Consider the following 71603-nt stretch of genomic DNA (forward strand, 5'->3'; position numbering starts at 1 on the left):
AAGAGCAATGAGATTTAACATGATTCGGTATTTTACTTATATTCACAGACTAGAAAAGAGAGAAAAAATTTACTAATAAAGAATACTATGAATTGGGTTCTATGTAAATTATAGAGATTACAAGCATAAAATCAGGTAAATTGTCCAAAACTAAAATAAAGAAATTTCCTAATAAAACTAGATGTTGGACAATAAGAGGAGCTCATTTTCGAATTTAAGCTAGATGTTGGACATTTTTTGTATTAATTACAGATATGCAGCGTAATCTCAACTTCCTACCCTTTCAAATAATGATAATAATAATAATGGTAATAGTAAAAGCCCTTTATTGCTTATCAAACCATGGATCAACCGGCTTTAAGTGCAGTGTTAGTGATAAGATTATTGATTGCCTTTTCAATGATGAACGACATAATTGAGATAAAACAGCAATATATATATATATATATATATAGTTCCGTTCAATTTACTTATTCGAGTTTTATTACAGTAAAAAACTCTAAAAAATAATCACATTTAACTTTTTATTATAGTAAAAAACTCACGTATAAAATTACATCTTAATTCAAATTAAAAACTTAAATTAGCGAACTAAACGGACTCTATTTATATAATAATAGAAAGGAAAATAAGTCAAACTTTGTAAAGTAAACATGTTGCGGATTCTAATTATTTGGAGAATATATTTGGTGATGTTACAAGTTTGCAAAAATGTTTATACGAAATCTTTTTCTTTTTCACCTTTTTATTAGATAGTTGAAGGAACAAAAATCAAATAAAAATGAATAAAATAAAATAAAATAAAAAGGCTGAAGTTGATACTAAGAGAAAGGTCAACATCTTTCATCTCAAGTTTGGTTCGAGATAATTACTCGGACTCCAAAAAGCATATCTTTAAGCTATAGCCTATGGCCTATGGGCCAGAAAACAAGTTGACTGAATTATTAACCGTTCATGATGAGGAATAAGAGAAAATGCAAGTCATATATATATATATATATATATATACATGTACATACATACATATACACACACATATATGTATATTACCGACAAATCTTATCAAAAGAAAATGATGCTATTCAAGATAATCCTCAGAAGATTTGAAAAACAAAGTTTGGTTCTTTTTTTGTCAAATGGACATGATGTTTGTGCGTAAAAACTAGATAAGGCAAGCAAATAGTGAAATCACAATCACGTATATATCCCTCTGATTCTTGAAGGGAATGGATGCTTATTAATTATCGTATACGAAAGTACATTCCAAAAGGATAGAAGATCCTTAATTATTTGCTCTTCGAGCATTTTCTTTTATGAATCCTCTTTCTGTACTTATACAACCTTGTCTCTAATTTAGGGGCACATATATTTTACATAATCCAATTTGAATCATTTTTTAATTTTTTTAATAGGCAAAATTTTTTATTAAGAAATAAAAAAAAGTTCATACACATACAAATTTTTAAAGATAAAAAATTGAAAAGAAACCGCCACCTACTAAAATTAAACAAAAATAAAAGTAAGTCGGTAAAAAAAAAAACATCCTCTAATTATTCTGTACAAACCAAATTAATAAATTTCACCTTTTAAGTCTTTTACCCTAAATATTTATTTAATCGTGAGTTGTTCTATTGTTTTAATTCGTTTTTAGTAATATCCCCTCTTATTAGGCAGATATCTAATTTATCGAAAAAACATTGTAGGTATCCCTAATAATATCATACTAAGACTAATAGTTACAACTGATGTATGGCGGTAACCTACCATGGTACTTAAGCTATACCGCTGTGTAACTATTATTTAGACAATTGTTAATAGCTGGTCGTGTCCTGCCGATATTTAGCGGTATCCTGTCGTGATACTAAAAATTTTGATAACCAATGACCACATGTATCCTACCAGATAATTAGAGGTATGCCGTTGTGATGTAGCGAAAGCATAAAACAAATAGAAAAAGAGATGATCGTAGAGAGCAATATGCATTAATCTTAAGTTGGTTGAGAGCTTTCTCCATTGGCTGCATCAAAACGTAGCGCTAAAAATTCTGACAACGGACAGTGATCATCGACAACCATCAATATCCTATCATACTTGCTAGTTGTCGGTTGTAATTGTTGATATCTTATCGACACAGGTGTTACAAAGAGTGTTACAACAATTTTAACAAAACCTGCAATTAACTGTCAAGTCCTGAGGTGATCAACGAATAATGAATTGAAAACGTGCAGAAACAAAAAGTAATGCAGGAGAAAATTAAAGAACACTAAAAATGATATTGCAGTTCGATGCGTATACCTACATCTATGGAGCCATGCCTAGACAGTGAACAATCCACTAAGATTAAAGATTTATAATCACTAATCGGTCTTACACACTCAAAGACTCCCTCTTTGCTGTAGTCGCCGTTGCGAAGAATCCTCTAAGTGGCATTGTCTAGCGAGCGCTACTCGACTTCGAATGCTTTCTCCCGAAAGCGATGTAAGCTTCCCCCGAAAACCATATCTTTAAATCACCAATTAAGAATCACAGAGGCACTACTTTTATGTAGGTTGTTTTCTCCCCAAAACCATATACATTCATAACCCTTTTTCTGGAAAACACTCACCCCACCAATTGTACAAATCAGTCACACATCTCACCCAATGTTCACACACCCACGGTCAGCCAACACAACCAATTACATCCTTAAAAATAAAAAAAATAAAAAAAATAAAAAAATAAAAAAAAAAACTTTCTAAAGACAGAGCCAAACAAATAACTAAAGTCAACCTCTTGAAATTACATTCCCAAAATGTCTGCCTTCTTTTATAGAAAGAATCATCCCAAGATTAATGTTGATCATCCAAATCTGGTGCAAAAAAGCACAGATCGAGTCTCCACAGCTGTTCAAAAATGCCAAAAAGAATTTGTACATATTTTTGAATTTTTACAACCTTTTCCTGACAATTGCCAACTAACAAAAAAACGTAACAGGTATACTTTTTGCTCACTTGATAGAGGCTGCTAGTATCTTACTCTAATAATAAATATCTGAGTAGGGCTACAGACATAAATTCTCAATGTTTGTGTACGAATTGATGTGGCATTTGAGTTGTCATCTTTTTATTAGTTAATATAATCTCTTATTATTAGTTGACGTGATAATATTTTAAACACCTACTAATGTAAAAATGAAAAGTCATATTCCAAATCATTTGGTACACAATACAAGAGTTGGAATTTGAGTTAGTGTCCTTAACGTTGTAGAAGTAACCAAACGATGACCATGAGATATCTGAAAATTCAGCCAGACTGTACTACCATTGGTTTTCTCACCGAGATAAAAAAAAACTAAAATACTTATTTCTCGTATGAATACAATAATAGAAACGTAAAAAATCACAAAACATGACAAAAAAAAAACTATTTGAATCTAGGTCGCATTGTAAGAATTATGTGGCCTTATTTAATGGTTTAATAATTATCTTAATACTAAAATCCTATTGGCTATGAGGGGTTACAACTCTTATGAAGGGATGTGTGCTTTGATGGAATGCACTAATTCATGATCTATAAAATAAGAGTCTAGTCCTCTCTCTACCTAATAATTTGTATATAAATACATTAAAGATTACAGAGGGTCTAGAGAAAGAAACTTAAATTTTATTTCTCCTTCAAATTTCCTGTGCAAATGATCTTTTCAAATCAAAGCAATGAGTCAAGGTACGCTTATAATTATAATTATGTGAGAATCATGATGTTATAAGATCTTTAGATGTTATAGATCTAAAGTTTACGTGTGGTATCATGACAAGGTTTTTAGAACTCATGATTTTCCTTTAGAATTATTTCCCCAATTATGCATGAACCCTAGAATTTTGGTAACCAATGAAACTTCTTCCGCTGCAACTAAAATAATTTTGGTATTCTAGGTTTTTGCTATTTCTGCAGTGATTATTTAATTGATTTTCAATTTTCGAATTATCATGTACGTAATTTAAAGATTCCTATCGAATTATTGCAATTTTTCTTCGTGGATTGCAATATCTGTGATTGATTATTTTGGGCATATATATATTCGTCAATTATGTCGTACAATTTCGTTTGCTTTGGAAATCTTTATGCACATAATGATTTGATGACCATTCGTACTGCGTCAAATTTATTTATATATAGATATTGATGGCATATATATTTTGATTTGACGCAGTGTGAATGGCCATCAAATCATATGCATGTTTGGGGTTGCCCTATTGAAGTTAAGATTTTACAATTCACATAAATTAGATTTTAAGATAACTAGTAGTTATTTCATTGGTTATCCTAAAAAATTCAAAGGGTATAAATTTTATTGTCCTACCCATAGTACGAGAATTGTAGAATCTGATAATGCTAGGTTCATTGAAAGTGGTCAAATTAGTGGGAGTGGAGAACCACATAATGTGGTCATTAATGAAATTAGGGTAGAAGTACATGTATCTATAAATTTTAAAGTTATTACTGCCATTGTTGTACAGCCTAACAATGTTCAAGAACAACAAGTGAATGACCAATCACTACATGATGTTGTCCTTGATGAACCTACGGTAGTTGAACCACAAGGGATAGTATTAAGAAGACCTCAAAGAGAAAGACGATCTACTATTTTTGATGATTGTGTGGTTTATCTACAAGAGTCAGAAATTGACTTGAAAATCGATAATGACTCGATTTTATATCCAGTTTCATTTTCACAAGCCATGAAAAGTATCGATTCTGCTAAGTAGTTTAATGCCATAGAAGATGAGTTAAAATCTATGGATCAAAATCAAGTTTGGAACCTTGTTGAGTTGCCTGAAGGTTATAAGAAAGTCGGGTGTAAATGGGTTTTTAAGACCAAATGCGACTCAAAAGGCAACATCGAATGATACAAGGCTAGACTTGTTACCAAAGGTTTTACTCAGAAAGAAGGCATTGACTACAAAGAGACTTTTTTCAGTCTCTAATAAAGATTCACTCAGAATTATTATGGCATTGGTGGCTCATTTCGATTTAGAGTTACACCAAATTGATGTGAAAACTGCCTTTCTTAATGGAAATTTAGAGGAAGAGGTCTATATGGACCAACCTGAAGGCTTTTCAAGTAAAGAAAAGGAGCACATGGTGTGTAAATTAAAGAAGTTAATATATGGACTTAAACAAGCTTTCCGATAATGGTATCCTTAAGTTTAATCATATCATTACATCTTTTGGTTTTAAGGAAAACACCGTTGATCAGTGCATATACATGAAGGTCAGTGGGAGCAAATTTATTTTCTTAGTCCTATATGTTGATGATATTTTGCTTGCTGCTAATGATCTTGGTTTATTACATGAAATCAAGAAATTTCTCTCTAAGAACTTTGAAATGAACCTACGGTAGGAATTGAAATATTCCGTGATAGATCACAAGAAATTTTAGAGTTGTCTCAGAAAGGCTATATTAACAAAATTTTAGAGAAATTTAAGATGGATAAATGTTCAGTATGTATAGTTCCGATTCAGAAGGGAGACAAATTTAGTCATATGCAATGTCTAAAGAATGAATTAGAACGAGCCCAGATGAAAAATATTCCTTATGCATCTGTCGTTGGGAGCATGTTGTATGCTTAAACTTGCACTAGACCCGAAATTAGTTTTGTTGTTGGGATGTTAGGCAAGTATCAAAGTAACCCAGGAATAGATCATTGGAAAGCTGTAAAGAAAATTGTCAGGTACTTGTAAGGAACAAAGGACCACATGCTTACTTATAGAAGATATGATCATCTAGAAGTGGTCGGTTACTCATATTCAGATTTTGGCGGATGTGCTGATAGTAGAAAATCTACATTTGGTTATATGTTCCTCTTAGTCGGAGGAGCAATCTCATGGAAGAGTGCGAAGCAGTCTGTCATTGCTGCATCCACCATGGAGGCTCAGTTCATGGCGTGCTTTGTGTTGGCCCAAGGTTGAATATTCTCATGTTTTGATGATAACAAACACAATGTATTATGTTATTAATGATTATATTTTGAATTGTGTATTTAGCATAATTGATATTATAAATCAACTCAAGAAACATATTGTGGAATACAATGCAAATACATTCAAGGTTGAGAAATGCAAATTGAAGAAGGAATTCAAGGCTTGAAGTGTTGAAATATCAAAGATCAAGAGTAAGCAAACAAAATCAAGCAAGACAAGTACTAATAGGTTTTTATATCTCCTTAGTCTTGTATTTGATTTTGACTTCATACTATTATGATTAATTCTTGTTTAGGCTCATGCACACATTCACATTATTCTTTTAAAAATGAGACTAAACTAAGTGCATAATGACATTTGGCCTAAAAGTATAATTTTATGAAGGTTTGAGGCAAACTAAGTGTCAATCGGTCGACCTATGCCATTCAGTGACAGAGAAGGCTAAATACACCGGTTGACCGATGTTGTCTCAACCAGTCAACCGCTCCGGTCGACCGGTTTTGTTCAACAGATATTCAATAAGACCGTTGAATAGCGAGAATTTAAATTTGTCTCAACCGGTCAACCGCTCCGGTCGACCGGTACTAGGTAAACAGGAAAAAAATAAGACCGTTGGAAAGTGAGGTTAAATAGAGAAAAATTAATTTTCTCTTCTGCGGATTTTCCTTGAGATAGAGAAATTATTCAGAGCTCCTAAATCTCTTAAAATCCAAAAAAGGTTTCTCTAAAGTGCCAACATAATCATCATCTTCTCAAAATCCTTACTTCACTCTCTCACACATACTTGAGCCTACCTTGGATTATATTTTGATAGTGTGATTTCATCATCTCCTAGTCATTTCAATTGTGTAAAACCATTGTTAGGAGTGTATGACTGAGTGATTCACAATTCATAATCATTACTTTGGTATTGGATTTCTTGGTTGGTCGATCTCCGTAGAAAATCAACATTGTGTAAGAGGTTAGGCGAAGCCTCAGATAGACAGATTCGCCATCTTGTAAGAGGAGTGATCGTGCCGGAAAGTCGATCGTATAGTGGAAGAGGTCGAGAGGCGAAATATCTCGGCGACAGTGGATGTGGCAAATTTATTTATCGAACCACTCTAAATCTCGTTTGCATCTCTCTTAACCCTATCTCTCTATTTTCCGCACTTTAAATTTGATAGTTGACATTGATTGATTTAACTCTTTGTGATAAGCTTCTTGAACTCGTTATATGATATTAGATTGATTCATCTTGTGCATATCAAGTGTTTGTGCTATTGCATTAGCTTACATAATTTTCTGCACACCGAATGTTTGATAAACACACTGAGTTGAATTAATTGTCTATATTTGATTTTAATTTTGAATAATTGTATAAGCTCTCAAAAAATATTTAAAACCCAATTCACCCCCTTCTTGGGTAGCCTTACTAGGGACAACACTTTGAGGCCACAAGTCATGGTTTATGACTGCAGAATTTTATTTCAGGACTTGGGGTTGTTGACAGTATAGCCAGGCCGCTGAAAATTTATTGTGATAATGCCGCGGTAGTCTTCTTTGCCAAAAACAACAAGTATTCAGATTGTGCGAAACGTATGGATATTAAGTACTTAGTCGTCAAGCAAGAAGTTTAGGAACGTAGAGTGTCAGTTGAACAAATTAGCACCAATCTTATAATTGTAGATCCTTTAACAAAAGGATTATCACCCAAAACATTTAATGAACATGTTGAAAGAATGAGTGTTATTAGACGTCATTAATGTTATTGTATTATGTTTATTTTTGTTTAATGATTTGACACTATGAGCTCACTTTTGTTCTCAATATATCTTGTTTTCAATATTGTATACATGATTGTTACAGATAAATGTTTGACAGGATAGTCTTAACAAAGACATTAAAGTGGATATTATTATACCTCTCAAGTATGGATCATTTTAAATAGAGGTCTAATGATGTAGCACATGGAAGGGAGTGTGTTGATTTAGTAACGCACGACCGCCATGGCTCACATTATATTTTATGTTTAATTATGATAGTATGTGGTAGTCAATTAAAGGAAAGCTTTTAGTATAACATACTTGTGCACATTATTGTTCTACTATTAAACCATGTTAGGAATATTATATGGCCAAGTGCGAGAATGTAAGAATTATGTGGCTCACATAACAAAATAAAAAGCCCATTAATATTATTTATTTAAGGGAGAAAGAGGGAAATAGGCCAAGATTTGAGATGAATTAAAATTAATAGGCCAATAGTTTACATAAGTTAATAAATAGGCCAAATTACTGTTTTTGTTCATAACTTGTCTGGTTATGAACTATAACTTGACAAGTTATTCACGATTTTTGTCCATAACTTGTCTGACTATGAACCATAACTTGACAAATTTGTCCATAACTTATCTGGTTATGAACCATAACTTGACAAATTATGGCCTATTAATTTTTATAGCTAAAAATTGGCCTATATACTTTCTTAAGCTTTTCATATTGGCATATTTTCTACTATTTTCCTTTATTTAATGGTTTAATAATTATCTTAATACTAAAATTCTATTGGCTATGAGGGCTTACAACTCTTATGAGGGGATGTGTGCTTTGATGGAATGCACTAATTCATGATCTATAAAATAAGAGTCTAGTCGTCTCTCTACCTAATAATTTGTATATATTCTCTCCATAAAAAAAAAATATATATTAAAGATTACAGAGGATCTAAAGAAAGAAACTTAGATTCTACTTCTCCTTCAAATTTCATGTGCAAGTGATATTTTCAAATCAAAGCAATAAGTCAAGGTACGCTTATAATTATAATTCTGTGAGAATTATGATGTTCTAAGATATTTGGATATTATAGATCTAAAGTTTACATGCATCGCTATGGTAATGCAGAGGAAGTTAGCCTCACCTCAGATTGCTTAAAATCATTGCAGAAATAATTGGAATCATTGCAGATTTTTGTGGGGCTTACCATGGAAAAACCAGTCTCCCCGACCCTACTTTTTGTTACCTGTGTTGTTTAATTATATGTCATTTTTAAATTAAAGTATATTATATACAATATCCTATAATGTATAAAATTTTAAGTATAATGTTAAATACTATACTAATAGTTAGGACCGTTCATGCGTTCAAACAAATGATTCTTAATTCTGACATTTGAAATTTAAATTTTTTATAACAAAAAAACACTATAGCAGAATCAAAATTATGAGTTTAAACGTATGAAACAAACGACCCTTATGATTTTCTTTTATTTTTAATTTAAAACTTTTCGTAGATGTATTGTTCATTTATTTGTGTGTATTATAAAAATAACTAATCGGACTGGTAATGGGCCCTACCATTGTTAACTTATACGGTTAATATGAGTAGTATGCCTAACTAATCAATTAAGAGCCCGTTTGATTCATAGATTAGAACCATGAGATTAGAACCATTTTTAATTTAAGTGTATTTTTTATGAGAGAAAATACTGTAACGAATTATGAACCATGATTCGAATCAGAAAACGAATCCTCCAATTAAATATGCTCTAAGTCTCGTGTAATTAGTGGCGTTAACCTGATTCGGAGTAGTTGGTCATTTTCCTAATCATATGCTTTGTTTCTTTCTTCCTATGAATATGAAGTTATTTTCCGGCCGAACTCATCATCATGTCCTTACAGGTCACAAGTTTACTCTCATCTTATTTTATTATCTTTCTTTTCATATTTGATTGCAAATCTGTGATAAGTTTTTGAAAGAACAGAGTATATGTACTTGTGCAATTGTCTTTATTATGAGATATATGTAGAACAATCTTTCCTATTTATTTTGGTCCCGTTCATTTCACCGATTTGAGTTTTGTTACAGTAAAAAACTCTCAGAAATAGTCACTTTTAACTTTTTTATTACAATAAAAAACTCTCACATAAAGTCATATCTCAACTTAAATTAAAAATTTGAAGCAGCGAATTAAACGGGCATTTTGTTCTTAATGAACTCGTCAAACTATTTTGAGCCAATTGGCGTTGATAACCTCATAATTTTTGAAGGAGGTAAATTTGGGAGTATCCGTCATTGACCATACACCTGAAGAAATATTGTATCTCTCAGTTCATAATATAATACAAATATATATACTTGGATAGGTATCATATTACTCTCTGGATAATTAGGCAATTTTTTTCCCCCCGCAGGAAACAAAATAATAATAAAAAAACAATATACTAGAAGAGAATAAATGAACTATTCACGAACCTATCTATTATATAGCGTCTTCATTGAATGATCCAGCAGGTCAACCTCAGTCGCATATACGACGATAATCAAACTATTGTCTCTTCAGTTGATCCAATTATCCATATTGGTTATGTAAGGAGCTATTAAAGTTTGTAATTGAATGTGTTGTATGTCTGCGTTTATTCATTGATTTGAACATAATGGCTTGGAGTTGTTTTTATTTTTATTTTTCACGTTTTTTAAGAAAAAAAATGAAAATGAGAAAGAAATAATGTTTGACACAATTAAAGATAAAAAATAAAAATAAAAATAATTTTTTAGTTTAGTGTAATTTATGTTTTTTAAGAAAAAAAATGAAAATGAGAGAGAAATAACGTTTGACACAATTAAAGATAAAAAATAAAAATAAAAATGATTTTTTAGTTTAGTGTAAAATGAGAAATAAATGAAAAATGACTTTTAATCGTTTTTTATTTTTTATTTTTATTTTCTTCTCTCTCGAGTAAAGAGAGAGACATTAATAGATTATTTTATATTAAAAATAATCTTTTGATAAAACTATCAAACGTATTTTTAAAAATAATTTATATCTGAAATTAAAAATATTTTTATTTTCATAAAAAAAACAAAAATTATTTTAAAATGAATTTTAAACACACTAATATTTCTTAACTTGAATTATAAAAAGAACAAAACTTTAAAAGATAAACAACATCCCCACTTTTTAGTAACTTTACACTTATCCTAGTTCGTGACGATTCTATAGAATATTGAACATAACAATAATTGCAAGTGAACAACGACACAGAGGACTTTCACAAAAAATAGCCAATAAGCAAACGCCATATGGCAACAACACAACAAAGCTTTCAAAATTTCGTAATCCCATCCATTATTTTTATAAAAAAAATAAAATTTATTTTAAAATAAATTTTAAACGCAGTAATATTTCTTAACTTTGAATTATAAAAAGAACAAAACTTTAAAAGATAAACAACATCCCCACTTTTTAGTAACTTTATACTTATCCTAGTTCGTGACGATTCTATAGAATATTGAACATAACAATAATTGCAAGTGAACAACGACGCAGAGGACTTTCACAAAAAATAGCCAATAAGCAAACGCCATATGGCAACAACACAACAAAGCTTTCAAAATTTCGTAATCCCATCCATTCGCTGATCTGAGTTCGGTGGTCCAGACCGTACTGGAACCCCACGCCCAGCTTCACAAACGCAAACAACACTCCGAAGTCAAACTCAAACAGTTGAAACACTCTTTTCGAAAACTTCTCTTATCAGAAATGGCGAAACCCAAAACCTCCGACCTTCTTCTGATAATCATCATCATCATCAACGCCGTAATCTTGATTTCATCTCCACCGTCGCTTGCTTCGTCGTCATCCAAATGGACCCCACGCTTCCCCGGCCACTTCTCGCGCAACACCCAGCCTCGTCTCCGACAACAACAAACCAGTGAAGAAATCCGATACGAAACGAGGTATTTCTCGCAGCGCCTCGACCACTTCAGCTTCTCGGAGCATCCCAGGTTCTCGCAGCGGTACCTCATCAGTACGGAGCACTGGGTGGGGCCCAACAGACTGGGCCCCATCTTCGTCTACTGCGGCAACGAGGGCGACATTGACTGGTTCGCCGCCAACACCGGCTTCGTCTGGGAAATCGCGCCCCAGTTCGGCGCCATGGTTCTCTTTCCCGAGGTAAAATCCCGTTTGTTTCCCTAGAAAATTGGAGAGAAACAAAGGGGGAAAAGAGGAAAAGATTGGATTTTTGAAGGGAATGTTAATTAATTGATTGACAGCATAGGTACTATGGAGAATCTATCCCGTTCGGGAGCAGAGAAGAGGCGTATAGGAACGCGTCGACATTGTCGTATCTGACGGCGGAGCAAGCACTTGCTGATTTTGCTGTTCTGATTACGGAGCTGAAGCGGAACTTCTCGGCGGAGGATTGCCCCGTCGTCTTGTTTGGTGGCTCGTATGGTGGAAGTAAGTCTCTCTCTCTCTCTATATATATATATATATCTTTCTTTCTCTGTTGATTGTATAGAATTAGTTGGATTGATTGATGCAAAAAATGCTCTTTATCTGTAGTTTTCCTCTGGATATAGATTTGAGGTTTGCCATCATTTGCCTTTTGCATTATCTTGTGCTTATTATAGAACATTACAGGAAAAAAAAGTTTAAAGTTTGAGATTAATGCATATAGGTACTTTCCTGAACTATGGATTGTCTCACTTTGTCAACTAAAAGAGTTTGTCCTAATTTGTGCCTTACGTTACATTCTATTAATCCTTTTTAGGAGTACCATTTTTTTTTTTTTTTTTTTTCCTGGTCGCTCCGTGCAAGCAATTTATGAAGCTTTCAATGATGAACAAAGTGAGAACTTTTTATTTGGTGAGACCCAACAACAAAATATTTCAAACGGTCCTCATCTTTTTTAACTACCCAACACCTGAAAATGATTCTATGGCAGAAGATAGAATCTCAAACGTAGACAAATATCTAAATTGTTAGGCTGTAAAGGCGCTAATTAAAATCTGGAGCAAGCAAAGATGATCCCATAGTTCGTGGCATAAGTGAAATTAACTTTAAATGTTTTTTCATTATTTGTTCTCTGCAACATATTGAAGTTGTGAATTATGAAAAATGTCACGTTGAGATGTTTTGTATTTTGCATACCTCAAGGAAGAAAAGAAACGAAAACTCTTCATCTTCATTTGTTTCTTAACTGAAAACCAGTGTTGGCGTCATGGATGAGGCTCAAGTATCCTCACATTGCTATTGGCGCGCTTGCTTCCTCAGCGCCAATTCTTCAGTTTGAAGATATCGTTCCAACAGAAATATTTTATGACTTGGTCTCCAACGATTTCAAGGTCTCTCAATCTCATCCTTAGTTTCCTTTAAATCTTTGATATTGGTGTCATTTCTTTATCCTCTTGTACTTATTACTTGACTTACGATCAATCTTGTTTATATCATGTAGCGTGAAAGTACGAGCTGCTTTAACACCATAAAAGAGTCCTGGGATGTATTTACGTCGGTGGGTGAGAAAAATGATGGTCTTCTCGAACTGACTAAAACTTTTCACTTGTGTAGGTAAGGAAAAAGAGGAAATAAAAAGGGAAGGAAATGTGAGGGTTCTTATGTTTTTTAATTGGTTTGAATGTACTAACAGAACTCTTTATGTAGGACATTAAAGAGGACAGAAGATCTCACGGACTGGCTAAGCTCTGCTTATAGTTATTTGGCAATGGTTAACTACCCATATCCTTCAAACTTCATTATGCCTTTGCCTGGACACCCAATTAGAGAGGTCTGCAAAAAGATCGACGGTTCTCCCGTGGGGACCAGTACGTTAGAACAGATATTCGAAGGCATAAGCGTATTCTACAATTATACTGGGGATGTTGAGTGCTTTCAATTGGATGACGACCCCCATGGCATGGATGGTTGGAATTGGCAGGTTTAGATATTCTACGCCAGTATTATTGTTTCTGTTTTTGCTTTCAAGTTGAATTGATTATTGAACATAAGAGATTTTATGACTAATTAATTGATTTTCTGTTGATTACTTTTCATTACTTAGGCTTGCACGGAGATGGTAATGCCGACGTCTTCTAGCTGGGGGAGCATGTTTCCACGTTATGATTTTAACTTGTCAGCTTATGAAGAACAGTGCTGGAATGATTTTGGTGTAAAACCAAGGCCCAGATGGATAACAACAGAATTTGGTGGACATGTAGGAGAGCAAATCCATATGCTTTTACCTTTGCAAAGTTGTTTTCCATTTCCATCAAAAGAGCCTGGCATGCTTATTATATCTTTAACACTATTTTTGGTATAAGAATGAAGAAAGAAATGAAAAGAAACAAAATGGAAGAACACTGGATGTTGTTGGTCTGCCCAGAAAAGAAATGGGACAACATATTGAATTGTTTATCTGCGCCTGATCGAGTTTGATGTAATACTTTTACGTTGTTAAGATTTGATACTTTTTGACTTTTATATTGTAGGATATCAAGGCAGATTTGGAAAGATTTGGAAGTAACATAATTTTCTTCAATGGTCTGTTGGATCCATGGAGTGGTGGCGGGTAACATATTTATCTACTTTCTATTTCTATGATAGCTAAAAGTTATATTTACAGTCGTTATCCAAGTTCTTATGCATTGAAATATATCTGATGCAGTGTTCTGCAGAATATATCTGAAAGTATCGTTGCTCTCGTTACTATAGAAGGTATGATTTTCCTTTTTTTTTTCCCCTTTTAAAGAGACAGAGAGAGAGAGAGAGAGAGAAGAAGGTATGATTTTCCTTTTTTTTTTTTTTCCCCTTTTAAAGAGACAGAGAGAGAGAGAGAGAGAGATTTAGCTTCAGTGAGGCAACTTTGACTTTTGTGTTTTTTAACTCCTTTGATGAACTGTTATCGATTTCTTTTCAATAAAGAGTCATTTCACAGGTAATTAGCCATGCCTAACCCGATCTTTTTGCTGAAACTATTGTATATTTCATTTCTTATTTATCAGGAGCCCATCATATAGATTTACGCGCTTCGACCAAAGAAGATCCAGACTGGTTAGTAGAGCTGAGAGAAACTGAGATCAAGCTGATAAAAGGCTGGATAGACAACTACTATCAGAGGAAGACAAAAGTTTTTGTGATTTAGAGGTCAAAAGTTGTCACTCTTGGTCTCTATCTGTACATAGTTCTCTAACTTAATGGATCCTACTGGCAAGGTCATACCTTATATTGCCACGGTAAAAATTTATCTGCTGTAATTCCACGAGTGCATATCAACATTTCTAAGTCCAGGAATATCAGCCATAATAATCCCAAGGTCAGTCCACGAATTATCAGAACCAGTTTCTTTTACCAATTGATATTATTACTTTTTTGTTATAGTTATTTTGATAATTCTGTGGTAGGGCACTATAATATCCTACGCAGTTCTGGGCAGTTGGATTATATTAACATTATAGGATTAATTTTGTAGATGCCCTTTGAACTTTGTACCCTAGTTCAATATGCCCCTAAATTTTAAAAATGGTCCATTTTATCTCATGAAATATGTAAAGTGGTTCAAAACACCCTCTTAGCTGATGTTCTTTCATAAATACTCTTTTGCATATTGATTTTGCGTCAACTAGCCACGCAATCTTTGAATAATTCGGGGGGCAAGTTGATGCAAAAGTAATAAACTAAGGGACAAATTGTCTTAAAATCATTAGTTTGGTGGGCATTTATAAAATTATAAGTAGTGACACATCATCATTTTGTTAGTATTATAAATGTAAGGGGCATTTTGAACTAGGGTACATAATTCAGGAGATGAAATGAACTCCTTTAAAAATTTGGGTGCATGTTGAAACAAGTGTACAAACTTCATGGAATATTTAGGAGATTAATCCCATCATATCATAACGATTAAATTCAAAAAAAATTTGATAGTCCAAAACTGTGCACTGCATCATTGATAAAGAATAGTTAGCAGACAATTTGGACTAGTGACCAAAGAGGCCTTTGCCCATTCTAAACAACCCGTGATTTAAGGACCGGTCAGACTTTGCTTTACAAATTGCCTTTTCAGTCGTTTCATCCCCAGAACCTACCTAATTTCCGTTGCCTTTTTGAGTGAAAAATATCAATGAGCTTAAATTTACCAACAGAATAATTTAAGGACCGGTCAGACTTTGCTTTACAAATTGCCTTTTCAGTCGTTTCATCCCCAGAACCTACCTAATTTCCTTTGCCTTTTTGAGTGAAAAATATCAATGAGCTTAAATTTACCAACAGAATCCAAAAGTCTTGTGAAAACAAGAAACCCCATATAGGAGCACTAGGAAAAACATGTGAACCAAAGACGGCTTCATACAAGGTTCAGCCGAGGAAAGAGTCTTGTTGATGTTGGGTGTGCATATATCCGAGCCAGAGAAGCATTTATCGGCCATGAGCCTGTACGCAGCCTCGGTCAAATGGTTGTCATCCCAAAATAGGGCTTTGTTCCTGTTGCTGCATGGATTTTTGTTTGGAGCGCATATGCCTATCGTATCATTTCTAACCAAGCAACATGGCTGTGTAGTTTCTTCGAATCCTGCACGAAAGCCCCATTCAAATCCGCTCAGTTTTTGCAAACTTGACTTGTGTTTTCCATTATCAGAAAAATGAAAAATCTTCTTACCATATGTAGAGGGTCTTTTTAACATGTCAAGGATGAAGCTATATGTTTTTGCAATGGTGATGTGTGCGTCTTTACATCTTGATCTTAATGTTCTGACCTTATGCTCTAGCTTCCGATTGAAAATTAACACAAGATTATTGATATCTTCAGCACATTTGGTAGTTGGCTTATAACGTTTCACTGCTTGTGGATAACACCCAATTGGGGCAATTTCAAACACCAGGAATTTTCTGGCTCCCAGGTTGTACAATTCCTGCAAGTAGCCACACCAGAAGAGTGTAAAATGCTGCTCATAAAGTTCCATTCAACTTAGGGCTCGTTTTGGGATAACTTTTGTTTTGCTTTTTAATAGTAGAAGTCTTTTTTTTTTCCTTTTTTCCTTTTGTTTTTTTTTGTTTTTTGACTGTTTGGATGGTACATGGAAAAAAGCTTTTTAAAACTAGAAGCGTTTTTAAATATGTTTGGTTAGATAAGTCAAAAACTCTTATTATTATTAAAAGTAATGTAATAAAAGAATATGGATGACATTTCTAATTTGTTGCTCACAGATGAAGCGTTAAAAAGGTAAATTAAAATGATTTTTATAAACTCTTTTTTATAAGCACTAATGAGTTGGATTGTTTCAAAGCAACTTATAAAAGTAAAAAGATTTTGCATTAAAAAAGTCAAAAACAACTTTTGTAAGCCATTCCAAAGACTCGAAACAGGTCCTCAGCAGAACAAAACAAAGAGGAGATGATGAAAAAAAAAAATACTGGCTCTAATGAATTATGATTCGGTTGAACGTTTTCTACCAAAAAAAAAAAAAAAAGAATTTCACAACATACTGAGTTGTTGCCTAGCCTTTTGCTACTTGTCATATTTTTTGTCGGGACGCAATTCTTCGTTTTTAACACACATGTAGTGATACAGCACCAATAGTGATGAATGATAAAACAATACGTACCTTTAATTGTTTTCCAAATTGATTAGCAAGGAGATTGCCAAACTGCTCTGGGTTGTATCTTTTACTGGTGTTGTAATAGTTTGGCTGAAGGTAATTGTATTCGTAGTCGCTGGTGCCGATATCAACCACAAAGAGAGACTTGGACAGGTAGTCATCGAGCTCAGCTTTGCACTTGAAATGTTTTGGCAGATTGTTTTGGACCGTCATGTTAAATATGGCAATTTGTTCGTTCATGCTCCAACTTGGACGCTAGACAATGTATTATATAGAGTTCAAAGTAGTTACTTTGGTCTGTTCATTATTAACAACATATTTTCCAAGAATTTGGTCATGACCATAATTTTAATTTTGAAAAACTTTTTTTTTTTTTTTTTTTTTTTTTGTAAGAACACCCTTTTAACGTTTCAAATTTAGCAATTTGGTCTCTATTGTTTTTTTTTTCCCTGCCAATTAACCTTTTTTTAAGTTAAAATTTTTTTCAATTAAAGTCCAATCGAAAAAAAATGTTTTTTTTTTCTTTTTTCAATTATCATCGTGTGATATTCATGTGAGTATCTGTTGGGGATAATAAAAACCATTTCTTACCCTATTTGTTTGGTTATATTAATATCAAAATTATCTAATGTGTCCAGATCATTGCCCTCAATAGACACTCAAGTATGCATCATGTGATCATAATCCTTTTTTTTTTTATTTTTTAAGAAAGGCTTTATTTTCAATTAGTCCTTAATTGCAAAGACTTTTAAGTTAAATTAGTCAATTGCCAGCAAAAAAAAAAGAAAAAAAAGTATGGGGACCAAATTTTCAAGTTTGAAAATTTGAGGGATGTCTGTACAAAAAAGCCATTTTGAAAAGAAAATTCGTAGTAGTTTTTTCACATTTTCACCCTTTTCTTGTTTTTATTTTTATTTTATTTTATTTTTTGCTATTTGGAAAGAGGACTTACAGATGCAGTTCCGGTCTCAGGAAGGATGCCAGAAGGCCCTGATGCATAGTTGTATCCTTTTGAGAGTGTGTTGGCTGATTTTTTTTCAGGAGAGTAATGAATTGACACTGGCAAACCAAGAATGTCACCTGGCACATTTTGAAATGTATCATCATATAGAATCATGGATGAATTGAAAAAAAAAAAAAAAAAAAAAAAAAAAAAAAAAAAAAAAAAAAAAAGAGGAAAAAAAAAGAAATAATTTGGGGTTCCAGCACTTTCTTTATTTATTTAATCACTGCCATCAAAATGTAATTTTCATTTTTTTTTTCTCCTTCCATTTTACCTATTAAGTCCACAACCGTGGCACCATTAGTGAACCTGCCGGTGGCTCCAATTACAAAATCAATGCCATAAGGATAATAATTTACTTTTGATGAACTGATATTCAAGTCCGGATTGATGCCAATATCTACTTGGCAATCTCCAAAGGTGTATAACGCCGGCGCTAGAGGCGGCGGTGGAGGAGCATTAGATTTGACAAAAAGGAAATGCTGAATGAAAAGAAGAGAAAGAAAGAGTAAATTAGACATGGTTGTTCTTGAGAATGATGCATATTCGGATTTGGTGGTAATTTTGATTAATATGAGAATATTTTAGGTAATTGGTTTCTGTAACTAGAAATTAACTATAAAGTTGTTTGAAACAAATATGAATTTTCTTTTATTAGGGCAGATTTGTTGTGAAAAACAACTCGGTGTTCTTGTTTGTTTGTTTGTTTTTTTTTCCTTATCATTTTGGTGTCTTCAATTTGATTAATTTCAAACCCCATCTCTAAGTCCTTTGAAAGTAAAGATTAGATTGGTGAATGGTGCGTAGATTGGCTTGTTCAAAAATTGGCATTTATCTTCTTAGATTGATGGATTAAAAGTTTGATGGTTTTTCAATATTCTGCAGTCAACCAACCTGTCACGTATTTAATTTTTATGCATACACTTATTTGTGCCTTATTTGATGTAAAAAAAAGGATTGTGTTTTATTTAATAAACACTTTTATTTGATAAAAATATTATTAGTATTTTTTATGTGTGACCACAAACTTCGTATTTGGTATGAAGTTTTTATCCTTATTTCTTTCATGAATTAATACCACAAACATGAAACTATAATTTGTATTACTAATAATTTTAAATCCAATAAATATCGCGCAATAATAAGTTGTTGATGTGAAAATAAAAACACACACAGGTTTCATAAATTTTATTTTAGTAAAAAAGATATGTGCATAGATAAAATAATATGAGAGTTAAATTTGATTCGACTTGAAAGTGTATACCATGATTTTTCTTACATCAAAATCTCAATGGCTTTTTTTTTTTTTTTTTTTTCAATCTTCCTTCAGGATTATGATCGTCCTAAAGCTCCTATGATGCTTTACCCATAGCTTTAGGAGAGTTTGGTATATGGAGAATTTTAGGGGTGAGAATAGTTTTTTTTTTTTTTTTTTTTTTCCGAAATTGGGAATGGAATATTTTAGATTCCTATATATTTCGTTAGTGGCTCTGTCGCCACTCACTAATTTACTCTTTCGATACCCTTTTTAAAGTTCCCTTTATTAAAAAATTAAGACATGTTTTTTCTTTAATAATAAAACACACTTAGTATTTGTTATACCATTATTTATTCCGAAAGAATCCCTAGAATTGATTTTTTTTTTTTTTTCCAGTTTTTCCCTTTCTCTTCCCTTTCTTTGATATCTTTTCATCTCAACCTAAAACTCAAAATTGAGTAAATACCTGGAATATGTTGAGGATATTTTCCCTTACTTTCTAAACTCTCTTATCTTCCTTCTTTTCCCACCCGTCTCCATTTTCGCTACCATTGCTGATGAAGCAATCTGAATCTTTCCTTGATTCAACTTTAACAGGTTTTTTTTGCAACAATGAAATGATACACTCCAATATACGCAAAAATATAATTTTCAAATTACTTATATCGTTATATGTTGAAATATGTGCATAAAAAAAATAAGAGATAGGTCATTATTATCCTAACTAGATTTTTATAATGGAGTAAGAAATTCTATCATGGATCTTGATGAACACATAATGAGTTTCATATATATGGCTCCGTGATTATTGGGGTCAGTTAAAATTTTTGGTATGAGATTGTTAAAAAAAATAATGCTAAATTTGTTATAAGTTATAAATATTATTAATTGGGAGAGGTGAGTGAAGTTTTTTCCCCCACTTAAAAGTATCTTTTAAGAAGAATAGCTTTTTTTTTTTTTTTTTTTTTTTTTTTTTTTTTTTTTTTTTTTAAAGTATCTTTTAAGAAGTGTGAGAATGAAAATTTTGTTTTGTATTTACATGCAATTCTCTAAAAAAAATATAGATGAATTATTACTTATTAAAAGAGTTGTGGGGATGAACAAACAAAGGGGTATAGTGAAACAACTACCCTTTGTTTTAAAAGGGGTGGGAAATTATGACACTTAGAACTTGCTTAAGCCAACATAGTGAAATCATCTCCAAAAAAAAAAAAAAAAAAAAAAAAAAGCCTTATGAACTACTCAAGAGATACGTATAAGGTTACCATATGCATGCAAGAATTTCACCACACCTAAAGTCATCGACAATGACAAATTTACCCAAAAAAAAAAAAAAAAAGAAAGCAAGTCATTGACAATGACAAATTCAAGATTCTTTGTCCAATGAATACTAGGATTCGGCCGATATTAGCTTTTGAAAACCGATAAAATATACACAATAATTAATTACGTAAACACTTCCTTTATGAAATATAAACAGAAAGCTAAACAGTAAATAAATTAAAATAGTACAACATTCATCCGAAATTTTGAATAGTTAAATATGTACATGATAGAAGGTAATTCGAAATCCTATAAATTTTTTATATCATTCACATTTTCAAAAACAACACAATTTTGCCAAAAAAAAAAAAAAGGTGGACAATTGGCTGAAATGGGCATTAAGATTAATACCGTAATTCTAATTATGATAGGGTTTATTCTAGTATCTTCTTCACTCGCTTCTCGACAATATCCACCCAGCCAATTTATTCCTTTCACTTCATCTGATGGACTCAAATCAAAACTCCGAAATGCATACAAAAGAGTAAAAGAAAACACCAAATTGGCAATTTGCGTTGCACGTTGTGGTAGAGAAAAGTGCCTAAAAAAAAGAAAAACGCCTTTGATTTTGGAGAATGTATGGGAAAATGCGCAGAAAATTGTGCCTATCAAGTTCTAGAATTTCTTGTCTAAGCGTACTCTTGGATGTACAAAATTCATGACTACAAATTTTGGTTTTGGTATGATTTTTATTTTCTTGCATCTATTTTTCTTTTTTCTTTTTTTTTTTTAAACACATTTATATTGATTGTACGCACATGGAACATTCATGTTATTCAAATGGCATAACTCATTTACTTATTAATTTAAACTTTTTATTAGCAAAAAAAAAAAAAAAAAAAAGGATGGGATTTCTTTGTTTTCCAACTTGCATAAATAATGTTTCCTCGTTATCTATTGTATCGAATAAGTTACCATTTAGTTTGGCTTTGTAATATTATCCTATATCATTTTTTTGAATGAATTGGCTGATAATCACTATGAAGAATAATTTCCAAAACAACCCAACTACTTTTCCACCAATACTCAGAAAACACTATCATATTACAAACCACCAGATTAGAAAAGGGAAAAGGAAAAAAAAAAATACAAAATCCAGACAAAAGAATAAACCTTTTAAAAAAATTTTAAAAAACAAAAAACTGACTGGATTCTCAATTTCGCCTAAGGAAATGGCATATGAGAGTTTCTTTAGGCAGGTGACATATAATTAGTTTTAATTATATTAATATTTAGAAATGTCCATTCTGTTTAATATTATAAGATTGCACTAATCATTTTTTGATTGTTAATGGTTCATTTCTTAAATGTAGATCATGTGAAGGAACCGGAAATGCAAATACCCGTACGCTACTATGTTTGTGAATATATATATATATATATATATGTATAATTAATTGTGAGCTTTTCATTTTATTGAGTGAGGGGGAGAAGGAAAGGAAAACTGAAAACGAGAAATAGGCATCAAGTATTTATATATATATATATATTAAACCTTAAAAAGATCACGAAATAAAATTAATAACATTAGTGAATCGAGTGAAGTGTACGAAAAGAGATAGATTTAAACCTTTACTAAGCAAAAAAGCCTACATAGTTGTTCTAATGTTACGCCTTTAATCACTCAGCTAACTTTCCTACATAATGATTATGGTTCATATACCAAGTGAATAGTGATTCACAAATTTATTTTCAAGTATGGTCAAATTTTGTTTTCTCCGCTCAATATATATCCTATTCCATTAAAGAGTAATTTGAGATAAAATCATTGTGGGAATTAAATTTCTTACTTTTTACAGTGCAACACAATTAATCAGCAAAAAATAATAAAGAATAGTGGCATAGGGGCTCGCGTTACCAAATAAAATTAAATTTGGAGTACCGTTTATTTAACAAAAAAAAAAAAAAAAAAAAAAAAAAAAAAAAAAAAAAAAAAAACAAACAACCACAAAAGAATTTGTCATAAGACCTTTGTATGAAAGAAAGCGTCGAATAACATTAATATGAAGACATGGGCAAACAAATCAAAAATGTTTTTTAAGCGCACACCTCTCTCCAAATGATCAGCAATCCAAATTATCAGTTTTAAAATGGACATAAATTGACTTCCTCTAAGGATAATTTTTTTTTATTTTATTTTCGAGATGTGTTTTGTGAGATGTTGATGGCTAAACTACTACTGACAAATGGACCGAATTGCATACGACATCCCGTTTTTCTCAGAGTTTGAATCACAATATCTCATGGACAGCTATTTGTATGCTAATCACAAACCTTTTGGGTGTGTTTAGAACTCGTTCCAAAATGATTTTATTTTTTATATGAAAATAAAAATGAAAACGTTTTCAATCTCAAACAGAAATCATTTTTGAAAATGCGTTTGGTAGTTTTATTAAGAGATTGTTTTCGGTGTAAAAAAACTCATTAATGTCTCTTTTTCTCTTTCAGCTCAAGAGAGGAGAAAACGAAAATAAAAAAAAGTCGTTTTTCATTTCTCTCTCATTTTACACTAAACTAAAAAATCGTTTTCATTTCTGTTTTTTGTTTTTATTGCGCCAAACGCCGTTTTAAAAATGCTTTCATTTGTTCTTTCTCAAAAAACGTAAAAAACAAAAACATGATCAATTCTAAACATAACATTTATTTCTTTTTAGTTGAGAGATGCAAACGAAGATAATATATATATTGCATTCTTCTCTATTCATTATTTATATAGCAAATGTAATATAATTGTTGAACAACGCCTTTTTTTAGTAAGGGAAAAAGATAACAACTAAGGAATCATTCCACTATGCAACAATAAAGGCCTTTTCTTAAGATATTGCCTACCTTAATTACGGTCAACTCTGCAAGAAAAGACAAAAAAACTGTTTTTCTAATTTTAACATTTCTTTATGATGCTTATCACCTGTATTTTCCTGGCAGACCACTATTGAATTAGGTTGAACTTGTAGTTGGAGTGCATTATCATCATCTTTCTCCCTAGATTTTGGTCGCTTATTTAGTTTGTCAATGATAGTTAATTAACAAAATAAATTCGTAATGCCAAAGCAAGAATTAATAAATCCCTTTCATGTTGTAATCATCACAATAGTTAGAAATATTTATATACCAATTCCAAGCGTTGACTCTACTAATCCGGCAGTACATCTGAATCAAGTCTTTCTACAAATATTCAAACAAATTTCCTCTACAACATAAGCTCTCTCTCTATATATATATATATATATATAATTTTAATAGTTAATCTAATATTTATTTATTAGTGTGTATTATTGTTTTAACCGTATAATATTGATTAGACGGTTGTAATAAATTTAGCAGTTGACCAAAAATGTATACATGATAATTAATTATAAATTTTTATATTTAATAAGTAACCACCGATGGAAGCGTATTATTGAAAAATCACTGATATATATGTGTGTATATATGGCCTCATAAGATGAAGTTGCAAGCAAGCAGTTATTTTGAAAGTCTGAAACTTGTTCTTCTCCATTATCATCAAGGCAGCCATGATCATGACCTTCTTCCACACCATAAAAAATCGTCTCACTTTTCTGTTCATATCTCTCCTAATTATTCCTTCCTCTTATCCCCTCAACTTCCAAATATCTCGGTTTGACTCTAATGACCCACGCATTGCCTACCAAGGAGACGCCATACCTTCTGTTGGAGCCATTGAACTAATCAACAAAGTAAACTACGTTTGTAGAGTTGGCCGGGCAACTTATACTGAGAAAGTGCCTCTTTATGACCCTCACACAGGAAAAGCTGCTGATTTCACAACCCACTTTTCCTTTACCATCACAACTCAAGGCTCACAATATGGCCATGGAATAACCTTTTTTCTTGCTCCTGTTGGATTCCAAATCCCGCCCAATTCAGCTGGAGGGTTTCTAGGCCTCTTCAACACCACCACGAGCGATTCCTCGCGAAACCAAATCGTTATGATCGAGTTCGATTCCTTCGTTAACCCCGAGTGGGATCCTCCTCACGAGCACGTCGGTATCAACAACAACTCGATTCATTCGGCAGTTACAACGCCTTGGAATGCAAGCAAGCATAGCGACGATAACACCGATGTTTGGATTTCGTACAACGCGTCGACAAAGAGTCTGAGCGCTCGTTGGAGTTATCAAACTAGTCCGAGGGAGAATGTCACAGGCCTTTCTTACCACATCGATCTGATGCAGGTTTTGCCTCAGTGGGTCACAATTGGATTCTCGGGTACTACTGGTGTTTATGGCGAGAGGGCAGTTGTCAATTCATGGGAATTCAGCTCAAGTTTGGAGATAAAAGAAAAAAGTGGAGATGATATTGGGAAAAAGATAAGACTCATAGTTGGTGTAACAGTTTCAGGTGGGGCTTTGATAGCTGCTTTGGTTATCATAACACTCCTAGTGTTAAGCAAACGGAAGCAAAAGATAAGAGAAAAGGCGAAGAGTACTAATTGTGCATCAATAAACAACGACGATCTCGAGAGAGGAGCAGGGCCAAGAAGGTTTTCTTACAAGGATCTTGCCGAGGCTACAAACAACTTCTCTGGAGAAAGAAAGCTAGGAGAAGGAGGTTTTGGAGCAGTTTACAGAGGCTACTTGCCGGATTTGGACACTTTGATCGCGGTGAAGAAGATTTCGAGAGGGTCTAGGCAAGGCAAAAAGGAGTACTTGACGGAGGTGAAGATCATCAGCCAGCTTAGGCATAGAAATCTTGTGCAACTAATTGGATGGTGTCATGATAGAGGTGAGTTTCTACTTGTCTATGAGTTCATGCCGAATGGAAGCCTAGCTTCTCACCTATTCGACAAGCGAATAAGTCCTCTTTCTTGGGGCGTAAGGTACAAGATTTCGCTCGGATTAGCCTCGGCCTTGCTCTATCTTCATGAAGAATGGGAACGTTGTGTGGTTCATAGAGATGTCAAATCAAGCAATATAATGTTAGACTCTAGTTTTAACGTTAAACTAGGCGATTTTGGTCTAGCTCGGCTTATGGACCATGAGCTTGGTCCGCAAACAACAGGGTTGGTGGGGACATTAGGATATTTGGCTCCGGAATATGTCAGCACAGGAAGAGCTAGTAAAGAGTCTGATGTTTACAGCTTTGGAGTGGTTGCTTTAGAAATCGCGACGGGGAGAAAGGCGGTGGATCTGACGGAGAAGGATTCGGAGATGGGCTTGGTTCAATGGGTTTGGGATCTTTATGGGAAAGGAAAGCTTGCCATGGCTGTGGATGAGAGAATACAACTAGATTTTGATCAGAAACAAGTCGAGTGTTCGATGATTGTTGGGTTGTGGTGTGCTCACCCCGATCGGAGTCTAAGGCCGTCGATAAAGCAAGCGATTCAGGTCCTGAATTTTGAGGCCACTTGGCCGAATCTTCCGGCGAGTATGCCTGTTCCTGTTTATCATGTGCCTTCGCCGTCGGTGAGCTCCGGCGAGCCTTTCATGAGTACAAGTCTCGATGCCGGCCGCTGAAATAGTACTACATGTTTCAAAGTTAATAATTTTTGTGCTTTTTTTTTTTCGCTAATTTAGAATTGTTGTTAATTTCAGAAGTTTTGTTCTTTCTTCCGTGGTCGTAGTTCCTTATTCTAGCATGACGAGTTGATGAAACATGCAATGATATGTATATAGAAATTAATAATATCAATGACGTTCTCCAATTATATATATATATTATCCCCCTTTCCGCCGGTTTCAATTTGTCTAAGATAAGATAGATATATGTGAAGTGGTGTATATATATATATATATATATATATGTGTGTGTGTGTGTGTGTGTGTACATCATGTATGAATGAAAGCATCAAAAAGTATACAAAGTCAAAGATAAATGCCTTGAAAGAAGCTCTAACAATTAGAAAAACTACAACTAAGCAAAAGTATGACCAGTTTGTATCTTAAAAATTGTTTTGTATGAAAACCTAATTAATTAATTGTCGTAGGTTGAGGCCGTGATAACAATTTCATTAATTTGGGTTCTTATTTAATTAATTTAAGGAAAATAGTAGAAAATACGCCAATATGAAAAGCTTAAGAAAGTATAAAGGCCAATTTTTAGTTATAAAAATTAATAGGCCATAACTTGTCAAGTTATGGTTCATAACCAGATAAGTTATGGACAAATTTGTCAAGTTATGGTTCATAACCAGATAAGTTATGGACAAATTTGTCAAGTTATGGTTCATAACCAGACAAGTTATGAACGGAAATAGTAAGTTGGCCTATTTATTAACTTATGTAAACTATTGGCCTATTAATTTTAATTCATCTCAAATCTTGGCCTATTTCCCTCTTTCTCCCTTAATTTAATAAAGTTGTGGAAATTTAATGGATTAATTTATCTCTGACTGAGATGTGATCGATTTTTTTTTTTGATACAAGAGGAGTAGGAAATGCCATCACTTTAATGTGAGGACCCATAATTGAGGTAGAAGGGCTTACAGCCGACTAGGTTGTCCTCACTCGTCATGTGATTGATCTTTTTAATAATAACGGTTCTTTTTCTTCTTCAATTCTTCGTGACTTGAAAGTTAAGGAATAGAAATTGGAGGCGTCCGAGCTGTTTTGTGGGCAATACTTAGGATGCGATTGAAAGTTTCACATGAATTTCAAAGTGGGCAATTCCTTGAGGACAAACTTTTTTAATTTCTCTACAATGATAAGAGATCAATTTCATTTCGCAATTGTTCATTATAGAGAACTAGTCGCCTCTTTTGTTTTATCGATTTCGATGTCGGAGATTTTCCTTTATTCCTCATCTAGAAATGCACTCTTTTTTTTTTTTTAATGAAAACAAGGGAAATACCCCTCAAGTAGGTACCCTAATATATTTCTAACCCCTAAAAATTAACTTATTGATTTCTACCCTTTTACAATTAAAATAAAATAATAAAAATAGTTAAATTAAACATTTTTAAAATTTCAAAGTTACCCTTAATAGTCCATTAGTAAATTATAAGATGTGCCGGCGGCATAACCTGACTGGTTATGATCCATAACCTGATATATTACACGGGCCACCAGCGGGTCTCCGGTCATAACTTGACAGGTTATGATCCATAACCTCACAGATTACACCAGCCACCAGCGGGTTTCTAGCCGGTCGCCGGCCATAACCTGACAGATTATATCGGCCACTGGCGGGTCTCCGACCATAACCTGACAGGTTATGATCCATAACCTAATACATTACATCGGCGTCAGTCATAGTATGATCCATCAGGTTATGATCCATAATCTGTGGCTATTTTAATCTTTTCAATTTGTGATGAAAATATCTCATATAAATAAAAGGGGTAGAGTTTTTTAAAAGGTAGAATTAGAAGGTTTGATAATTATGGAGTAAAACATGTAATTCTCTCTTTCTTTTTTATCTTGTTTTTCGCATTTTTTTCCCTTGTTAAGGTTTAAATGAGGCCCCTTTCTTTGTGGTTTGGGGTAAGGGTAGACCCTATAGAGTTGTTTAGTTCTTTATTTCTTCTTTTTCGTTCGCTTATTCCTCTTTCAAATTATGTAATTTCTATTTTCTGATCAAGACTGAATATTTCATTTTATTTTTAATTAATAATATTAAGTGGAAGGTTTAGTGTCGGATGAGTTTTCTTGCGTGTATCAACCTAGTTAGGATGTACTGGTTTTTTTAGTGTAACTTTTTCTCTCTCTCTTTTTTTTTTTTTTTCTTTTTAGTAAATGGAGATATAGGGAAGTAGAGATTAGAGAGACTTAACACATCTAGATTAGGTTGACACCTATTAAACAACTCAAACTAACCCTACTTTAATTTATTAGAAAAATGAAAAGAAAAACAAACACAAAAAGATTCAGAATCCGCCCACAAGATCAAACTACTCCACCATTTTGCCGGGCAAGAAGAAGATGACGTCTCCAGGAATTTAGTTTCCATGGCCAACAAACGCTCTGAATATGCACCGTTAGAATTATATTCCACATGAAAGAGTCAAAAACTTTTATTTAAAGGAAAATTTTTGAATTTATAACCCAAAAAGCACAACACAGGTAGAGATATAACAGTTTAATTTGAAAAAAAAAAAATTTGACGAAATTCATTCAAAAACTTGTCGTGCCACATTTAAGGTTGTCTCAATTTACGCTCCTAAATAGTGGAATAAATTTCTAAGTCTGCAACTACTAGTGAAATCTTAAAAATTAGGAACAAATTAAAAAAGAAAATTTTCAACTGCGTAGACATGACGAGTCTTTCCAATAAGATTTTACGGTGCTTAACACTTACCAGTGCAGTTTACTAAAAGTTGTTATGATCTTGGTCTAAATTTGAGCACATGGAGCTATAGCGCGATTAATTAATTACCAACATATTAGCTATTAAATCACTACAATTCTTACAAGAAATATATATATTATGCTAATGGCGGAAGCAAAAGACACTAATTTAGGTCCCTTTGTTCCCTCAAAAAAAAATTACGTCCCTTTGTTAGAAGTTAGAACCAACAAATAGGGCGGTTCATAAACCCGAACAGCCCGCAAACCCAACCCACCCCGCCCCAACCCAAGCCGAAAAAAGTAACCCGCAGCATTATTTTTAAATTTGCGGCTCATTATACCTCTGGCCCGAAGTGTTTGGGGCGGATTGCGGGTTGGGCCCATAACAACCCGCAATCCCCAACCCAACCCGCACAACATACCCCCAAGCTTTTGGCCCAAGCCAAACTGCCTAAGTTCTACCCTAGGCTCACTAACATTAGGGTTCACAATCTCATTCTCGGTCTCCCCTCCCGTGAACCCCCTCTTCTTACCTCTTCCTTTTCAGTTTTCCCTCTTCTTCCCCTCCCGTGAACCCCCTCATAACTCTCTCCTCATTGCTCAGTCCTCTCGGCTACCGTCTTGCCCACTTTCTCCGGTGCTCTCTCGCCGGACTGATAAGGATAGTTGCTATTTCTATTTAATAATGAAGTTTGAATATTATATTGAACTTTAAGTCTTTGATTTTTTGAATGTTGAAACCGACCACCCAACCCACCCCGCACCGCCCCAACCCAACCCGAACATCGTTGGGTTGTGAAATTTTTCTAACATCGTTGGGGCCAAATATGTGCAACCCGCACCCTTTGGGGCGGGGAAAAAAAAGTCTTACCCCGCACCAACCCAACCCATGAACAGCCCTACCAACAAAGTTCACTTCAAATTAACATCAACATGAAAGGTCTGCAAAGACATTTTAATTTTATTAATAAAGAACAAATCCCCCTTCTAATAATAAGAAATTTTTTGGGGAAAGAAGACAAATACTCTTTAAAAGTACATGAGCCAGGATTTCTATCTATAACTCTTGATTAATAACATTTTTAGTCAAATAACTATACTAGTAAAAGGGTGTTAATAAAAAATGAGAGGTAAAAATTCAGAGTTATACACTCTCAAAGGTAAATTCTACAATTTTGTCAAAATTTTTTTTTTTTTAACATGGAAGGTTTGAAAGCCTATAACTACAAGTTATGGTTACTTACCCTTTTTGTTTAAGAGTATTTGTGAAATAACACAAGTTGAGAAAAGAGATAAAGAAGTGTGAGACATAGCTAAAACTAATGTGAGTATTAGGGTTAATTTTGCGATTATAATGATTAGAATCATAACATTTGTGCAAATCATTGTGCAAGCAATGACTTATCCTTCCTCTGCCTCTGTCTCTCCTCCACTTTCTACAAGCCAACTTCTTGATCCTCTCACTAAAAAAATATTTGATGGCTCCAAGATCCCCCGAATTTCATTCAAAGAAGTAAAAGACGTTATGATTTCGGAGAGTGTATATGGGTATATGCTCCGAAAATTGTGCCTATGAATTTATAGAATTGACAAAATGGAGGACTATTGGCCCGTTCACTTCGCTGATTCGAATTTGTAATTTGAGTTGAGATGTGATTTTATGTAAGAGCTTAAGGGCCCGTTTAGTTCGTTGATTCGAGTTTTTAATTCGAGTTGAGATGGGATTTTATGTGAGAACTTTTTACTGTAGCAAAAAAGTTAGATGTGATTGTTTGTGAGAACTTTTTACTGTAGTAAAACTCGAATTCTAAACTCGAATCAGCGAAATGAACGGAGCCAACCTGTAACAAAAAAGTTAGATGTGACTGTTTCTGAGAGCTTTTTACTGTAACAAAACTTAAATTCTAAACTCGAATCAGCGAAATGAACGGGATTGTGCAAAGTTTTATGGTCACAAACTTTGGATTTGGTATATATCCTTTATCCATAAATATATCCTTTATCCATAAATCTTTTTTTTTCTTTTTTATAAAAACATTCTATACAAAAATTCTTTATTGATCATAGTCATATAGTTATATGTATGTATAGGTAATGTACACACAACGACACAGTAAGCAATATTTGCGGTTTCACTAAAATGTTTGCATGCTCATGATGATGTAGTTATAATATAGGCAATGTTTCTACGTTTTATTTTATTTTATCTTTTTTTTTTTATGAATATAGTCAAATATGTTCCTTTCATCTAATGATAATTATAACTCGTAAATCATTGTTCTTGTGTTTCATAGATGTGAGCCAAGTAAAACCCATTGCAATGTACTACAACGGTTGTGAGAGGGCTTATTGGTGATGTTCAATGGCCTGTGCAAACAGAATACTAATAAATGCTCTACCTCAATTAATTAAGAAGATTACTTTTGCATTTGTAATTAGATGAAAAGAAAAGAGGGAGCTATATAGTTTTTAGTTTTGTAAATCTCAAAACAATGACTGTGTTTGGAGTTGTTTTTATTTTTATTTTTCACGTTTTTTGAGAAAAAAATAAAAACGGAAGAGAAACGACGTTTGACACAATTAAAGATAAAAAACGGAAATGAAAACGATTTTTTGGTGTAGTGTAAAATGAGAGAGAAATGAAAGACGACTTTTAGTCATTTTTCAGTTTTTGTTTTCGTTTTCTCCTCTCTTGAGCAAAGAGAGAGACATTAATGGATTTTTTTATACTAAAGATAATCTCTTGATAAAACTACCAAACGCATTTTCAAAAATGATTTCTGTCTGAGATTGAAAACATTTTCATTTTCATTTTCATATAAAAAGTAAAATCATTTTGGAACGAGTTCCAGACGCACCCAATATGTCGTGCCACGTATGGTCTTTCTATTACTTTTATTTTATATTACATTTGTAATGTGTGAGTTAATATTGATTTTCTATTTCAACCGAACAAACTGTATTGTGCCAATTTCTTTATTGCCCTATGAAAAATAGGACAAATCTCAATTTAATCCCGACTTTTTTATTTATAGGTATCGCTACCACCATGTTTTATGAATTTTAACAAATATCCCTTTTGTTAATTTACTATTAAAAATGGGACGGAATAGATTAAGTGAGCGTCACATGTAGGGTGTAATACGAAATTTCAGTTAAATCTTCCTTAAAAGAAAATTATTATTAGGACAATGCTATTGTTTTTTCTTCTCTCTTGTTGAGGTGCATTTCGTTTTTTCCCCGCTTCGTCGTGATGTTTGTTCTCCTACTTTACCATAAAATTCTCATTGCTAAATATACTGTGTTGACGGTTAAATTTCGTCAACTGGGTTATGCCGGGTTACTTCTTGGTATCCCATGAGGTTACCGGCCAAAATTTGATTGTGAAAGTGTAATTGATACTATGAAGTGTGTGTTGTACTTTTGCGGTGGAGAATAACACGAAAAGCGATACTCAAATGTGAAGACACATAAGATTTATAGTGGTTCACTCTGTTAATCAAGAGCTACGTCCACTGTTTCGTTGTATGTATTTTCTGTTCTCCAATTACATATGTAAAAGAAAAGAAGAAGCTCTCGAGCTTGGGGCTTTGCCCCTCTTTTATAGCCCAAGTTTACTTCATGGGCGGTTTTCCTCTGTAGACCTCTCTGTAGACCTCCACTCGAGTGCTTGCCATCCTATGGGCCTAGACCCATAGCCAGCTAATAGCCTTTTGGACTGTTCATTCATCTAATTAGTCCTCCATTACGGCTCTGCACTCCCTGTAACCCTCCACCGTCAAATTGTTTAAGTACTTGTAATTAATGCCTACATTACAAACTTCTTCTCAGTGCACACATTTCCTCAGGGGGTCCCACGTTTATACGGTTAGCTTCCAGCTGGCCTTATGTATATACGGCCGGCTTCATGAGCCCAGATGAGAACTAGGCTAGGCGCCGCCCTTTACACGGTTGACCTTAACGAGACCCCTAATGTGGGTGAGTTGAGTAAAAGCTGAGGTTTTATTAGATCGGCTGTATGACGAGTCGACGGTTTGGCTGACGTGGTTATTGCAAGGCCACATGGAGCGTTGTTGTTGTCCGACGTGTCAAATCATATTTTTCCGCACAACATACTGAAATGTCCATATTTTACCCTATACACGAGACTCATGTGATATATATTATATCACATCTTCAACAGCGAGCTAAAGAAGTGCCATTTAAGTACGACTTACTACATGCCGGGTAGCTATTATTTATTATAAGTAAAACAAAAAAAAATCAGGGTCAATAATTTTTGCGACCTTCCCCATAAACTGGGTTACCAGTAGAGTCAGTTTTTGATTGTCAGATTTAGTTAAAATCATATTAAATTAAAAAATTATACAAAACAAAAAATTTATGTAATATTCATTATTTGAGCTACTAGCCTAGTTAAGAAAAATAATAGTTATTAGTTTTTTTATATGAAATTTGGTTACTTTTAGATTTTTGAATGGATTTATTAATCTCGGAGACATTTCCGTGGGGGATGATATGGGAAGTATTTTATCAATGTCTAGTGGAATTTTATTTAATAAGAATGACAAATTAAGGACTAGGAAGTATTATGAGGATATTTATATTACGAAGGTAGTTCTACTTCGAAAGTATTAAGGATTAAAAATTTTAGTGTGGATTGAAGTCACATGAGGTGAATTTGTAGCATTAGGTTTACCGGCTTAGTCATCAACTTAAGTGAGAGGTGGTATACAATATGTTATTGTTATAATATAGTGCCTAATCATGTTTGCTAGGCATGATTAATCAGCTATTAGTTATGATTAGTCACATGCTTTATTGGCAACAAGAAGACAATATCTCTAGGATATATATATATATATATATATATATATATAGAGGCATGATTAATCAGTTATTAGTTATGGTTAGTCACATGCTTTACTGGCAACAAGAAGACAAAATGATTTTATTTTTTTGTATGGAAATGGAAAAGAAAACGTTTTCAATCTCTGACAGAAATCATTTTTGAAAACGCGTTTGGTAGTTTTATTAAAAGATTATTTTCGGTATAAAAAAACCTATTAAGGTCTCTCTCTCCAGAGAGAGGAGAAAACGAAAACAAAAAATGAAAAACAACTAAAAGTCATTTTTTATTTCTCTCATATTTTACACTAAACTAAAAAATCATTTTCATTTCTATTTTTTATCTTTAATTATATGAAATGCCGTTTTAGAACGATTTCATGTTTTCATTCTCAAAAGATATATATATATATATATGTGTGTGTGTGTGGCTTATTTCCCTTATACAATAATTAGGATTGTGTTATCACCAATACAAAGAGGACATACAAATTTAATTTAAATTAGAGTGAACTTCTATATATAATTTTTTATGTATCGGATGTGTTAAAAAAGATTTTAAACAATTAGGAAACATTTTGAAAAAGATTCACATGTTAAGGATACCAGTGACAGAACCATAAATTTTTATCAATAGAGGCTAATAACTAAATAAAAAATTTATCGGGCTTTTAGTTTGGAATAAGATTATAACATTAATTTTAGTGGGGGTTAATTATTACCAATATAATATAATACTTAATTATATATATAAGATTTAAAAGGGAAAAAAAATTGCCCCCACTGGGCTAGCTTTGGCTCCGTTTATAAAGAACACAGTTCTAATTTTAATTTTTATGTACCACCTAATATAATACGTGAGTTGTCATTTTTATATTAATGTGATTTAAAAGATTATCATGTCAATTAATAATAAAAAAATATATTTACTAATAAAAAAAATAACTCATATATCATATTAGTTATTACACAAAAATTAGAGTTTGTGTCCCTAATATTATTCTTATAAAATAATCATTCTTGAAAATGTAAAATGAAAGATTTCAACGAGTTATTTCTAATTTCTAAGAGAAAAAAAAAAGAAAAAAAAATCTCGTCTATGAAGTGACGTTGACGGTTAACTCTCTTTCTAATTGTTTCCCGAGGAAAAAAGTGGGATCTACCTTGACTTTCATATTAATTTAGTCTTAAACGCAATTAATTTCTCCTAAATTTCTCTCTCACCGCTTAAAACAAGATTTGGGGGGATTTAAAATCTCTACCAACCTCTCTCCACGACGTCGTATTCTCTTGTCTTTATCAAAAACAGCCCGGACAATAGCGTTTCTCTGCCCTATCGCCTTTTCCAACTTCTCTCCACGACGTCGTATCTTCTTGTCTTTATCAAAAACAACCGGGACAATAGTGTTTCTCCGTCTCGTCGTTTACTTTTGTAATTCTAAAACACAGCTCTTTATTTCCCAACTCAGTCCAAGTAGTCGTTACACTCGTCCTGGAGAGAGAGAGAGAGAGAGTTAGAGAGAGAAAGCGCAAGAAAGTGAAAAAAAAAAAGTGGAAAGCTTGAGAGTACCAGATCAATCAACGATTTCTGAGCACGGAATCAAAATCTTAAGTCCTAAGCCCAAAAAAGGAGAGAAAGAGGAAGAGAGAGAAAGTCTAGGGTTTCTGATCGTTGATCGGCCGCCGGGAAATGGCGAGTCCGCAGTCGGAGCGGCTACTGATGACGCCGAGTTCTGGTCGGCCACTGTCGATTACGCCTGGCTCTAGGGTTTTACAGAGCCCTCTTAGCGACGAAGCTATATGGAAGCGTCTCAAAGAAGCTGGCTTCGATGAGGAATCGATTCGGCGAAGAGACAAGGCTGCGCTCATAGCGTATATTGCTAAGCTTGAAGCTGAGGTTCGCTTTTCCCTAATTTTTCTGCTTTGCGGTTCTTTGCAATTTTGTGAATTTCAAGAACTTTTTTTTCGTTATTTTGCTCGAAGAAGGTTCTTTTTTTTTTTTTTTTTTTTTTTTTTTTTTTTTTTTTTGGTTTTTTTGGGGTTTTTTTTTTTTTTTTTTTTTTTTTTTTTTCCTGTGGTGATTGTGGTGTTTGTGTTTATTTGCTTGATTTTTCTTGTGTGTTGGATCAATGTGGTGCTTTTGAGGAGGCTTTCTTGAATATCAAGCAAATATGGAAAGGAAAACGAAGAATTTGAAATTCCGATATCGTATTTATCTATATTTAAGGTCTGGAAAAACAGAGAAATTTGCCCATGTTGGTTAATTAAGGTGTATGGTATAACCTGCAATCTGAATGAATGGATGTTAGGCCGAATAATTCAATCTCACTATGCTGTGTGTGGCCGTATTAATCGCTCATTTTAACGGAAAGTGTATTTCTACATCTGTGTATTTATGTATGTATGGGGCTCCGTATATGTTGAAATTTAGGTGTATTATTCCTTATATGGGTATTTATGTACTTCTGTAACTATGCATATGGTCGCTCTTGTGTTTGTACCTATGAATGTATTATGTATGTGTTTTAAACACATTAGTATATCTCGTAATAGGAATCGACTTCTTTTACCATATAAATAAGTTCATTCCTCTGTTTCCTTTTTTCCTCTTTTTGTTTGGAGTGGAGTTGTTCTTAAGGTATCACTTGCACTAAAACTGAAATAGACTTTCTTAATGGTGATTATAATGTACATGATTAATGTGTTATAATAGGCATGTGGACTTTTATTCGTTGCATCATGCATTGTTGATTTGTGATCCTGCGCAATTATAATCCTGAGACAAGAATCCATGTAATATGAGCGGTTGAACTCTGTGTTGATTCATTTTTTTTTCTTGTAATGATTGTGACCGTTTTTGACCTTTTATTGAAATTTTTATCACGTGATATAGATTTTTGATCATCAACACCACATGGGTCTTCTCATAATGGAAAGGAAGGAGTTCACTTCTAAGTATGAGCAAATTAAAGCCTCTGCCGAGACAGTTGAAATATTGTCCAAGCGTGATCAAGCTTCACAGTTGACTGTGTTGGCTGAGGCAAGGAAGCGAGAAGAGAAGCTGAAGAAGGCGATAGGAGTCAAGGAAGAGTGCATAGCAAGTGTAGGTTTATTGTTGTTGTTCTATCATTATTATTATTATTATTATTTTTAAGCAATGATTGGTTTTTCTTGCATGTTAAAATCGTAGTCTTAGCCCTTTTATTTCCCAATTTATTTGTATATCTGTAGCTTGAAAAGGCATTGCATGAAATGCGCGCTGAATCCGCTGAAACTAAGATTGGGGCTGAGAGCAAATTGGCTGAAGCAAATAGTATGATGGAAGAAACTCATAAGAAATTCATTGAGGCCGAGGCAAAGCTGCATGCAGCAGAATCTTTACAAGTAGAAGCTAGTCGATATCGCAGTGTTGCTGAAAGAAAGCTGCAGGAAGTTGAAGCCCGTGAAGATGATCTTAGAAGGCGCATTGAAAGTTTCAAGTTGGAGTATGTACTTGAGTCATCTTCTTGTTTATTTGCTTGCTTGCTTTTCTTTTTTATGTTCTCAATTATTTGTTGCTGTTTATTTGCTTTAACTTTTTATGTATTTCAATTTTATTTTATTTAATTTTTTACATTTCTCCTATCACAGTTGTGATGAAAAAGAGAAGGAGATGAGTCTTGAGCGACAATCTTTATGTGAAAGGCAGAAATCTTTACAACAGGAACAGGATAGATCACTTGAAGCACAAGCTTTGTTAAATCAGCGGGAAGATTACCTTTTCAGTCGATCTCAGAAACTAGATCAACTTGAGAAAGAGTTGGAGGACACAAAAAGAAATATCAAGGAGGAGCGTAGAGCCATGAGTGAGGAGAAATCCAAGTTAGAGCTGATAGAGGTTTCCCTACGAAAAAGAGAGGAGGTTCGTTCTTTGAATTTTATCTTTCTGAGTCTTTGTTAATGGTGGTGTTAGTTTCATTATATTTTGTCTGTATTTTGCAAGTAATATATTGTAAAAACAAATATCTATTTCGACGTATACAGGTTTTAGGTAAGAGGGAAGCTTTGTTAAATGATAAAGAGAAAGACCTACTTCTTTCAGAGGAAAAGCTTGCAAGCAAGGAGTCTGTGAGTTTCTTACCTTCTTGTTTTCGTGTTGTCTGCCATACATTAAGCTTTGCTGTATTCATTGCTGATTATTTAATTATTTTGTAGGGAGGAAAAGGGAAAATTTTAAGATACTTTGTAAGTATTATTCTCATAATTAATTACTTGTTTTTTAAAATTGTTGTTCAATGGATTTTGCAGAATGAAATTCATAAGGTTATTGCAAATCATGAAGTTGGTTTGAGAACAAGGAAGTCTGCATTTGATGCTGAGCTGGAGATGAAACGCAAATCGGTAGAAGATGAACTGGAGGCTAAGAGACGGGCTTGGGAATTGAGGGAGGTGGATCTTTGTCAACGTGAGGACCTAGTCAAAGAAAAAGAACATGACTTGGAAGTTCAGTCAAGCGTATTGGTTGATAGGGAGAAAGATGTGGCGGAGATGTCAAGTTTTCTTGAAGAGAAAGAAAAAAGTCTGAGAGCTGCTGAGAAGGACGTTGAGCTGAGTAAAGTTCTTTTACAAAGAGAAAAAGAAGAGGCTATCAAAATGAAGCAAGAGCTGAACAACTCTTTGAATTCACTTGAAGACAAAAAGCAACAACTTGATTGTGACAAGGAAAAGTTTGAGGTTTTGAAAACAGAAACAATTGAGTTATCACTTTTTGAGTCAAACCTAAAGGATGAGATAGATTCTATCCGTGCTCAGAAACTAGAGCTAATGGCTGAAGCAGAGAAGTTGACCGTAGAGAAGGCGAAGTTTGAAGCTGAGTGGGAATTAATTGATGAAAAGAGAGAGGAACTAAGGAAGGAAGCTGAACGGGTGGAAAAAGAGAGATTGGTGTTTTCCAAGTTTATTAAGGATGAATATGATAGTCTAAGGCAGGAGAAGGACGACATGCGGGATCAGTACAAATGTGATGTTGAGTCACTTTGCCGTGAGCGGGAAGATTTCATGAACAAGATGGTGCAAGAGCGATCTGAGTGGTTCAACAAGATGCAGCAAGAACGCGCAGATTTCTTATTGGAAATTGAGATGCGGCAGAGGGAGTTGGAGAACTGTATTGATAAGAAGCGTGAAGAATTAGAAAGTTCTTTGAGGGAAAAAGAGATGGCTTTTGAGCTGGAGAAGAAAAATGAGCTTCAAAATATTAGCTCTCTCAAGGAAAAAGTCTCAAAAGAATTGGAACAGGTTGCTGTAGAAATGAAAAGGCTTGAAGCTGAGAGAAGAGAAATAAATTCGGAACGTGAACAAAGGAACCATGAATGGACTGAGCTAAATAATGTTATTGAGGAACTTAGGGTGCAAAGGGAGAAATTGAGAGAACAGAGGGAATTATTGCACGTTGACAGAGAGGAGATTCATGCTCAAATTGAAGAACTTGAGAAACTGGAGAATGTCAAAAGTGCCTTAGATAATATGGCTCGAAATGAAATGGAACTATCCAATTCAGTGCCTAATCACAAAAAAGTTTCCAGAAAAAGGTATGTGAAGCGGTCAAGTCATACAGAAGATGGTGAAATCAATTTGCACAATGGAAATAATCTTAACAACCTTAGCAATGGGTCTGATTCTCCATCCAACTTAAAAGCAGATGTTTTTTTCCCTCCTCCTTCAGCACGTCTCTCGTGGATCAGAAGATGCTCTGATTTAATTTTTAGGCAGTCTCCTGAGAAGCTTCCATCAAAGTATGAAGAGAGCTCTCAAATTCCTCGTGATGAAGATGCAAGCATGACGGTAGCTGGACCTCAAAATCCTTCAGGTAATCATGATCACGTGTTTAATGGAAATGAGATGTTACAGGGAATTGTCAGCGAGAGGCAGCTGCCAGGATATTCTTTTGGAGAACCAAAAGTGATTCTTGAAGTGCCTCAGACATGTGAGGTTGCAAAAGGAATACAGGATGTTGAAGATGAATCTGATAAAGAGGTGAGTGAAAAGTGTGCCCCTTCGATCTCTCAGCAAGAGTCCCAGGCAGGAAGGAAACGAAGAGCAAAAAAATCTTCCAACAACGATTTTGATTCACCTCTTGAGCAAGGGCAAAACATCAAGAAAAGGAGGCAACAACATGATGCAAGTGAAATTTCATTAGAACAAAGCACTTTGCCTAGGTACAAGACATTTCATCCGACCTTAGATTTTTTAGGTGCTCTAACTTTGTTGGTGTATAGATGGTTAAAGAATATTTCAATCCACATATCGTTGTTTTGCCGTTTTGTGACTTGGTGATTTATTTATTTGGTTCAGTGGTACATCGCAACAGCATAATGTGCATGAAGATCAACATCCATCAATTTCGTTTGCACAAACTCATGAAGGTGATGAAGCGACAACCGTATTAATTGTAGATAAAGTCATTAGTATTTCAGAAGTTACTTGTGAAAAAGTTGAAACTAACCACACAAAACATCAAGACAATGTTGAACTCCATAATAATTTGGGTGCAGAATCAGACCTGGGTATCCATCCTGGTGAAGAAAAACAGGTAATATAGATTCTTGCTTGTCATTTTGTGTTTTCCATGACAATATAATGCATTATAAATGTTTGCTTGCCTTTTTTCCCCCCCTCGCATTTCACTTTATTGTTTTCTTATACGTTGCTTGCTATCAACCTGCTTGGCTATAACCGCCCATCGTATAAAATTGTCACATATGTGAAGCCTTATGCTGCCTGGTTGTCTTATGGTGGTAGTATGAAGATTGATGCTAGGAATTTTACCTATCTAAAGACCTCATTTATAGCGTCGTCGTGAGAGAAAAGAAATCATTTATAGCATTGTCATATCATTTATAGCATTGTCATTTCAGGGGTCACGTTTTTAGTTTATACTAGCCCCTATTAGGTTCTATACCCGTTCTTTCATTGGTGAGTTGTTTATTTTTCTTTTTTCCCATCTCCTGGAGAGCCCCGTTTTACCGCTATTTGGAATGTGGTTAGCATTATGGCAATTGTCAAGCGCTATATGTAGACTCGTGATATTGAGAAATCTTTGTGCTTTATTTTCCAGAAATAAATCTGTTTTCGAGCTTAGTATCTTCTCTTATGAATAAAACGAGCATTGTTATTAGTTGGTTGAAATATTGTTTCTTTGCTTTATCCGGTTTATTTTACTTGTGTTTACATATCCAATTCACGATGATTCTCCATTTGCCGTCCTTGATGAATCTATGGTTCTAAGATATTCGTGCCGCAAATAAATTCTTGTATCCGTATAGGGGTCAGCCAATTTTTGCATGCCTGTTGCACAACCTTTTGTGATTGTAGGAATTAACTCGTGCTTCCTTTGTCTTGTTTCTCACTTTTCCGCATCGATGTTTTAATTTGCAGTCTCAGGGAAAGGAGATTCCACAACAGTGTACAGAAGGTTAGACAGCGTGGTGTAGATAAACCACACTGTGAAAGCATGATGGTAAAACTGATAGACAAGATGAAAGCAGTAAGTTGTAAGAGTTCTTGCCGTTTGTTGAGTGCACCTATAGTTTTTTCCCGGACTACTGTAGGGCAAAGTAAAAAAACAAAGTATTGCAAATGAAAAAACAAAAGAAAAAAAAAAAAATATATATATATATAGTTAGTTAGTGAAATCTATATTCTTTTGCTGCGACAAAGTTGACTGGGAGTGAAGATATATAAACACTCGGTTGTCATGGCTTCTGACTTGTGTTGTGGTGAGCTAACTCTGTATATGCTTGCTGTGTGAATTGAATCTTTTGAGGAATTTATAGAGGTTGTGTTTTCACCCTTTGAAGGGCAGACAAAGAGGTTGTGTTAGCTTTTTTGCGTTATGGAGTATGGACTATGAAGCGCTAGTTTATTTATTTATTTATTTTTTTTAATTTTTGGCTGAAAGAACATTTTTTAATAGAGGTGAATATACTAGCTTGCAATAAGTAATAGGCGTTTTAAAGGTAATAGCACTTTGATTTTTAAAATTTTTTTTTTTTTTTTAAAGGTTAATAGCACTGAAACGTAGCTGTATACGCATATTAAAAGGGAGGGAGATTTCTCTAAAAAATAGGAAGCTTTACATAAATATATACTGTAGGAAAAAATGTCCCTAGGAAAAAAGGGTCATTTTCGCACATCTCATTTAAATTATCTACTGAAGGAATTTTTCAGCATTGCTTTACTCAAAATTGAGTATTCAGCAGTCCGGGACCGGGATGTTAGTTTGATATACATTTTAAAATTGTTGTAAGGCTTGTTTAGTTTACTGATTCGAGTTGAGATGTGATTTTATGTGAGAATTTTTTATTATAGTAAAAAAATTAGATGTGATTGTTTATGAGAGTTTTTTATTGTAGTAAAATTCAAATTTTAAATTTGAATTAGTGAAATAAGCGGGATCGTAGTATACAAGTGTTTAATACCAGAATAGACAATATCTTTTCTAAATAAACCTTAACTACAATATTAGATTTATAAAAATTTCTACAGAAATATGATAATGGGTGTTTTTTTTTTTTTCTAAAAAAAAAAGTTTTTGAACACCATGTTTCAAGTCTCAAAAAAGCGTGCATTGTATTTTAAAATTTTGTACATTATATCTATTTTAAACTCATGCTCATTACAGCAGATGAAAAAGAGCCAAATATCCTTAAAAAGAAAAAAAAAGAAAAGAATAATAAAAAATAAAAACCCTATAAAACAAAGGAGAAAAACGGAAGTCACTGGCTCCTCCCTCGTCTTGGCTCGCAACCGCCTTGCTTGCTGTGAGGGGATTGGGATGTTAGAGACAAGGGTGGCGGCATTCTGCAATGAGGACGGTAGACTCAATGACAATGACATAGGGATAGGAGATTTCATAACATGTTAAAATTTGAAGGTATAAATTTATAAAATTAAATTACAGAATACGATTTTTTAATACAGTTATAATATATAAAATTGTCAAAAACTCTGAAACCCATTTATACTACCTCTAACAAAAAACCCATTTACAAAGGCTAAAAAGAGTGAAACTTAGAATAGAAGAGATGCGCATATTCTACGACACGTTGCACTCAAAAAGTGGAAAACTCTTAGTGAATGTTTGGTTCATGGGTTTAAAATCATGATTTAAGACCATTTTTAATTTATGTGTATTTTTTATGAGAGAAAATACTGTAACAAGTCACGAACTATGATCTAAACCATAACACGAATTCTTGCTCTAAACACAGTAGTAAACTGTCTAATGCAAAATCAAGAAAATGAATCAATGTAAAAAATTTCGGCAATTCAACAAACACACAATCTTTTCGCATTTTCTTATATTGGAAACCATAGAAAATACAAAAAACCTTCCATCCCGCCCTTAAAGAGACCAACCCGCATCCGACTAAACCGGCCAATTCGTTTGCTTGTGCACCCTACATTTCTGTTAGAAATATAATAAAGATAACCATTTGTGTAGCAAAAAAAGAAAATAATAATAATAAAAATAATAATAGCACATGAACTTTATGTACGTGGACTCGCACAATGAATCTTTATTTATTTCATTTTCTTTAAAAAGAAATCAAAAGGCCTTTTTCATAGTTAATTTGTTTTTTTTTTGGGAGTTTTTCTGTAAGTCTTTTGGACATGTGTCTTAATTTTTAACTTTTAAATTTAATTAAAATTATATTAAATTAAAAAAATATGTAAAATATATAGATTCTTATATAATTCTGATGGTAGAAAATTAAGAAATTACTAATAATTTATTTTTACAGAAACTATAAAAAAAATCTTTTTTTTTCTTTTAAAGAATAGCTAATTGGCTCTTAAGACATCGTAAAACATGATTCATTTTGATTGTTTTTTTTTTAAAGAAAACTTTTGCCAAGAAAAAAATAGGCAATGAAATTGACCCAACACCATCTTTAGCCATAATAAAAAGATTCCCCACAGGAGTAGTTTTCTCCTGAAACAAACCCGTCACAAATTCATTATTTTTCCCTTCTTTCGTAAGAATCTTCAAATTATCCAAAACACTAATAAACAATTTTCTTTTTCATTTTTAGTTAAAAAAAACCCCATTAAGCTTTATTCTGATTCCTCAAATCTCCTTGGCATTATATTATATCATTGGACCCATTTTATATTCCAAAAACATGTTAAAATTTTGTACAAAGTTCTTTCTTGCACTATAAACAGTGTAATTTCTTGATGTTTGTTGGGTCAAAACTCAATAGTCAAAGACGTCAAAAACTCAAACTCCAAAGTCCAAACATAATAGGAATAAAGTAGTCGAGAAAAGCTTAGGTTAAAAAAGACGGCACAAAAAACCAAACTCCTCCTTCCTTCTTACTTTTCGCCATAATCAGCAAAGAAAACAGAAAGACAAAACAAACGGAGAAGAAGGCGAAATGGAAAGCGGCGCCGTTTTGACTGGCCTTCAGCCCAACTCCAGTCTTTGCTCCTCCCGCCATTCATCTGCTTCTCCTCCTCTTCTTCTCAGAAGCCATTTCTCCTCTTCTCCTTATTCTCTCAAGGTACTCTGATGATCTTGTTCTTGCTTTTTTTTTTCCTACCCCTGATTTGACTTTTCGGAAATCCGATTTTCTGCAGCTGCAAAAGCAACAGATTTCTTTCGCTTCTTCTTCTTCGTGCCAATTGCTCTCTCCGGTTGTTCGCCGCAATGCTACGTTGTCCGATACTTACAGGTAATTTCATTTCATTTTATATCATTTTGGTTTGTGTGTTGAATCCGAGTAAGTGAGATTTTTTTTTTGTGTGTGTGTGTGTGTGTGTGTGTGTGTGTTTCTGATGTGTTTGTTTGGCGGCGGCGGAAAAATGGAGCAGCGAAACGGTTGAATTAGCGGACATAGATTGGGACAACCTCGGATTTGGATTTCTTCCTACGGATTACATGTACGTCATGAGATGTCCTCAAGGCGGAAACTTCTCCAGAGGTGAATTGCAGAGGTTTGGCAACATTGAGTTGAATCCCTCAGCTGGAGTTTTGAACTATGGCCAGGTTTAAATAAAATCCTTGAATGTTTGCTTTTTTCAAGTTCCTAAATTTTGCTATGTGAAATTTTGATTCCAGAATCTTACTAAATACTACTAGTACTATGATTGTTGTGCTGTAATGATCCTTGTTATTGTTATAGTCATTGTTTTCATTTGAGTTCTCTTGAAGGCAGATGTTGGGCATCCATTTCTGGCCTTAAAGTACGTTTTCTTAGATGGTTCTTAAAAGGCTGAATTTTGGTGACTCTTAGCGGGATTTTCTTGTCCTAGGACGTTTTCCTTTTCGATGTTTAAAGGTTGTGGTTGAGTCGATATTCCTTTCCACTCCGCATTCGAATCCCGGTTTTATAAGTTCGTGTTGGTTATCGTTGGATAACAATAGATAAACAAGTAAAAAGGTATGTTTTGGGCATTGACTTTTTCGAGAATATAATCCCAAGGAAGAGATACGGGTTGGACAATTCCGATGTAAAGGGAAGAAATTCTGGGAAAACAACATTCTTGATTAAGGATTAGAACAATTGAACTAGCTTTTTTTATCAAAACGAAAAAAAAGTCTTATCCATCTCAAGACTCTTGGTAGTATTCCCTGGCCTTATTTGGATGTTTTTATGCATGTTCGTCAATGACCCTTTTTTGTCATTACACCTTATATTGTTCTCATACTTTGTATGCACTTTCAATTTCTGGACGTATTTTAACTGATTTAGCTTTACAGCATTTGAGTTGGTTGTAAAATAACTCTATCTTTTTCCTCGGATTTTTCTTTCTCCTCTTTGTTCTTTTAGGGGTTGTTTGAGGGTTTGAAGGCCTACAGGAAAGAAGATGGCAATATACTTCTGTTTCGTCCAGAGGAAAATGCAAGTCGGATGAGGCTTGGTGCTGAACGGATGTGCATGCCATCACCAACTGTTGAACAGTTCGTGGATGCTATAAAGGCTACTGTGTTAGCAAACAAACGTTGGGTAACATACAATTTTAAAGCGTGTATGGTGTTTTCTTTCTTAATGGCATTATGAGTAGGACACTAAGATAAGGAAGTTGTTAATATCTTGTTTCAGATTCCCCCAGCTGGAAAAGGTTCCTTATATATCAGGCCATTACTTATGGGGAGTGGAGCAGTTCTTGGCCTTGCACCCGCTCCCGAGTACACATTTTTGATTTATGTGTCACCTGTTGGAAACTATTTTAAGGTCTTTGATCCTTACTTGATTTTGATGGAGTGTATTGTCCTTTGAAATAGATGGTTGCTGCCTTTATTGAAGTTCACTAATTTTTCTCCTTTTTTGGTTCATATAATTGATGATGCGTGGATGAATGCTTGATTATTAACTATCTCTATCTGGAATAGTACTTTTTGACATGAATCTAATCACGATCTGCTTTTTGCTTATTCTGGTTTCCGGCTAAGTGGCTGATAACTATTAAAAGATATTTTCATTAGTTTACGTCCAATTGGAGCCACAGAGTAACTTCTTTCTTTCTGAAATTTGTGAAATCTGTTAGCGAACACTTGAAATTCTTCCTGTGGGATGAAATTGTCTAAATCTTACAGTCGGGGAAATGGAACATAATGTTTTCATAAATTAATTTACCTGCTATTGACTTACTTTCTAATTATTTTACATTGAGTATTCAAGTCCATTCAAGAAATTAAGTCGAAGTCGAGCCTTTGAAATTTTTAGTACTAGAGGTCCTAAGTTGAATATTAAACCATCATTATTTAATATCATATACTTAAGATTGAATTTTGCTTGCAATTACACTCAAAATATCATGCATCTTTTCTCTTTCAGATTTAAATATGTTTTGCACATTTTGATACTATTCCATGTGTCTCGTTCTTATTGTCACATCTCTCTTAGCAGGAAGGTGTGGCACCAATAAATCTAATAGTTGAGCATGAATTGCACCGTGCGGCTCCTGGTGGTACTGGAGGTGTAAAGACTATAGGAAACTATGCTGCAGTAAGATAGACTTTCTGCTAAAATCAATTTTGCTAGTCATTGTTTGTATCCTTCAAGTTACATGATTGGATCTCAAACTTCAACTGTCTAGTTTTCTTTATTTTTCTTTTTAATTTATTTTTAACATTCTCATAACCTCTTTACAAGGGGGTAATTTTCTCAATGTATTAGGAATTAGCATTTCTTGTCGATACAGTATTACATATAAAATTATAATAATTTTGTGCGGTGGCTTGCTTGTTCTTTCTATAATCGAATATTTTCTCTTTTTCTTTTTCTCCTCACATTCTTTAGATTTTTATATGTGCACTCGACTGAACGTCTGAACAAAACCTCAACCCCCCTGTTAGACAAACAGTTGTTTACTGTCTTCTAACTTTTTAGTTTTGAAGCTCTGTTTTCGTGTTAAGTTACTGATTCATCTCTCTTTAATCCTTCAATTATTATTGTAGGTTCTAAAGGCGCAATCTGCTGCAAAAGCAAAAGGGTATTCAGATGTTCTGTACCTTGATTGTGTTCACAAAAGATATTTAGAGGAGGTTTCCTCTTGCAACATTTTTGTTGTGAAGGTAATACCACAGGTTTTTGGTATTCAATGGTTCCTTCTACAGTTATAACATTGCTGATTTGCAGGGCATGATTATGTGCGACTATTGTCAATTTGTCATTAGATTGTCATCATTCTTTCTTTGGCAAGCAACTAAGACTTGATTTGCTTCAAATTTACCACTGCCAAAAGAAAAGCTTGATCATATATGCTGGTGTCTTTTCTTTATTTATTTATTTTTTTTATTTTTTTTAAAGCATATTTCCATATATGCTGCTATTGGAGATGTTGGATTGTGGATTGTTTACCCCTTTAATCATCCCACGCATGATAAGTGCACTTGAGGCATGTGTTTTTGCATTTTCCCCCGTTTGTGGTGCTGCTAATAAACCCAATTTTTTTGCTGTCTCAGGGTAATGTTATCTCTACTCCTGCAATAAAAGGGACGATCTTACCTGGTATTACTCGAAAGAGTATCATTGACACTGCTCGTAGCCAAGGGTTCCAGGTACTTCTTTGTTAACTAGTAATAGATATGATCGATTAATATTCAGTTTTAAGATGCCATCATCTTTTCTATTTCCCTTTTCCATATGGAAGTTGCTTATTATTATTTTTGATCAAGTTTGTCAGTGTCTTTTACTGACCGAAAACGCTAAAAATAATGCCAGCAACGTCTCCCAAGTAGTATCATGAAAGATGTTCTGTATTAGTGTCTACATAAAACACCCAATTCTCCTGTAGATGCAGCAACATCTTAGTATTGCTATTAACTTCACCTTTACCCGTTTTTCTGACCATTATCAAACTGGCTCGATATCATGCATCTAACAGACAATGGGTTACTCTCAATCTTGGAAGCGTTGGTTTATTCTTTTAATTGTTTCGGCATGTAATTTTTCTACATCTCCTGGCTTCCAATATTTGTTCTTGAAAACTTCATCTTACATATCATCCAACAATAACATGCAGGTTGAAGAACGTCTCGTGACTGTGGATGAATTACTTGATGCTGATGAAGTATTTTGTACAGGAACAGCTGTGGTTGTGTCACCTGTGGGCAGTATCACTTACCTTGGCAAAAGGTAAAGTACATCAGGTTTTGATTGTTCAATACATCAAAAGCACTTTTTTTTTCATTATGCATCGTTGGAGTGAAATGAGCTCTCATTCTTTACTTGCCTTTACTAGGAGGGAAATTTCATTATTAGAATAGAGCATAACAATGAAAGTAGACGGAGTCAGATGATTAGTGGAAAGCCAAAAGCAAAATATGTCAAAAGGAAAAAACTAATCCTCGACGTTTCGACATTCGTTATTAATTGGTTATCATCTTACAAGAGAGTGTGCATTTTTTATTTTATTTTAGGGCCTATGGCTCCCAATTTACTAACAGTAAACAAAACTCTTAAAATTCAAACCTGGACACATGCACACACTCATGCACCCAACCGTTCGAGGCTAGCAGTATTTTCTTTTTCTGGCGCCGAGGTCTAGCATAATACTCATAGTCATCTGTTGTTTGGGCAGGGTGGCGTATGCGGATGGGGGTGTCGGTGTTGTGTCGCAAAAACTCTACTCCGTGCTTACCAGATTACAGATGGGTCTCACGGAGGACAAGATGGGTTGGACTGTTGAACTGAGCTAAACAATATTCATCAAAAAAAGTTGTAAGCATGGTCACTTTTGCAGAGTCTTGCAAACTCTCATGTTACATCCTTCCCGTGTCAGACACAAATGTGTTGTTTTGTTTACTTTCACATTCAAGGATCTGTAGATAGTTTTTAAAGTGGTATTGGATATTTGATGTGTTTTGACGAGTAATTTTCTTGCATTATAATATTCGTTTCCTGACAGTTACCATGAAATATATAAGTATACTAGAAAGAAAAAAAGTTTTAACAACTTAACAAATACAACGAAATGACCTGAGCTCTATTCCGGTGCTAAAGAAAACAAAGTAAATAAAATGTCATGTAAAATATTGAAACAAATATTGATATTGTGTCACATATAGCATTTTGATCGTTTTCTATGTTAAATCTGGCATTTAGCATTTTCGTCAAATATATCTTTCTGCCGAAACAATTTTGTGATGCGTTTTACTTTTAACATTATTTTTCGAGCATAACATTATGAAAAATCCTTCCCCTAAAAAAAGAAAACATTATCAAAAATCCAGATAAATGTCCCTTTACCAAGAAATTATAAAAATTTGAGAGTTTCTCTAATAGGATTAGCTATGGGTAATTCTTTAATTTTCAGCTGTTAAATTCGTATGAGAAATTATTTGTTTTGTATATTTTTTTAATTTAACATGATTTTAAACAGATTCAACGATCAGAAAATAATTCTATTAAAGAAAGAAAGTCTAAAAATTTAACCACTTTAAAATATAATATATTATAGTATTTCTGCTCCCAATATCTACCTATTAATTTCCAAGTCAGAATTCTAAAACTAACAAAGTGAATTAAGGGGTATACTTCCAGATTTTCTCTAAAATTATTTACAAAAACATTCAGTTTTCCTTTTTTTTTTTTTTTTTTTTTTTTTTTTTTTTTTTTTTACGAAAACATAAAAGTTAGACTTGTCCACACCGTGTGTATATTGCCGTGCAGTGCAGGCTGTGGAGGAGCCCTTCACGTGGTAAGTGAGGTCTTCTGGTTTCTTTCTGTGGTGGCGTCTTTCCTTCTATTCAGAAGTTTCTTGCCAAGAAAAAGCTAACAACTAATAAATTAACTACTACAAAATACTTACCCTATTAAAAGTCAAAGGCACAATTTGCCCTGCGTTTACTAGTAAGCAGTAGCCTTTTTTTGTTTTGTTTTTGTTTAAAAAAAAACACTATAGTAGCAAGTTACCCTTGTAGAAACTACCAAACAAGAATACCAAATAGTTCAATTATAGTGTTTATATTTTTCTTTGGTAATCCATTTTAGATTTTTAGAAATTAAGTACAAAAAATGTTACATTGGTATAGGTGAGTCCAAGGCAATTTAAAGCTTTTCTAACTTCGCCTGTGTTTTTATATCTTTTGGCAATATAACACCAACTAGCTTTGAAGCTTATATAAGTGGACTCAGAAGTCAATAGATAAACTTAGCTTCTCATTATTGGTATATAGATGAGAAAGAAAATGTAATTTTCCGAACAAAATTTCCATCCTTTTTTTTTTCCCCCTTTTTCTGTCCCCAGCTGCATGGTTGCTGTCAACTTGCTTGGCTACATTTTGATAATTTCGAGGAACAAAACAAGGGAATGAACAAACAATACATATTTATGTATATATGTGTGTGTGTATGTCCTGGATGGACGTATTAACGATTGTCAGTTGAAACACACTCCCACTCAGAAGTTGAAGCGGTCTGATAAAGATGCCACAAAGATTACAATCTTTATTATTATTATTGTTGTTGTTTTAAAAAAGAACAATAAGACGACAGCCATTACCATTTAAAAGTTTCTCAGCTGTATATATACTAATATATATTTTATGTAGAGTTCTCAAAAGTGGCGTGCCGCGTGGCGGGCCTGAACCGTGTCTGGTACGGCCCTGCACAGTGCATGGTCTTATTAGGGTCGGGCCTGAGGACACTGATCCTTATAATTTTTTTTATAAAATTTAATTAAAAAATATATATATCATATATTCTTAAAAGATGTGATTTTATTAAATTGAGATAACATGAATAAGTACACATAAATGACTGTCTCGTTAAAAACCTTACCAAGTAAAACCCGCAGAGAGATCGGAACAAAATCTTAGCGAATGATAATATATATTTTATGTAGAGTTCTCAAAAGTGGCGTGCCGCGTGGCGGGCCTGAACCGTGTCTGGTACGGCCCCGCACAGTGCATGGTCTTATTAGGGTCGGGCCTGAGGACACTGATTCTTATAATTTTTTTTATAAAATTTAATTAAAAAATATATATATCATATGTTCTTAAAAGATGTGATTTTATTAAATTGAGATAATATGAATAAGTACACATAAATGACTGTCTCGTTAAAAACCTTACCAAGTAAAACCCGCAGAGAGATCGGAACAAAATCTTAGCGAATGAAAAAAGAGTGCAGTATTCTAGGATAAGTAAATTACAAAAGCTAAGTATTTTCAGAAGATTATATTATTTTTAAGTTAAAAAAATAGTCTTGCGTGAATTTTTCTCATATAGTTAAGTTATTGGGCGGTTAGGATGTATATGTAATTTGAGTACTCTCTCTCTCTTTAACTTAGCCGATCAATATTCATTTAACATGGTATCCCAGCGAAATTTTATAGACAATAGTGGTTTAGAGTTTAGACCTTAGCACGGCAAGCTAGGTATGAGGGATGGTGTTGGATTGTGAATTTGTCCAACATCGCTAACTTACTGTACTCTTGAAATGAGCCCAGAATAATTCGCAAGATGATCTTCTAATTCTTTAGAGTTCGCCTCTTAATAGTCAGTCGAATAGAGCTTCTGCTATTTAAACGGAGTACTGGTACACTCCACATCCTGGTTAGACTAAAGATAATACTAATGGTGCTTTAAGTCCTTCGAGTTATCGTGGTCTTTTCGGGACTTATCGAGGTTTTGGTAAAGGTTGTTTTACGGTGAATTCCCTGCGCTTTTGCTCATAGATATGGGTTAAAGAAAGTGTTAAAATATAAAATTATTATTGGTCCACTTCCTAATAGCTTAAATTTTTGAGATGAATTGGTAAACTAACATGGTATCAGAGCAGGTTGGTCATGAGTTCAAATATTCATAATTGCACTCTTTATTTCTATATAAAATTGTCATCATGTATTGAGTCTTTAATATATCTCGGCTTAAATATTCACGTGTTGAACTTTTCAATTAATACCCATACGATTACCCATTGTCCAACCCACACGTGAGGGAGAGTGTTAAAGTATAAAATTATTATTAGCCCACCTCATAATAACTTAAACTTTTAGGATAGATTGATAAACTAATAAAGAATATATGGATTGAATGTCACTACTTATGTTGCGAGCTTATAGTACAAACGTACCCTAGAGATTTAAAGCCAGATGGATATCAACTCTTTCTCAGCTGGATATACTGGTTTTCATATTGTCTCGCACATCTATAGGAAAGGAAATCAGTTTGTGGACAAATTGGCTCAATTGTAGTGAAACACTCCAGATTTATGGGGTCAATCTAGTCGTTAGAGACTTCCCTGTTATAGGTTTAAATATTTTCATTGAGTTTTGGACTCTTTTTCCCATTGAGTTTTAATTAAAAGGTCTTAATGAGGCTCGGATTGTATACCTTTGCTTGACGTAATGTACAACCCTTCTAGTTTCTTGGGAAGCATAGTATTTTGCTCTGGAGTTGTTTTACTTTTGTTACAATCTGCCTTAAGGTTGGATTCTTAATCTTGTATTTACTTTTTGATAGTATTTGTCAAAATAATATTAGAGTGAAGGGTTTGGTATAGTACGGGGAGTTTAATGGGTACAAATTACGTTTGGTTGGAGGATTCAAACCATGTTATTCGAATCATTTTCGATTTACGTGTATTTTTTGTGAGAGAAAATACTGTAGCAAACCACGAATCATGATTCGAATCAGGGAACGAATCCCTCTACCAAACATTAATTAGAATGGGTTGGTTGTGATATCAGTTATCATTTATTGTGAATGTATATTATATATATGTGTAGTTTTAGTTGTTATTCTAATATTTACCCATCAATGAGTATTAATATTTTAACCATAAAATATTAACCCGACGGTTATAATAAATTAAATATTTGACCAAAAAATTTATAACAATAAATGAGATTAGATTCTTATCACGTCACATCATCGAATTTTTATGTTTGATAGTAACCACCGGTGGAAAAGTAACTACTGAAAACTCATAAATATATATAGATATATATATATATATATATATATATATGACAATACATAAAAGAGTCAAAACTCTTTTCTATAGGGCTGCCACGTGACAGTCTCTCTATTTTTCTTTTTTTCTATCTTTATTATTTTGTGAATTTTTTTTTTTACATTTTAATTTTTTTATGCTTTTTAAATATATATTGTTTCTCACTTTACTCCTATGAAAGTAATTTTTCTGCACGTGATCCTATTTTATTTTTGATTGATTAAAATATTTTTCTTCAAATGTATCCCTTTTTTTTGTCCATTGTTATCTTTACACACATTCCTTTTTAAAATAAATTCAAAAATTCTTAAATGGTTATATAAATGAATTTCTCATTATTTAATAAACAATAAACTCTTCAATTGTCTTCAACACAGGAACACATCACCAAACTAATATATATATAAGTCTAAATTTCAAGTCTAGTATATAAAAGTTTAACCAACTAAATTTCAAATATAAAGAGATGGGGGAGAAAATTCCAACCATTGAAAATAAGTAGTTACCATTTGACCAATGACTAAAGTGAAAGCTAAAGAAAGTTCGATAAGAGTGGATCAATTCACTTCTTTAACAGTGGTGTTATAAAGGGGTCATATACGCCTTCTAATAATTTTTTTTTCAAAAACCCACTAGTTTTGGAACCTAAAACTAAATTCTTCATAATTGCTGTTTTGTTTTAAACGTTGTCCTTATGGCGTATTTTGGAGTAAAAGATGACGGAACCATCATTAATATGCCCTTTAAAAATGAAGTGTGTCAAACATGTTAGATTGAGATTAGTTCCTCTAATCCAAAGGTCGATCTGATCAACATATTAAAAGTGGCCTTGTTTGGTACCGATCACAGTAAAAAACCAATTACTAATTAGTCTCTGTTCATTTCACCGATTTTAGAATTTAAATTTTACATGTTAGATTGAGATTAGTTCCTCTAATCCAAACGTCGATCTGATCAACATATTAAAAGTGGCCTTGTTTGGTACCGACCACAGTGGAAAACCAATTACTAATTAGTCTCTGTTCATTTCACCAATTTTAGAATTTAAATTTTATTATAGTAAAAAATTCTCAAAAATAGTTATATTTAACTTTTTTACTATGACAAAAAATTATCATATAAAATCACATCTCAACTCGAATCAACGAATTAAACGGACTTTTTATATAGTACGGTCAAAATTTTGCATTGAAAACTGACCAAATTAACCAACCAAGTACAGCCGTCCTGAAAACTAGACAAGTTTACTTCTCAATCGTATTTTCAATTAGAAATATCCACATACAGTACTATGTCGGCCAGTAAGATTGTAGAATGCAAATATATATATATAGTGTTGAAAAAAGGCCACATATATCAGAAGAAGAAGGAGAAAGACTCTGAATTTGCAAGTCTACAAGTCAAATACGATGTTGAAAAGTTCAATTATGTACATCTAGAACAAAATCATCTAGTGGTCTAGAAAATTACCATGGATCATAGGAAGTTTCTAACTCGAGAGGAGTCTGGCTGTTCATTTCTCTCCAAAACTCAAGTTAAAGCTTGAAACTTTACTTGAGTTAAAAACTCAAAAAAAAAAAAAAAAAAAAAAAAAAAAAATTCGAGTTATAATTTTATTTAAATTCATATTCTTTTAAGTTTGAACTCGAGTTTGAGACTAAAACTCGAGTTCAAGTCTCCCCTTCAAACTTGAACTCGAGTTTAAAAACTCAAACTCAAATCAGTATTTTTTCTATTCTTAAAAATGCTATAACTTTTTCGTTTTAATTCTAATTGAGATGATTTTTTAGTAAAATACTATCTAAATACAAATCCAAGTTTTGACTCACTCAAACACAAACTCAAAAAGATTCTTATCTCAAACTATAACTCAAATGTACACAACCAAACACAAACTTAAATTACAACTTTAACTCAAGTTATAACTCAAACTCAACTCAAAATCTACACTCAAGTCACCTAACTCAAAAACAACAAAAGAACAGCTCCAAAATGTGATAATTTTTTGTTTCAACTCCGATTGATACGATTTTTTTTTATGTATTCGTATCGAAGAGATGAACAAAACCATCCATATTCCTTACTAAAATCTAGCATCATCATTGAGTTTTCATAATTAAAAATTGATACTATTAATAGGTCAGGCTTATCAAAAAAAATTCTTTTTTCTTTTTATCCCACAAAACTCTGTAGGAAGGATTCTATGGATTAAAGGAAAAATAAAAGAGAACCAAAATACGTATTCTACACTCATCACCTCTTGCTCTAGAATTTTCTTTTTCCTTCTTATTGGTTTGGTAATAATTCTAGTGATTAATTATGCATGGACTTTTTAGTAAGGAATATGGATGGTTTTGTTCATCTGTAGGAAGGATTCTATGGATTAAAAAAATATATATACAAAACATACAATTATTAATATAAATCTAACGACTAAATAATAGAGAATTATTGGTAGTTATTTTTTCTGATTTTATCAGGGAAACTCCCAGTGATCCTTTTATTTTGTCAGAGAATCTCCCGGTGGTCCTTTTATTTTTTCTGAATATGGGTTGAAGAATCTTTTATGTGGTTCATCAATTGCAAGCTTGTACATTCCTTCTATTTTCTCATGAACCAATAGTGTGTTTTTTTTCCTCTTTTCCTAGGTTGTTTTACTTTTGTTACTTTGCCTTAAGGCTGGATTCTTAATCTTGTATTACTTTTCTATTTTAAATTTAAATAATATTAAAGTTACAGGATGAAACATTTAATGGGTGTTAATTTAGTTAAGATGTATTTGTTGTCTCTGATATCAATTCTCCTCTTTCTCGTCATTTTCTAAAACGTGTTAGAAAGGCTACCCAACTTATAAATTTGTTTCGTATTATTTCATATATAAAATAGACGGGGAAGAAAATTCCAAAAATTGAAAATAATTATTTACCAACGACTGAAGTGATCAAAGCTAAAGAAAGTTCGACAAGAGTCGGTCAATTTACTTCTTTGGCAGTGCCGTTATAAAGTGGTAAACCAAATCAAATACAAGCCCTCCTGAAAACTAGACCTAAGTTTACTTAATTCTCAATCATATTTTCATTTAGAAATATCCACATACAGTAATATGGGGGCAGTACTGTAGAACGAAAAAATAAAGGTGAAGAAGAAGAAGAAGAAGAAGAAGAAGAAGAAGAAGAAGAAGAAGAAGAAGATGATGATGATGATGATGATGATGATGATGATGATGATTAATAGTAATAATAATAATAGTAATAATAATAATAATAATAATAATAATAATAGTAATAACAATAATAATAATAAGACATAAAGAAGAAGAAGAAGTGGTAGTAGAAGAATCTGACGTTGCAAGTCAAGTCAAATAAGATGTCGAAAAGTTATGTACATGGATTACAGAAAGTTTCTTACTCCGGACTCTCAAAAATTGGTAGTAGAAGAATCTGATGTTGCAAGTCTACAAGTCAAATAAGATGTCGAAAAGTTATGCACATGGATTACAGGAAGTTTCTTACTCCAGACTCTCAAAAATTCCAAAAGGCAAGCATAATAAACACATAAAATATGGGGAGAAAATGCTTCAATATATAAGACCTAAGAATTGACGGGTGAAAAAAAAGGGCAGAGATTCATTATTTTAACATATAATGGTCTAGGAAATTGCTGAAATTGGTCTATAACATCTAGAAGTATCCAATGTGGTACAGATCATAAAACTTATTGCATTTGCAAAAAGGAAAGAAAAATTATAAATAATAATAAAAAAGAAAGCACAAGTATATAAGCTAGCTTTTTATTCTTTTTTTTTTTTCTCCCACGATTCTCCACAGGAAGGATTCTATGGATCAAAGAAAAAAGAAAAGAGAACCATAATAAGTACCCTTCCAAAGTATTTTATACTCTCCTCTAGTTTTAGGATTTTTCTTTTTCCTAATTCTTATTGTTTTGGTAATAACTCTAGTGGTTAATTATGGCCTTTTTGTTTTGCTTTCGAATGGCAACATAATAATTTCTTTAGAAGGTTGGAAACGATAATGAAATGCTAATAATTGAGATATGAAATCTTGGTCATGAAGAAAATTTATAGACCATACATTATATCTAACACTTCCAATCTAAAAAATACGCGGACCCAATAACACTCATCAATGATTTTTTTTTTGTTTGGAAATGTATATCTCAGGCTCTATTATTTACCCATTAATGAGTATTTCTATTTTAATTATAAAATATTAATCTTATAGTTTAATTGGACAGCTTAGCAAAAATTTGTGACAATTTAATAAGATAGAAGATTCTTATCATGTCACGTCATTAAATTTTTATATTTAATAGATAATTATAATGAAAACGTAATCATTAAAAATTAATATATATATATATATATATATTCTTCTTTTAACAAGCACACTCAAGAAAATTTTGATATAGAGAGAAAGATATGATGTTATATTAAGCATGACAACGACTCTATATATGCTTTACGACCAAAGAAGAGTATAAAAAACGTGCATACTTGACTGCCACTAAATTCTCCGTAAGAAAGCATTTTACTGAACATTTCCTATGATCATAACACAACTTTTATCTGCAATATTACGATCAAGCATTCAGCAACGCGGTTTCTTTCTTAGTTCATGGCGATTGGTGTTGCATGCCATTTTTTAAGTAATTAAGGACTAGAAAAAGTGAAGTCAGAGGCTATAGAAAATCACATATACGACAAAGGTGATGATAGAAACTTAAATTTAGAGTTGTCAAATGGGCCCGACCCTGCCCGTAACAATGCCGGATTCGGCACGGTTCAGTACGATACTGTTACGGGCCGTGCCGGCCCGGCACGTTTGATGGGCTAGGGCTGGGCCGCGGCTTCTCAGCCCGCGGCCCAAGCCCGTGAAGGCCCGCGGCCCGGCCCAAGCCCAGTTCAGCCCAAGCTCATATTCGGCCCTTGTTCGGCCCGGCCTAGGCCCACGAAATGGCCCGCCAAAAAGCCCTCCAGCCCGTTCAGATTGTGACCGTTGGGCCCGCGAAGGGCCCAATGGTCACAATCCGAAAAAAGCCCCGAAAATCCCCTATAAGTACCTCTTAATCGCACCCTAAATCCCACACAATAATTCACTCTCAACTTCTCATCTCACTCTCATTCTATCTCTCATCTTGTCTCTTTGATTTTGATTCTAAGCTTTTTTCTCGCGATCACTCATTTTCTTGCTCTTTCATTTACAAAGTTTAAGTTCAATCAATTTTCAGAAAATGGCCGCATCAAACTTCCCTGGTTTCATTGCTCTTCATGAGCTTGGTGGTGAGCCATTTTTATCCTTCATATCTAGTTTTGGAACTCGGCTCCAAGAATTCAAATAATATTGCAGGAACAGTCAGATGCGCCCAAGAAAGTTCCCAACTAACGTGAGACATTGGTGGAATTCCACCTATTTAATGTTGAAGGCAGCACTCCCGTATTCAAAGCTCATCACAACGTATGTAAACAGTAAGAACGATCAGCTTTTAATTTTCGATACAAATTGGCAGATTGGTGAGTGTTTTTTTTTTTAATTTCTAGAAGTTTTCTGCAATGCTACTGAATTACTTTCCGGATTTTATTATCTTACTGTACATTTAGCTTTACATCAACTATTTAATATTTCAGAAATATTTTCTTATTATAGGGATACTGAACTTTTTGGAAACATAGTTAAGCTAATGCAAACTAAATTTCAAAGTTATTAGTCAGGTTATCCTATGTTATATGCATTAGCAACCATTTTAGATCCTATGTGCGGAGTAGATGAGACATAATATTTGATGACTGCTACAGTAGAAAATTTAGGTATTGATATGCAACTAACTATTACTGACACTATGAAAATATGATAAAAGTTATTTGGTTTGTATGAAGCAAAATACAACACAAGTAAAAAAAACAGGGAACTTCGACATCAACTAGCAGGTCGGGGCCTAAAGGCTCGTCATGGAATTTCTTGAAGAAAAAAGAGAAAACGACAGGATCATCATCAACACAAGTGTCTACCGAACTGGTAAAATATTTTGAAGTAAATTTTGTAATCGATGACGACAAACTGGACATCTTACAGTGGTGGAAGAGCAAGACCGATTGTTTTCTAACACTGTCCATAATAACTCATGACATTATGACAACTCCAGTGTCAACGGTAGCATCAGAGCAAGCATTTGATGCAAGCAACTAAATTCTTGACGAAAAAAGAAGTAGAATGCATCCAGATATCTTAGAGATGTTAATGTGTGTTAAAAATTGAGAAAATGCCAGAAGACGAAAACAATAATATACGAAGAAATTATGAGCTGCCTTAACCATGACATTACCACTTACCGAATTACGTCATACTTCTTATATTATCACTTCTGTGAAAGCTTTTTTATTCTTATTAATCTTCTTTTCTTTCCTTGAAGAAAGAGTTATAGTTTCACTGTGATTTGTCTATTGATAGACAAACCCGCATGCTCATATTATTTGTCAATTAAGGTGGAATGAAGTTTATTATGATAATATATAAATAAACTATTTTCTTTTCTTTTTTCTTCTCTTGAATGAAATTCTCTTTTCCCTTCAAATAATAATAATAATAATGATAATGATAATAATAATTAAGAGTAGTAGTAATAATAATGAATTGGACTATTGTTTTTTTTTTTTTTTCTAGGAAAAAGATCAATATAGTGAATCAAGATATTATATGTTACTTAAGATTGATGAACAAAAAAACAAGCGGACATGCATTGAGATTCTTTCCATATCCTGCTCCCTAAAATCCAAAATATCATCTTATCATTCCTCCATAATTATGATCAATCAGACTTGTTTCAAATCCATTCATGGACATAAAAATGACAGTTTCCTTCCACTTTCCAAGTTCAAATCTTTTTGCTTTTTCACGGCTTATTGGAAAGAAAAATACCTCGAGAAGATATTGGTGGCATTCAGCTGTATTCGCTTTTAACACTCTCAAAAAGACTCTTTCAAACCCCAAGTAGGTCCAATTACACACAGAATAAGAAGAAGAAAAATATATAATATATTTTAAAGAGAGAGAGAGAGAGAGAGAGAGAGAGAGAGAGGGAGAGGGAGGTTGGTGGTGGCCTACCACGTAGACCAAATCCTTTCTTCGTTGTTGAAAAGTTTTGCGTACTTCCATTTTCACATGAACTTTATTTACTTGAATCAATCACAAATTATGTGATGACACAGGGTGCTGTTGAAACTTGAAAAGAATCCAAAGACAAATATGAACAGAATGAAAATCAAACACCAAGTAATTAATTTATATCATTTAATGCCTTTTTTATTTTTATCCTATTCACAACATTCAAGTCAGCCCTCTAGCTATATTTATTTTCTTTTGGTGCGCAAATTTTTATAATATTGTTTCTCCTTTTCGCCATTTCACTTTTTGGGTCCAATTATATATATACATGCATTTACTTTCCATATTCTTAGACGTTCCTTACCAAAATAAAAAATTTATGAAAAAAAGATGGTATTAATTAATTAAGTTGTATTGGATGGAGTTGTATAATTGAATCACAACAAGCAGGCAAGGTCAAATTGTGACGTATTAGACATGATAGTGGGCTTCCTTGTTTTGTGACTGTTTCTATAAAGTCTTTCATTATACTTATTTTTTTGAAGCCTGACACTGCCATGTGTCCTTATTATAATTGGTGGTTTCCATAATTTTTTCACCAATTGGTGGTTAAAACTTACACTGCGTTTAGAGCAAGGATTTGTGTCAGGGTTCAGATTATGGTTTGTGGCTCGTTACAATATTTTCTCTCACAAAAAACACACATAAACTAAGAATGGTTCTGAATCATATTTCTGAATTTATGAACCAAACGTTTCTAATCAAACCCTTAATTCTTTCGTTATTGTATATACACTTAATTATGTAAAACCTACCAATTATTGTTGCTTTAATTTCAAGGTAATGTTGTGTGGTTACTCATCTCCTAGTGGTTATTTGGTTATCTACCTCACCCAATATAATCCCCCATTGTGGATTCCACGTGATTCTAATGCTTGACAAACTTCCCTTTCTAAAGCATATTTTCAAACAATTATTATATATGGAATAGTATTATTCCATAATTCATTATTTAGACCCATTAACAGAAATATGATCATGCATAGACACACACACAACACACTTATTAATAGTAATATTATTGAACTTGCTACTAGATAGACATGTTGGAACTCTGTAACATATATATACATCTTTAAGGTCATTAATTTAATTACATAAAAAATCTAAATAACCCGGTACCACTAAATTGCATATTTCACTAACCAAATTAGTCTTGAACTCTATAATTAAATGAAAGAGTAAATATCAATCTAATAACCAAAGTCCTGAACACATATAACATTTCCCATAACATGGCTGACTTCATATATTGATTCCTGCATGAATCATATATATATATATATATATATATATGTATGTCGATGCATGCTATCATCATATCTCAATAGTATCATGCGTAATCGATGGTGTGCCATACTGAGTAAAGGCATCAATGAGGAACCATTCAAACAACTGAATGTTTACCCCTTTTGGGCTGCTATTCTTTTGATTTTGGGTCCACCAATTTTTTCATCATGCATGATGGTCATCATCAACCACATCATGTGTACAAGACATAGAGAGAGTGAGAGAGAGAGAGAGAGAGTGAGAGAGAGGGGTGCACGGGAAGGAAGGGATGGAGGAGAAATGTTTGTTGATTCTGGATTAATAAGAAAGACAAGAAGAAAAGCCCGGTTCTACAGTTCTAGCATTTTCAATTTCTCCCATTATTCTATACATAAAGGTCTCATCTTTTTCTCCATATCACCTTTTTGAAATTCTGTGACCTCTTCCCATGTCTCTCTCTCTCTCCCCTTCTCCAGCTATTATGCTCTCTCTCTCCTCTCTCTTCCCTCCTTTATATATATCTATATATAATTAACCATATCATTTTCATTATCATCAAGTGCTAACAAACCAGGCTTACTTGACCTCACAAACCACTCAGTAACACACACACACACACACACACACACACACACACACACACACACAAACCCCAAAAAAACAAAAAGAAGAAAACATGGGAAGAGCTCCTTGCTGTGACAAAGCCAACGTCAAAAGAGGCCCTTGGTCGCCTGAGGAAGACGCCAAACTCAAGGCCTACATTGACCAGAACGGCACCGGTGGAAACTGGATTGCTTTACCCCAGAAGATAGGTAATAACATATATAACAAAAAAAAAAGAAAAAAAACCCTAATGAAAATATAACTTCCTTTGATCTACTGATTTGTTTTTTAAAATTGAAAATTTTATCTTCTTGATCATCAGGGCTTAGAAGATGCGGGAAAAGCTGTCGCCTCCGGTGGCTGAATTATCTTAGGCCAAACATCAAGCATGGTGGCTTTTCTGAGGAGGAAGATAACATTATTTGCAGCCTCTACCTAAGCATCGGAAGCAGGTAATCATGACTGCATGATCAAAGTCATCCAAAAAAAGGATATTTCTTTATTAATTAATTAGATGAAATGAACTATTATATTATATATTATATATATATATATAAAAGTTGATCTTGTACATGTTTTCTCTTATTTAGATGGTCGATTATCGCGGCACAGTTACCAGGACGGACTGATAATGATATAAAGAACTACTGGAACACGAGACTGAAGAAGAAGCTATTAGGCAAACAGTGCAGAGAGCAGGCTGCAGCTCAGGCCCGGCGGGCCAATAGCCTAATGCAAGGTCATCAACTGAAGAGATCAGAAAGTAGTACTTTTGATCATCATAATAATATCAATCTTCCTCATGGCTCGTTTTTGAATCAAACGGCACCCTACTGGCCAGACCTACCTGCGGTGCTAACCGTGCCGGTGGCCACCAATCAAAGCAGCCACGTTGTCGACGTCACCAATATCTCTCAAGTACTCAAGGAAGACGACAACGCCGGCCGCCATCAAGCCTCCATAAAGAACTTGCTGATCAAGCTCGGAGGAAGATTCTCCGAAACCGCGAGTACTGATCATCAATTCCATAACGGTACTAATTACCCTGCGGATCAGCTTTCCGCTGTCCAAGATCAAGCATATTCTCTTGATATGCTTAGTACTTATGATGCTGTAGGACCGACCATGTACCAAGGGCTTGAGAATCTTCAATCTGAGCTAAGAGAACTGATATATAGCAATCATCCACAACAAGCAGTCTTATTGGATGGTATTAGTACTAATAATTCTGATGGGTTCTGTGGAATAATGGAGCAAATGTTCACGGGAAGTACTACTACTACTGCTGCTACTACTGGAACAAGTACTACTTCTGTGGACAGCGGAAGCTGGGGAGAGATGAACAGCTCTTCCTTGGTTTTCGCGACAAATATGGTATCGGATTATGGCAACTACCAACTTCCTCATCAAGATTCTGCTTTTGAAGAGTCAAGATACTTTGAGACGAGTACAACGGCAATGTAAATAATGCATGTGGGGCATAATTGATCATGATCTCGGATCTTTGAGCTAGCTAGGTTAGTTAGCTAGCTTGAAAACCATAAGGGAATTTGTGATCTAAAGGGAGGATTTGTTTCTTTTTATTAATCAATATTATTAATTTCAGTCATATACCTTCAATTCCATTTAATTTGATAATTGATTTTATTGATCTCCTTTCTGATCATGATTAGCTACTTTCTTTGATTCTATATGTAAGATAACCATCTTTCTTTTGTTTCCTTATATATTATTGTTTCATTTTGTTTTTATGAAACAGGATTGTTGCTTTTCTTCTTGCCTTGAGAACTAAGAGATAGCTTTTCGTTGATGGTGACTGTGTTTGGGAATCTTAGGACACCTTGAAATATTTTTCATTTTATCATATCCTTTCCACTTGCATGGGGTCTAATATATTCTGCAGCAGACCTCGAGTTCAATCATATTGTTTGAGTCCAGAAATAGAAAATAATAATAATAATAATAATAATAATAATAATAATAATAACTCATCTGTGCTTTTTTTTTTGTCAGATTTCATTAGCATGGTAATTTATTCCAATGCATAGAAATTTAAAATTAAATAAAGTTTTGAGATTTTTATATTGGTAAGTGTGCTTAATAAATTTATTAGCGAAATAGAGAAGAAAAACTAGTATTAGATGAACTAATTAGTACATCCCAACTAAATTGGTAATATATATATATATATATATAATATTAAGTTCATATCCCACACCAAGCCTTCTTCTCTGATAATATTTAAGTATTTTCTACTACAATATTGATAGATATATATTTAATTTAGAACTTTATAAACCATGGTCTTTTTCTTAGTTACAAGATTTTTTTTTTAAAAAAAAGAAAAGAAAAGAACACATGGGACTGAATTGCATGTGTCCCGAAGTAGCCCATAAAGCTTCACATGAAAAGGCAGATGGGAAAAGGCGCATGCCTTGACGTATTTGGCGCAACTTGCTCGGCTCTACCAAGCAAGGGCATCGGAATATGGCTGCTTCCTCTTATTGGTTTCTCCACGTTTGCAATATAAACAAACAATCTCAAAACTCTATATATTGGCACATCTTATATATGTGATATTTATAGTAATTATGTACTACATTTTGTGTTATACAAAGTACTAGCTAGCAGGATGAAAAAGTTAAGCACTTCCTATATTTGTTCATTGAAGTTAATGGGTATTTTAAGTGGCACAATTCTTGTGCTTGGGCCAATTCTTGCAGAATATTCATTGTCCCGGCCGTATCTATCAAATTCAGCAATCTGATCATACCTCTTTTTGTTTTTTGTTGTCTCCCTAAACATATCGCTTCATGAATGTATGCATCCAAATATATAGAATTTTGTGAGTAAATGTAGTATCCAAATATAAGAATCTTTTTTTTTTTAACGTAAATAGATAGAGATAAACGGATACTTGAGAAACTTAGAATAATATTCGAACTAGGTTGACACTCATTAAAAACATTTAATTGAAGTGAATTTTAAATGGTCTAATATATTGAGTGGAAGTATTGGAATACACGTTCAAGTTGTTTCTCGTTTAGGGGGAAGCAGTAAAAATCTTAGCTATAAATAATAAGTTGTGTTGAGGCAAAATCCTAGTGAATTATGAACTTAGCAGAATTTTTAATGGAAAGAAATCTCAAATTGGCTAAAAAACAATATATATATATTTTGTTAACATATAATCCGGCCATATAGAACGTGAAGATTAATAGGCTGAGTTTGATTTTCGTTGGTGATCACCCTATATAAAAATTGGAAAACTACATTACGTGGCTGCTTAATTTGTTTAATATTAAGCATGTTTGGTTTGAAGTGCTATTAATTTAAGTTGTACCATCTAAGTATTCAATCCATTTCCCGTACGTTACGGCTTTACTGAAGCATTTAAATATTTGATCTATATGATTTTGAGATTTCATTATTTAAATCGAAGTGCATGTTTATGTCATAAGAGGACCACTAGGAAAGGCTAGCTAGCTTCTATTGATAATAACTGAAACAAACATATTAATACATAATGACATAACATATGGTTTAGTGTTAACAAAGTACTATATATATAGTGGCGGAGTTGTTTCAGGGACGTAAACTAAAAATATTAAAAATGTTAAAAACACTAATAATATTAACTCTTAATACTGTTAATTAGTTGAGAGTAAATGTATGTGCATATTGTTTAGTTTATTAAATTTTTTGATACGTGAAATAAAATTTTAAAGAGAAAAGTGCAAGTTTTAAAAAAAAAAGGTGTTTACTACCTCAACAAAGGTATAAATTAGAGAAAAGTTGTTTATGAGCAATTAGTAATTGAGAGGGTTACTTAAGAAAATGCTTGATTAGGAAAATATTTAATTAGAAATATAATTTTTGGTGAGGCGTACTTTTGATACAACAAAGATTGTATGAAAAAAATATTTTAAAAGTGACAAATTTGAAAAAATATAACTTTTAACTAGAGTAAAGTAAAAACTTTTAATTAGATACATTTAAAAGTATAAGATTTAATAGGAAAAAAGTTTGGATTTTGGTTGAGATATTTTGAAATTTTTGTTAATGAAAGGAGGCATATATGAAATTTTTTTTAAAAAATATGGCGTAAAATTTAAAAACCAAAAATCTACGGGGGACATTTGCCCCCTAAGGCCTCACCTCCCTTCGCCTCTATATATATACACACATATATATGTATCATGGTAATGCAAATTGCTTAAAGTTTAATGATCATATAAAGACTAAAGTAAGCATAAAAATTCACGATCTAAAATGGGGACTGAACAAACAGTCACTAGTACAAAAGGAAGAAACAGTGACGAATCGTCGTTAAAAAATATAACATCATAAAATTAATTGGGAGTTATATCGTATTTATTAATTATTTATATAACTGATTCGTTACAAACTATATATAAACAGGATTGCAGAAAAAGAAAAAAGAAATACCACAAAAAAACTGCAGAGTGGATTATACATTTAGCCCCCGTGAAAATACAGTTCGAGTATTTTAATTTCCAGTCAATTACGTACTAAATGTTACCGTAAATACATTTCACAATATAATTGTAGTGGAAACCAAAATCAGAAGTTAAGGGGGGGGGGGGGGGGGGGAAAAAGGGGGGGCGGGGGGGGGGAGGGAAAAAAGAGGTCTCTGATACACCATTCCATTTCCTGTAATTCGTCTTTATCCCTGTGCGCATTTATTCTTAATTTACCTAACTGTTCATCAAGAGTATTTTATTCACTCGGTCAAAAAAGTAACAATAAATATATTGCTCATCGCCAGCAAGCCATGACATTTCCTGATTCATGTTTCATCAGCATTTCGATCCTCTGAGGTCATTAATTATAGCTCCTTTCTCTGTAGTCATACTTACTGCTTGTATCTATACTTTTATCTCATCTATTTTTTTCTTTAATATAATACGGAATTAAACCCGCAACCTCCACCCGAATTCCAACCCATCCAAACCCCCCAATACCACTAGATCAAAAGGTCTAAAGCTTTTTATTCCATGTATTGGAACATAAATTAACGATATATATTCCACGTTCTTACTGAATAGTCTGAATCTGTAGCGATTAGTCATATCACTTCTTGATATAAGGTTCGTCTAGGAGAGTTTTTGCTTTTGTTTTTACTTTTAATCAGTTAAAAAAAGAAACAAAAACTGTAGATTTTTAGTAAGTGTTAAAATAAAAGAGTTTAATGGATTAAAATACTTTTTAAATTTTCTACTAAGCAATAAATGTGTTGGAATGAAGCTTAATGAAACTCTAATACAAGTTTTAAAGTCTATTTAAAGTGCTTCTTTCAGAAGCTTCGTTTCGTGACTTTGACTGGAAGCTCTTCTAAAAAGTCAAAGCACTTTTGACACATCATTTAAACACTCCCAGAATCAGTTTTTAAAACCAGAAAATTAAGTTTATGCTTTTCATGCTCAAAGTGAAAAGGGATTCAAATTGTTATTGTGATTTGTGGAAGGTTTTTTTTTTTTTTTTTTTTTTTTTTTTTCTTTTTTTTTTTTTTTTTCAATTGTTGCTTGAGTGGGTATATACGTGTATATTCTAGTTTCCTTGAGTGGATATTTTTTCCATTGGCTGAGGAAGCCTCTTCTGCCCATGAGTGAAAGAGTAGTCTTTTAAGTTAGAGATTCTACCAATTTAATTATGTACATTTTTTTTTTGTTTAAAACTTTTCTAAGGCTTTTTGGCATCTTTATTAATTTTCTGTTGTCTTAGAGCACTTTTTCTGTAATTTTTTTTTTTAATTAGGAATGTTATGTGATGCTAGGTTTCCCTATTTCTTTGTAAAGTAACATGTATCATCATACAATTTTAGTTCACAATCTAATTTTCGTTCCAGATCTTAAATTCTAATATCATGATTTGCATTTTTCAATCATATAAGATGTTATTATTGTAGTGAAAACGCAAAATAATTTTCATGACTCGCTAGTTCAACACGGAAAATTCATATATACATATGTATATATTTTCCTGTGTACATTAATTAGAGAAAAGATGTGAATCCACTAATAACAATTCTGCCAATTGGTGAAAGGCATCATAGCGTGATGTCCCACATCACTCAGTCGACGTTCTAGAGTACTATATTCAATCGATCTCTTGACATTACCTCTAACAAATAATTAAAATTTTAGGTCTTTAATTGTTGGACTAAATATACAACATATGTATCAGTCCTATTATGAACATGTCAGCCTGAGTCAAAGTCGATTATCTTTCTTCAATTTTTATCTTCACTAAAATAAGAAAATAAATATATATCAATCATGTATTAGATTCAAATTTATATATAGTACTCAAAGTATTGAAAGACAACGTTCCACACTCTTGCTCTTTTCTTTTTGAGGTCAAACGAGTCGAAATCAATTATTGGACTATGATTGATATATCACAATAGTTGTTGCAAACTGGATCATATAAATTACTGCCTTTAAAATCTTGACTTTGTTATTTTGTTTGGTAATAGAGAATTGACACGTTGCATTAATGAATCCACCATAATTGTTGATTTGTCGATATTATGTGTAGAAACTTCAAAAGTCCATTGATAGTTAGTAAAACCAACTCTCACATCAATAATTTTCAATACATTATTTAAGATTGGGAAATGTCCTAATTGTTGTCTCCCACATTTTGCTACTAATTTATTACACCCGCATCTTAGATAGTAGATTGTTTCTATCCGTTAGTCTTCGTGAGAAGCAGCAAACGGGTTTTGTTGGTTTAATATTAATACTCGTAAAAGTTTAGTGGACTTTACGGTATTGCAATAAATTTATATCTTACGTTGAATTATACTACCATGAGAAAAAACAATTATTTGCAGGCACAAGGAAGATCTCTTCCATGTTCATAATAGAAATGATTTCTATTACGAAGAACGGGCTTGTCCATTGACAATATGTCGAGGTGAGCTCGTCAAGGGGATTTCTATGAGATAATGATGAGAGATCTCATGTCGGCCAAGGCAAAGGTGGCTGCATGAGGGTAGATGTGACAACAGTGAAAGGGCAGAGGGGCGAGCGTGTGGCGGTGGAGGGCGGGGCGGGGACAAGGCGCCGACAGCAGATGGGAAAGACTTAGAAAAAGAGGGAGAAAGAGAATGGATAGGAGAAAGAGAAGAGAAAACATTTCTAACTTATTATTTTGGTCCTTACAGTATTTTTGTATCAAACAATATTGTGATAGAAAATACAACAGATTTTATCCTGAAAAAAATACAAGAGATCAATTTCTTTGTTGACAAAAGTTGATCCCCAACCTATTTTAGGGGTATGGTGCATAAATTATCCAAAAAGGTTAAGTTGTTAGGAAATAGTCTAAGAGTCCTTTTATATATAACAACGTTTTTTCTCACAGGTAAGACGGAGAAAGGACAAAATTATAAGTAAATATCAATGTCAAAACCCAATCTAAGAAGAAACCCAAAACCCAATGCAAGAAAAAACCCAAGACTCAATATGTGACGATAATCTTAAAAGGAATAAAGAGTGAAGTTAAGAGAGTTTGTGAGATATTTAAATTCCTACATAGAATTATTAGAAGACAAATAGTAGGTTTATAAGGCCTTGAGTCCCCTTCCTTTATAAGTCAGTTTTGCGAGGGTGAATTTTATCTAATGGGTTTGTAGGCTAGATTAAGATGCATTGATAAAGCTGTCAAAGTTTCGAATATCAATAGTCAAGTGAAGCTGCCATAGAACAAAAGGCTACCGCTTTTCATTTGTACTCTAATGCACATGTTATTTCAAATATTAAATCTACTTTTTAACCGTACTCATTAGGACCTGTTCGGTTCGCTAATTCGAGTTGAGATGTGATGTTGTGTGAGAGCTTTTTACTGTAGCAAAAAAGTTAGATGTGACTGTTTCTGAGAGCTTTTTACTGTAACAAAACTCGAATTCTAAACTCAAGTCAGCGAAATAAACGGGGCCTAAATTTTAAAAGTTGTAAAAGTAAGTAAACTCTTGATTTTTAAATATTTTTGAAAATATAAATATTACAATGATTAAGTAAAAAGACAAACATATTAACTCATAGCAATTAGACGTAAAATTTGTTATATGCCTGGTGGAAAATTGTCAATAAATTAAAGAAAGAAGATCCGTATCAGACAACAATTTGGTTTAGCTACATATATATGTCGTAAACGTATTATGTACATGTATCTGTATGTGCATATTAGTATTTATATATGACAAATGTATTGGAATATTATGTATATATTAAAATAGGTATATGACATTCCATTAAAAAAAAGGTATATGACATCGATGAATTATTTTCCTCTCTCTCCGAGAGACGTATAGATCACAACAAACAGGACAAAATGAAGTTATTTCAAACATTCTCAACAAACAGCAAGAAAACAAATTCTGTGGAAGCGTATATAGAAACTGAATATTATATTAATCATACCTAAGAGCTAGCTAGGATAAGCGCAGTGCATTTATTAAAGTTCTATATAAACAACTATTTAATTGTGTCTCAGATATTTGAAGTCTCTCTTTCTGAACACAAAGTGCATAAACTTGCTGAGAATTTCTTGCATGCCACTTGCAAGTGTCACAAATGAAATTGGCCACTTCCATCTAATATGTCTCAAGGACCAACCACTCTAGGTCATGTATCTAAAAGGATGGATTAAATAGGAAAACAGGAAAATATAAACGAGTTTTTAAGAGTTACATTTTCATCAATAATTACTAATTATAAATTTAATAATATGACATGATAAGAATATACGATTACAATATCTAATTAGTATTATACGATTAAAATAATAATATTTATTAATAAGTAAATATTAAAATAACCGTTAAAATACTCATATATATATATATATGTGTGTGTGTTTATGTGTATGTATATGTATATATATTATACTCCAGGATCAGGAAAAGAGTAGCACTGGAGGCAAAGCATGTCCAAAATTCGAAAAGGGGTTTATCTATAAAATAAAATAAATGGAGAAGACAGCAGTATGGACTGCACAAATAATTGACTTGAATACCACGCACTACCATATTCTCCATCTGAATGCATGGTGTTAATTGTTAAAGGCTTTGGGAACCTTTACT

At 33.2% G+C, this 71603-nt stretch overlaps 6 protein-coding genes across 8 annotated transcripts; 5 read left to right on the forward strand and 1 right to left on the reverse strand.

The window, feature by feature from the left end:
• The first annotated feature begins 11399 nt into the window (after nt 1-11399).
• LOC21391161 (lysosomal Pro-X carboxypeptidase) lies at nt 11400-16726 on the forward strand. Of its 2 annotated transcripts, XR_002902462.1 has the most exons (10): nt 11400-11895; nt 11997-12183; nt 12937-13070; nt 13181-13293; nt 13387-13660; nt 13784-13936; nt 14211-14290; nt 14387-14436; nt 14724-15034; nt 16526-16726. XR_002902462.1 is itself a non-coding variant. In XM_010101104.2 (9 exons), exons 1-9 carry the CDS (start codon nt 11482-11484, stop codon nt 14861-14863), a joined length of 1545 nt encoding a protein of 514 aa, XP_010099406.1. In that variant the 5' UTR covers nt 11400-11481; the 3' UTR covers nt 14864-15098. The 2 variants fall into 2 exon arrangements, 1 of the variants encoding a protein (XP_010099406.1); XM_010101104.2 differs by lacking the exon at nt 16526-16726 and having other exon boundaries at nt 14724-15098.
• Nucleotides 15981-18839, reverse strand: LOC21391162 (GDSL esterase/lipase 7). The gene is made up of 4 exons (XM_024167559.1): nt 18593-18839; nt 18268-18395; nt 17322-17570; nt 15981-16628 (listed from the first exon to the last, which is right to left on the reverse strand). The coding sequence occupies exons 1-4, from the start codon at nt 18837-18839 to the stop codon at nt 15981-15983; spliced, it is 1272 nt and encodes a 423-aa protein (XP_024023327.1).
• Nucleotides 18840-24414: 5575 nt separating this feature from the next.
• Nucleotides 24415-26376, forward strand: LOC21391163 (L-type lectin-domain containing receptor kinase IX.1). Its single transcript, XM_010101106.1, has one exon. The coding sequence runs from the start codon at nt 24415-24417 to the stop codon at nt 26374-26376; it is 1962 nt and encodes a 653-aa protein (XP_010099408.1).
• Nucleotides 26377-35467: 9091 nt separating this feature from the next.
• Nucleotides 35468-41583, forward strand: LOC21391164 (protein CROWDED NUCLEI 4). The gene is made up of 8 exons (XM_010101107.2): nt 35468-35890; nt 36887-37096; nt 37225-37478; nt 37624-37894; nt 38017-38100; nt 38281-40187; nt 40324-40561; nt 41407-41583. The coding sequence occupies exons 1-8, from the start codon at nt 35684-35686 to the stop codon at nt 41446-41448; spliced, it is 3213 nt and encodes a 1070-aa protein (XP_010099409.1). The 5' UTR covers nt 35468-35683; the 3' UTR covers nt 41449-41583.
• Nucleotides 41584-44275: 2692 nt separating this feature from the next.
• Nucleotides 44276-49388, forward strand: LOC21391165 (branched-chain amino acid aminotransferase 2, chloroplastic). Of its 2 annotated transcripts, none has more exons than XM_024167561.1 (10): nt 44276-44537; nt 44614-44708; nt 44848-45022; nt 45807-45983; nt 46080-46211; nt 46884-46985; nt 47438-47554; nt 47945-48040; nt 48505-48617; nt 49063-49388. In XM_024167561.1, the coding sequence occupies exons 1-10, from the start codon at nt 44412-44414 to the stop codon at nt 49178-49180; spliced, it is 1251 nt and encodes a 416-aa protein (XP_024023329.1). In that variant the 5' UTR covers nt 44276-44411; the 3' UTR covers nt 49181-49388. The 2 variants fall into 2 exon arrangements, with proteins under 2 accessions (XP_024023329.1, XP_010099410.1); XM_010101108.2 differs by having other exon boundaries at nt 44278-44537; nt 46887-46985.
• Nucleotides 49389-62453: 13065 nt separating this feature from the next.
• On the forward strand, nt 62454-64121 carry LOC21391166 (transcription factor RAX3). The gene is made up of 3 exons (XM_010101109.2): nt 62454-62700; nt 62814-62943; nt 63082-64121. Exons 1-3 carry the CDS (start codon nt 62565-62567, stop codon nt 63953-63955), a joined length of 1140 nt encoding a protein of 379 aa, XP_010099411.1. The 5' UTR covers nt 62454-62564; the 3' UTR covers nt 63956-64121.
• Nucleotides 64122-71603: the final 7482 nt, after the last annotated feature.

Source organism: Morus notabilis, unplaced genomic scaffold, assembly GCF_000414095.1.
Source record: "Morus notabilis unplaced genomic scaffold, ASM41409v2 Scaffold300, whole genome shotgun sequence".
NCBI classification, from domain to species: domain Eukaryota; kingdom Viridiplantae; phylum Streptophyta; class Magnoliopsida; order Rosales; family Moraceae; genus Morus; species Morus notabilis.

Excerpts from the sequence above, each read along its gene's own strand:
- LOC21391165 (XM_024167561.1), top strand. The coding sequence starts at position 44,412 with ATGGAAAGCGGCGCCGTTTTGACTGGCCTTCAGCCCAACTCCAGTCTT. Across the intron at positions 44,538-44,613 it reads CTTCTCCTTATTCTCTCAAG|CTGCAAAAGCAACAGATTTC; the intron begins GTACTCTGATGA and ends GATTTTCTGCAG. Across the intron at positions 45,023-45,806 it reads GAGTTTTGAACTATGGCCAG|GGGTTGTTTGAGGGTTTGAA; the intron begins GTTTAAATAAAA and ends TTGTTCTTTTAG.
- LOC21391164 (XM_010101107.2), top strand. The coding sequence starts at position 35,684 with ATGGCGAGTCCGCAGTCGGAGCGGCTACTGATGACGCCGAGTTCTGGT. Across the intron at positions 37,479-37,623 it reads ATTGAAAGTTTCAAGTTGGA|TTGTGATGAAAAAGAGAAGG; the intron begins GTATGTACTTGA and ends CTCCTATCACAG. Across the intron at positions 37,895-38,016 it reads CCCTACGAAAAAGAGAGGAG|GTTTTAGGTAAGAGGGAAGC; the intron begins GTTCGTTCTTTG and ends CGACGTATACAG.
- LOC21391162 (XM_024167559.1), bottom strand. The coding sequence starts at position 18,839 with ATGTCTAATTTACTCTTTCTTTCTCTTCTTTTCATTCAGCATTTCCTT. Across the intron at positions 18,396-18,592 it reads CACGGTTGTGGACTTAATAG|GTGACATTCTTGGTTTGCCA; the intron begins GTAAAATGGAAG and ends AAAATGTGCCAG. Across the intron at positions 17,571-18,267 it reads CTGAGACCGGAACTGCATCT|CGTCCAAGTTGGAGCATGAA; the intron begins GTAAGTCCTCTT and ends TACATTGTCTAG.
- LOC21391163 (XM_010101106.1), top strand. The coding sequence starts at position 24,415 with ATGATCATGACCTTCTTCCACACCATAAAAAATCGTCTCACTTTTCTG.
- LOC21391161 (XM_010101104.2), top strand. The coding sequence starts at position 11,482 with ATGGCGAAACCCAAAACCTCCGACCTTCTTCTGATAATCATCATCATC. Across the intron at positions 13,071-13,180 it reads TGGTCTCCAACGATTTCAAG|CGTGAAAGTACGAGCTGCTT; the intron begins GTCTCTCAATCT and ends TATATCATGTAG. Across the intron at positions 14,437-14,723 it reads TGCTCTCGTTACTATAGAAG|GAGCCCATCATATAGATTTA; the intron begins GTATGATTTTCC and ends CTTATTTATCAG.
- LOC21391166 (XM_010101109.2), top strand. The coding sequence starts at position 62,565 with ATGGGAAGAGCTCCTTGCTGTGACAAAGCCAACGTCAAAAGAGGCCCT. Across the intron at positions 62,701-62,813 it reads TGCTTTACCCCAGAAGATAG|GGCTTAGAAGATGCGGGAAA; the intron begins GTAATAACATAT and ends CTTGATCATCAG. Across the intron at positions 62,944-63,081 it reads TACCTAAGCATCGGAAGCAG|ATGGTCGATTATCGCGGCAC; the intron begins GTAATCATGACT and ends TCTCTTATTTAG.